General features: G+C 37.6%; 9 protein-coding genes and 1 long non-coding RNA gene across 24 annotated transcripts; 4 read left to right on the forward strand and 6 right to left on the reverse strand.

The window, feature by feature from the left end:
- Positions 1–1,742: 1,742 nt before the first annotated feature.
- On the forward strand, positions 1,743–3,061 carry LOC135623747 (uncharacterized). The gene is made up of 5 exons (XM_065127012.1): positions 1,743–2,268; positions 2,332–2,437; positions 2,543–2,624; positions 2,706–2,754; positions 2,852–3,061. The coding sequence occupies exons 1-5, from the start codon at positions 1,957–1,959 to the stop codon at positions 2,999–3,001; spliced, it is 699 nt and encodes a 232-aa protein (XP_064983084.1). The 5' UTR covers positions 1,743–1,956; the 3' UTR covers positions 3,002–3,061.
- Positions 3,062–4,474: 1,413 nt separating this feature from the next.
- LOC135623746 (fasciclin-like arabinogalactan protein 7) lies at positions 4,475–5,889 on the forward strand. Its single transcript, XM_065127011.1, has 2 exons — positions 4,475–4,526; positions 5,017–5,889. The coding sequence occupies exon 2, from the start codon at positions 5,059–5,061 to the stop codon at positions 5,830–5,832; it is 774 nt and encodes a 257-aa protein (XP_064983083.1). The 5' UTR covers positions 4,475–4,526; positions 5,017–5,058; the 3' UTR covers positions 5,833–5,889.
- Positions 5,890–7,921: 2,032 nt separating this feature from the next.
- Positions 7,922–9,697, reverse strand: LOC135621905 (premnaspirodiene oxygenase-like). Its single transcript, XM_065123532.1, has 2 exons — positions 8,752–9,697; positions 7,922–8,653 (listed from the first exon to the last, which is right to left on the reverse strand). Exons 1-2 carry the CDS (start codon positions 9,652–9,654, stop codon positions 8,030–8,032), a joined length of 1,527 nt encoding a protein of 508 aa, XP_064979604.1. The 5' UTR covers positions 9,655–9,697; the 3' UTR covers positions 7,922–8,029.
- A 2,288-nt stretch (positions 9,698–11,985) lies between these two features.
- Positions 11,986–15,413, reverse strand: LOC103999236 (uncharacterized). Of its 5 annotated transcripts, XM_065127014.1 has the most exons (4): positions 15,252–15,413; positions 13,733–13,859; positions 13,089–13,622; positions 11,986–12,992 (listed from the first exon to the last, which is right to left on the reverse strand). In XM_065127014.1, the coding sequence occupies exons 1-4, from the start codon at positions 15,302–15,304 to the stop codon at positions 12,459–12,461; spliced, it is 1,248 nt and encodes a 415-aa protein (XP_064983086.1). In that variant the 5' UTR covers positions 15,305–15,413; the 3' UTR covers positions 11,986–12,458. The 5 variants fall into 5 exon arrangements, with proteins under 5 accessions (XP_064983086.1, XP_018686571.2, XP_064983087.1 ...); XM_018831026.2 differs by having other exon boundaries at positions 11,986–13,622; positions 15,252–15,407; XM_065127015.1 differs by having other exon boundaries at positions 11,986–13,622; positions 13,717–13,859; positions 15,252–15,402.
- A 3,523-nt stretch (positions 15,414–18,936) lies between these two features.
- On the reverse strand, positions 18,937–24,979 carry LOC135623748 (ubiquitin-conjugating enzyme E2 5A-like). 7 transcript variants are annotated; one of them, XM_065127016.1, is made up of 4 exons: positions 24,844–24,954; positions 23,574–23,687; positions 21,376–21,604; positions 18,937–19,385 (listed from the first exon to the last, which is right to left on the reverse strand). In XM_065127016.1, the coding sequence occupies exons 2-4, from the start codon at positions 23,615–23,617 to the stop codon at positions 19,155–19,157; spliced, it is 504 nt and encodes a 167-aa protein (XP_064983088.1). In that variant the 5' UTR covers positions 23,618–23,687; positions 24,844–24,954; the 3' UTR covers positions 18,937–19,154. The 7 variants fall into 7 exon arrangements, with proteins under 7 accessions (XP_064983088.1, XP_064983095.1, XP_064983091.1 ...); XM_065127023.1 differs by lacking the exon at positions 23,574–23,687 and adding an exon at positions 22,769–23,341 and having other exon boundaries at positions 21,376–21,599; positions 24,844–24,884; XM_065127019.1 differs by lacking the exon at positions 23,574–23,687 and having other exon boundaries at positions 21,376–21,599; positions 24,844–24,979.
- Positions 24,980–25,779: 800 nt separating this feature from the next.
- Positions 25,780–35,693, reverse strand: LOC135623749 (uncharacterized WD repeat-containing protein C2A9.03-like). 2 transcript variants are annotated; one of them, XM_065127024.1, is made up of 10 exons: positions 35,500–35,693; positions 34,460–34,613; positions 34,071–34,238; positions 33,897–33,983; positions 29,695–29,829; positions 29,444–29,554; positions 27,565–27,656; positions 27,384–27,489; positions 26,945–27,031; positions 25,780–26,510 (listed from the first exon to the last, which is right to left on the reverse strand). In XM_065127024.1, the coding sequence occupies exons 2-10, from the start codon at positions 34,598–34,600 to the stop codon at positions 26,097–26,099; spliced, it is 1,341 nt and encodes a 446-aa protein (XP_064983096.1). In that variant the 5' UTR covers positions 34,601–34,613; positions 35,500–35,693; the 3' UTR covers positions 25,780–26,096. The 2 variants fall into 2 exon arrangements, with proteins under 2 accessions (XP_064983096.1, XP_064983097.1); XM_065127025.1 differs by lacking the exon at positions 35,500–35,693 and having other exon boundaries at positions 34,144–34,238; positions 34,460–34,600.
- Positions 35,694–39,646: 3,953 nt separating this feature from the next.
- LOC135623750 (ADP-ribosylation factor GTPase-activating protein AGD12-like) lies at positions 39,647–45,477 on the reverse strand. Of its 2 annotated transcripts, none has more exons than XM_065127029.1 (9): positions 45,295–45,477; positions 44,372–44,456; positions 43,357–43,441; positions 42,732–42,807; positions 41,988–42,151; positions 41,781–41,907; positions 41,486–41,602; positions 41,272–41,367; positions 39,647–40,111 (listed from the first exon to the last, which is right to left on the reverse strand). In XM_065127029.1, the coding sequence occupies exons 2-9, from the start codon at positions 44,409–44,411 to the stop codon at positions 39,830–39,832; spliced, it is 987 nt and encodes a 328-aa protein (XP_064983101.1). In that variant the 5' UTR covers positions 44,412–44,456; positions 45,295–45,477; the 3' UTR covers positions 39,647–39,829. The 2 variants fall into 2 exon arrangements, with proteins under 2 accessions (XP_064983101.1, XP_064983100.1); XM_065127028.1 differs by having other exon boundaries at positions 41,778–41,907; positions 45,295–45,475.
- Positions 45,478–55,813: 10,336 nt separating this feature from the next.
- Positions 55,814–59,285, reverse strand: LOC135623751 (ras-related protein RABB1c-like). Of its 2 annotated transcripts, XM_065127031.1 has the most exons (7): positions 59,162–59,285; positions 58,979–59,061; positions 58,328–58,467; positions 57,338–57,420; positions 57,059–57,263; positions 56,909–56,977; positions 55,814–56,112 (listed from the first exon to the last, which is right to left on the reverse strand). In XM_065127031.1, the coding sequence occupies exons 2-7, from the start codon at positions 59,022–59,024 to the stop codon at positions 56,020–56,022; spliced, it is 636 nt and encodes a 211-aa protein (XP_064983103.1). In that variant the 5' UTR covers positions 59,025–59,061; positions 59,162–59,285; the 3' UTR covers positions 55,814–56,019. The 2 variants fall into 2 exon arrangements, with proteins under 2 accessions (XP_064983103.1, XP_064983102.1); XM_065127030.1 differs by having other exon boundaries at positions 58,979–59,273.
- Positions 59,286–59,471: 186 nt separating this feature from the next.
- Positions 59,472–63,207, forward strand: LOC135623752 (uncharacterized). Its single transcript, XR_010491472.1, has 3 exons — positions 59,472–59,773; positions 59,879–60,003; positions 62,636–63,207. It is a non-coding gene; the product is annotated as an uncharacterized LOC135623752 (long non-coding RNA).
- Positions 63,208–64,028: 821 nt separating this feature from the next.
- Positions 64,029–64,954, forward strand: LOC103999243 (heavy metal-associated isoprenylated plant protein 47). Of its 2 annotated transcripts, none has more exons than XM_009420929.3 (3): positions 64,029–64,168; positions 64,301–64,376; positions 64,454–64,954. In XM_009420929.3, the coding sequence occupies exons 1-3, from the start codon at positions 64,163–64,165 to the stop codon at positions 64,720–64,722; spliced, it is 351 nt and encodes a 116-aa protein (XP_009419204.1). In that variant the 5' UTR covers positions 64,029–64,162; the 3' UTR covers positions 64,723–64,954. The 2 variants fall into 2 exon arrangements, with proteins under 2 accessions (XP_009419204.1, XP_009419205.1); XM_009420930.3 differs by having other exon boundaries at positions 64,045–64,168; positions 64,304–64,376.
- The last annotated feature ends 1,981 nt before the right edge of the window (positions 64,955–66,935 follow it).

Genomic DNA, 66,935 nt, shown 5'->3' on the forward strand with positions numbered 1-66,935 from the left:
TTCGACCTGCTTCACAGTGATCTCCTCCTCCTCCTCCTCCACTGCAGGAGCCTCCGGTGCCTCACCGCTGACGATAGTCTCCACTGGCACATCAGCGGGCAGCGGTTCAGGTGTCTCCTCCTGAGCCAACTCTTCTTCCTTCTCCTCAGCCTTTGGCTCAACCTCCACTGCCACTTCTTTGGTGTCTTCTTCTCCAGGACCCACCGGTGCATCACCGGTGATGTCTGTCTCGGCCGGGACATCGGTTTTCGGTGGCTCCGGCATCACATCTTGAGCCACCTCTTCTGCCGCTATCTCAGACGCTGCTTCTGTCTCCTCCTTTGGCTCATCAACCTCCACTACAGGAGTATCAACCTTCTCGGTCACAGCATCAGCTGCCGCCTCCACCTTTGTTGTTTCCACCTCAGCCACTTCTTCATTTGCTGCCGCTGCTTCTTTTTTTTCAGTTGGTTGGGTCTCTACGGTCTCCTCTGGCAACGCATTAGCCGCAGCTTGAACCTATGAGGCACCAGCATTACATCAAATTAAACTATTAGAACAGGCTTCTTGCATTGACTTGGCACTTCTTAGTCAATATGCTTCTTGATTAACATGAAAAAGCTTGATACTAATATGCACCTTCTCGCACAATATACACAAAAAAAAGAATAATAATGGTTCTACCTCAGCCGTGGCCATGGAGAAGAAAGAGGATTGATGAAGAGCTTTGGTCCAAAAATAGGCCAAAGAGACCAGAGAAAGTTGTGTGGAGGAACGATGAGGGAGGGTGTGCTTCATATAAAGCATCTCAGGGGCTTAATGGGAAGAGAAGAGGGGAGAGAAGAACAACGGTGGGATTGATCTTGTAGCCTCTCATACCATAATTACAGAGAGAGAGAGAGAGAGAGAGAGAGAGAGAGAGAGAGAGAGGTATACAGTTGGTCACGGTGAGAAGGATGATGTTTTGTATGATATGGGAAGGACGGTGGCGAAAGGCCAAAAGGGAGGTATACAGTTGAACAGTGCATTCACCACTCCATTGCCCATAACTAGCAATCTTCGGTGAGTAGTGAACGTATTGGGCTTGGCGTACCTGCGAGTAAATGCTGCGCAATTCTGTGGCCATGCACGTGAAAAGGGGACCCTCCTCGGTTTAGCTGGCTACGTAGTTTCCAATCGAGTTTCCACTCGATCACTACAAAGTTTACACGTACATACATACATGCATGCTCAAACAGGAAGTATACTGTATATATAGTATCTTGTTCAAAGATCACTGTCCTAAATATCTATTCTGCAGGAAAAAAACCATCATTTAAGTTCTCCTCCAATTTTATTTCTTTGAGGGAATAGTGGGCCACAATTATTGCTATTCTTCGTTTCTGAGACCTCTGTGGTCATTACTGATATGATGTCCATATTATGTATGACAAGTATTGCTACTCTTCTGCTTCTTCTTGGTTGCTGATCTTTCAGTATTCAGATTCCCTTCTCGTATCCTTCTCCTCCTCTCTCCGAGCCGACACCATTGATGGACTCGCACCAAACTCTCAACAGGAAGCTCTTCACAGGCCTCATCTGATAGTGTGTAGGTGGAGGTCGGGTCCCGCCGCCATTACCCTCCAGGACTCCGACGCCGATCTGACGTGGAGACACCTCAATTGGGCGGTGGATTCGGGCCCACCCAACAGCACAACCTGCCACATATAGGTCAGCACAATCAAATTGTGCCCTGCACCCATCGTTAGACGATGATTCTAATCTCTGGTGCAGGACAAAAGGTCGGGATGATCTCCAAGAGGCAAAAGGATTCTGATCCTTAGCTTGGCAACGCTGCCAGGAGAATTGCTTTCGTATAGTATTATCCTTGTCTTCAGAATCTCACGACGAATTCCATTCTCCCAACATCTTTAAGTACCTTCTTCCCATTTCTCACAGAGATCATCCGAAGCCATTTCAGCTCTTCTTTCAGAAACCATGCATGTCCATCCAACCTTAAGCGCTGCCCAATATTTATGCCACGCTCCTGTACATGCTAAAACCTTCTCTCCCTCTTTACCGAGGAAGAACATCTCCAACAGGATGCCTAAACGGTATCTACCACCACACGCAAGTTCGACGCCGACCTCGTCGGACGCAGCAGGGGTAGAGGTTAGCAAACCCAAAAGATCGGTCGGCGCAAGACTGCGTTCGGCCGTGAGGAACAGAAGCATTAAGGAATTCATGGAAACCATCAACGAGGAATGGAGAGATTATTCTAGTTCCATTCCAATTCATTATTTGCCAATGGTAAAGCTTACTTAACCGAACAATCGCTAGCACAAATTCTCTTATACGTTTCTGTGGTTGCAGGAAGTCCTGCAAATGTTGTACTGTTTCATGGTGAGGAACGGCGGGATGATCCTGATCAAACCGGCAGAGGATTATGGGGTTGATCTCGGCCTCACATGGACGGCGAGTATGTTGGCCTATAATTTGTGACAACATCCTGCTTGCAGGGATAAGATTGCAGCATTACATATTTCCGAGAAATTTAACGTGCAAGCAAAACCTCGTCTTGCAGGTTTGACGAAGGATCAGTTACCCTTGGCCTTTGGCTGCAGCATCAATACAACTCAAGCATACAGGGGGACTGTACTGCTAAAGTGATATATCTTGATGGAAGATGAATTTAGTATAACTTGTTCTTCGTGATTTCTAAATTCGTGTTTATACATCTATTGCAGGAATGCAAAATATATTGTTGACTCACTGATCCGAATGCAGTTGACACAGGTAAATGACACACTGTTTCTGCATCATCAAGCCAAACTAATATTCATTAGTATCATGAGATGGCTGACATATTCTTTCTTCTTTCCCATTTTGACAGAAGTTGGAGAAGATTCTTCTGCCCATGATAGATAAGCTTGCACTCAGCTGCTCCATTGAAGAGAAGGAAAGGATGGCCCTAATATTTCCCCTGCTTAGTGTACTGGTCATGGTTGTATCTCTTATCTCCTTAAAGAACACAGTAGTCTAACATCCCATGTTTCTGCACATACATAAAAAAGAACAAGAAATAAATCAAGTATTCCACTTCTCCATGAATTAGCTGATGGAAAGTCGGGCATGGCAGAAGAATGGAACCATATAGAACTCATACAAGCAGATTCAACGCATGAGCAAAATTAAGAACATTTTCGAGGATCTTCTTGTCGCAGAATGTTTCTGATCTGATGAAAGATGTCAATGTAAGAGAAATAAGCGACGTATATGAATGTTGTCCTCGATCATCGTGGCATCACCAACAAGCACAGCAATGGGTATTCTACACTGAATATTACCAAGTGAAATTGAAAGAAGAAGCGTCCAAACGAGAACACCAAAGTTCTTTAAATGCTTAGCGTACATAGAACAAGCGACAACAAGATCAATCAAAAGATAAGAATAAAAGATTTCATCTCATCTCTCCATCTGGGCAAACAGGAGTAGTTTCTCGAGTCAGATTCTTGCAGTCGTGCTGCACAAGAGTCATCGATCAATCACGTTGAGTGCGCTACACATGCATCTCATGATGATTCTGAAGTGGAATCCTTCGCAAGTGCAGCTAAGATGTTCTTATCTTCGGCTGGCACCAGCAAAACCATGTCAAATGGCTGCACTTGAAAGCCACGTCTCGTTGTGGACATGCAAATCATGAGAAAGGCATTATAAATATGAGAAAAGACGATGCAGCAGTGGGCGTCCATCATGCTTTGAGATTACGTAGAGTCACTCTTGACGTCTTTAAGATTCACATTAGGATCTGGATCTAAACCGACCCATGAGTTATATTGGATCCGGTGTCGGCTTAAGATCTAGATCCGAAATGGACAAAATCTCTCTCTCTCTCTCTCTCAATCATGCGTATAATTCATATCATATAATTATGAACATAAAATTCAATTGATTTCTTATTTTGATGAAGCAATCAAGACGAGAATAAACACAAACTATACCTCCAAAATTTATCAACCATTTTTTAGATAAAAATACCTCTGCGTTATGTGATTCACAGAGTTACTTTTGATGATAATACTTTTAATTTAAATCCCATCATAGCAGAACAATTGATTTCTTATTATTCTAATTAATGCCCATAAGAACTACAAGTAGTTTATATATATCCACTCTTTAGGATATAATCAGCATCTGTCTTAAAGAGCCAAATGGCCTGGAAACACCACACTAAACAGATCATGAAGCCTTCAATTTCTCATGGAATGACAAGCTTCTCTTTCATGATGAATTCAATGACAGGACTTTGGGTAGATTGCAAGGTGGAAATAGTTGTAAGAGCTCTGCCATGACTTGTCATTCTTCTTGGTGCATCAACTCTTTCCTTTGGGTCTACATGTTACCTTCACGAGGGCCATTCTGGTGATGAGCACCAACTCACACTCACCAGCTGCCACCCAACATACTTCCAGACCATTCAACCTTAAATTGGACTGCCCTCACAGCCCTGCCTCCCTGGAGTTTGTGCATCTCCTGCATCCTGGTCACACAGCAGTTCCTCTGGTTTGGTCAGTTCTTCAAACCCTCATCCTTGCTGCATTTAGTTCTATCATGGTGGTTTAAGATACACCTGCTGTTAGTTTTGGTAGCTTTGTTCTCTAAGAGGTAAAGGTGATTCTTTGTGCTTTCTGCTGGCTTGGATCTTCTTTTTCTTGTTATTTTTGGATGGAATGCTTCCACATCTTTGTGAGTACTACAAAGTGTTCATATGCTTCTGCTACCATTATTTCTTAGTTAAATAACATATGGATCTTTGTATCCAGTTTGGAATACAATGGGCAGAATAAAAGATAGGTATGTTGCTTTCATGTACTTGGCATCTGAGAACTGGGGACATACGTTGGTGCTGTCTCGATCAATCTGATAGCTTCAGTCTGTTTGGTGCTGTCTCAATAACTTTTATTTTTACAAGATAATTACTCTAAGATTTAGTACAGAAGAAGAAATGAAAAGGACTTGCATCCACATGTTTGCTTATTCTGAAGATAGTTCTTGCAGGAACGGGAGTGACACCACAAGAGGAGGAGAAAGTTTAGAGAAATGGGGCTTGCGGCAATCTTTTGTGTGATTTCTCTGCTAGCTTTATCGATCTCTTCTCCTACAACTGCACAGACTCCACCAGCCCCATTCCTACCTCCATCTCCAGCACCTGCCCCACATTTCGTGAACCTCACGGAGCTGCTCTCTGTCGCTGGCCCTTTTCATACCTTCCTCAATTATCTACTACAAACTCGAGTCATCGAGACATTTCAGAACCAAGCTAACAACACCAAACAAGGCATCACTATCTTCGTTCCCAAGGATTCAGCTTTTGCATCGCTTAAAAAGTCTGACCTTGGCAATCTTACCCAAGACCAACTCAGGATCCTCTTCCTCTACCATGCCTTCCCCAAGTACTATTCTCTATCCGATTTCAAGAACCTGAGCAATTTGAATTCTGTCAGCACATTTGCTGGTGGGCAGTATGCTCTGAACATCACTTATACGTTTGGGCTCATCAGCATCGGTTCGGATTGGGCAAACCCGAAGATAACTAGCAGTGTCTACTCGACAGCCCCAGTGGCTGTTTATGAGATCGATGGGGTTCTGCTTCCATTGGCAATCTTCAGCTCTGATCCACCACTAGCACCAGCTCCGGCGCCAGCTCCGGAGGCCACGAAAACATCGGATATAACTCCAACCCAAAGTGCAATCGGTGCTGCACCCAAAAGCTCCGAGTCATCAACCAGTGGTGGCTCTTCATACATCGCCAGTGTTCCTCTCTTGAACTGCTTTGTTTTTGCTCTTTCCGGCAGTTTGATGCTTACTATGTGAGGAGTTGTGCTACCTGGAAGATACTATAATGCATATGCACGTTCACTGCCTTGGCATTGTTTTGGTTTGGTCATTCTTGAAGACAGAACAGATACCTTGTTGGTAAAGGAAATGCGACATGTATCGAGCTACAATTTTTTATGTATTCATTCTTGTGTTGTCATTTAGTGATATGAAGAATACCGAGATGTTCTACTTTGTTTTACGAGTCTCATTAATGGACAATTGGATCTGACTAAATACAGGTGCTGTGAAACCTTACAGTTTAAGGTGCTATGCCCATTGTTAGTGCCAAATAATAAACCTAAGAATTGCTACGTTATGGTCAAAGCTCAATGTGCAGCACGTAGAAAAGGAGATCTGCGAGTGTCATAGAAGTAAAAGTTCTTGATTGAGAAAACGCAAGAAGTGGTGGAGAAAGAAAGAAGAAGGGCATGGCCTCAGTTGGTCCCCTCCTGTTGCAGTCAACGGAACTGTCCTCATCTTCCTGGGAATACCCTTCTTTCTTGTCTTGCTCCACCATGCTCTTCTCCTTTGTGTGTTTCCCATCCTATAATAGTCCCAGGAATACTAATATATTTAGTATAAACCACCTAAACCTAATTTTGTATAAATACCTGTTTGAGGTAGGCACTAATTCTCATAGTTTAACGTGCAAACTTAATAAGTGCATGTCATGGACCTCCAAACCCCTTTCAGATTTTGGTTGAGTGACTTGTCCCAAGAAACAAGAGGTAACCCACTATGATTGAGACTCCTATTTGACATCCAAGTAAGAGAAAAGGAATGTAAAGGGTAAGCCCCAAGAAAGCCCGCCAATTAGTCAACTTTTGTTGTATATTTTACCCATAGGCATCCTTCTATGGGCAACCAAAGTGTCAAGGTATTTGAAAGGTAAAGCCCCTTCCTTGATCATAAGTTTCTCACATATCTCTTTTAGTTTAGACTTAGGTGGTTTCCTAAGAAAGAAAATTTCAGATTTTCTAAGATGTGCTTTACATTCATGTTTGATATCCTTGAAAAACTATGTATCATTTCAAGTTGGCCAATTATAGTCTATATTACAAGAGGTATAATTATGAAATATTATTGATAAGTTATTATTTGTCATCATTATGATGCGATATTTTATATAACGGTACTAGACTAAATGCACTAATGGTCGACCTAGTGATCACGCTCGATAAATCGATGAGATACAACTAAAATGGTCAAACATATAAATCGATGACATGCGATCACAATGGTCGAATGTGCAAATTGACGATGCATAGCCAAACTCAAATTGAACACTCACATTTTGACCATGGACAACCAACTACCCGTAAAAAATATTTTTGGTGTCGGTAGTGTAACCAATATCATTTCTCGACTTGTCCCTTTATGCTCGAGTGAGTCGAGAAATGAGAGGGCTATTGATATAAAATCGATGACTTGACCAACACTTCAGTACTAATTTTATTTAGCTAAAATATTTTTGCCGCTTGATCGTCTAGCAAAAACTCAAAACCTTAACTTTCTCTCTTCCTGTCTTTATTCTTTTTCCATCGATCACACGCCTCTCACCCGTGCATGTCTCCATTTTTATTTTATTTTTTTCTTTCTTATTTTTAATAAATTAGATTTGGGCTTAATGTCTAAGTCTACCTATGGGCTCTAGACCCATCATAATGAACATCAATATGAATTCACTTTGGAGAATTCTAGTTTTGTGAATGAAATCCCACACTTAGATGACATGTCTTACTAATTGTAAAATTTCACATGAAGAAAATTTTTAACATGTTTGCTATATCAATTTTTTTTCTTGTACCTAATTCGATCATCCGTCTCATAATCTCCATGTTTTGATTCATACTAATACGAATAATATATTTATTTTTGATAAAGTAAGTAATTATATATTTATGTTTGATAAAGTAAGTAATTATACGAATTATATCTTTATGTTTCGATCCATTTATAGAAAAAAAAACTTTTACTTTCATTTATTAGGTCTCAGTGCCTATGATCGAGTAGTGAGAGAAAACAAAATGTTCCTTACAGAGAAAAAAGTATTCTTCCCAAAACCTGCAATAAGTTTCAAACATCCACACATAAGCACACACGTATATATATACATAATTTGAGGATACAGTAGTGGGAGACATGTCCCGTTTGGTTCACATGCAAACATCCATTAAACACACTGTAATCCTTAAACAGTAGAAGGGATAGGAATACGAGGAGTTGCAGACAGCTTCAGCTCAGTTTTCCTTGTTACAGTAACTCCTAAGGTCTCACTCATGTCCAACTCCTCTGATTTCCTGCCATCGGGCAGCTTCCAGTCGAAGTAGAGGAGGAGCTGCGCCAAGGATAGGTGTATGGTGGCGAGCCCAAAACCCAGTCCAGGGCATATCCTTCTTCCAGCACCGAACGGCAAGTACTCGAAGTTACCTCCTTTGAAATCAATGGATTTGCCTTCAAACCTCTCCGGCCTGAAGCTCTCGGCCTCTTCCCAGTACTGTGGATCTCTGTTGATCGCCCATGCATTGACCAAGACTGGAGTGCCGGCTTCTATCTCGTAGCCGAGCACCTCACACGTCTTCCTACACATTCTTGGTATCAACCTGACAGGTGGGTGAAGCCTTAGTGTCTCCTTAACGATCGACTTGAGATAGTTCAGCTCCACGACGTCTGTCTCTTGTATCCTGTTCTTTCCCTTCAGCTCTTCCATCACCTCCTTCTGTGCTTTCTCCAGTATCTTGGGGTTCCTCATCAGCTCCGACATGGCCCATTCGATCACTATAGATGAGTTCTCGGTCCCTCCGACTAACATGTCCTATAGATAGAATCATGGAATCGAAAGAGTTAGATAACGGAACACTGGTTTCATGTACATTGTGAACGCTAACGACTACTACAGGAAGTAGCACTCACGAGGATCACAGCCTTTATTCCGTCCATGGTCATCGGAACTTGTAGTTCGGATTCGTCTTTAAGCCTTAGCAGCGCATCGACTATGTCCTCCTCCACTTCGGCTACTTGCCGACCTTTGTTCATATTGGCCTTAACCTCATGCTCCTTAATTATGTCATCAAAGATCTTATCAAGCCTCCGGCGTATCCTCTGCAACTTGAACTTGGCACCTGACAGGACGTGGAGGAGCTTCAGCGACGGAAACATGTCGACGGCATAGAGCTCTCCAAGCACGTCGATGACCTCCCTGGCGACCAAGATGAACGTCTCCTGGTGCTTGCTTCGTGGGCCAATCGCCGCCCTGGATATGATGGCGTTGGACATTCTGAAGAGCTTCTCTCTCATGTTGATCGGTTGTGTTGCCGTGGAGATGTCTCGGATCACGTTAAGGGTCTCTTCCTCCCTGATGGAGGCGAAAGACCGGACGCGCTTGGTTCGGAGCAGCTCCATGAAGCAGATGTAGCGAAGTTGCTTCCAGTAGGGGCCATAGGGGGAGAAGATAACGTCGGAGCAACCGTAGAAGACGATATCTCCTACGACGACCTCCGGCCGCGCGGCGAAGTTGGGGTCTTGGTTCTTCAAGATCTCTCGGGCGGCTTCCCGGGAGGAGGCCACCGCGAAGTCTACCTGGCCAATTCTGACAAGCATGAGCGGCCCGTACGTGAGGGAGAGGTGGCGAAATACGCGGAAGGAGAGCCGGCTGGCCAGGTGGTGCATGCATCCGATGATGGGCAGCCTCCACGGACCAGGGGGAGGTCGCGGGTATTGGACTTTGGACTTGCTGAATCCTTTCTTGATGAAGATGATCAAGAAGAGCATGGTGGATACTACCATGGGGACGGAAGCCAAGAGAAGATGCTCCATGGAAATGACGCTATTCGCTCGTACGTTGGCCTTCGCCCGAGCCACTAACATATAGATGTACGCTTATGTTTGGCAGGTAACCCTCCGCGTGCGGCACGTGCAAGTGCTGAATAAGACGGAATTCCATAAATAATACTTTTCACTAGTGCTTATAGAATCCCATATTGTTTACCTGATTGATCATTATTTTTCTAGGGGGTAATTTTCTCTCCTCAAAATGAATATACTCACTCGCATATATTTATTTTATTGTGAACACATATATTCAATTAGTCAATTCATAGTTTAATCGATTTAGTATTGCCTATCTCATTTTGATAAATTGATTTATTAGTTTTATCCAACTTGAATAATTTAACTCAGCTTTATTGTTTAAATAATAAACTATCCGAGTAAAAAATATATCATTTTTACTTTAATACCATTTTAGAAAATATGACAAGTACCAATATAAAATTTTATTTACTACCCATCTCATTTAATTTAAATCTCACTGTGATTTTGGTTCTTTTTTACTCGGAAGAGAAATGATGTACAATAGCGTCGATATTTGTATTACAAAGTAAAATAATTATATGTCTTATCTATCTCTAGATGACGTGTTAAGAGTGATTAATTGTACTACATCATTAGTAAAATTGAGAGTGATTTATTGGATTCGTTCGACGACATGTTAACATCATCAAGTTTGTCATATCCTTAAAAGACAAAAGAGGAGCAATTACAAACCTATCTCTCTATTCATCACCAGATTAGATCCATAGTAGCCAATTGGATCTTGATTTCCTTTATCACGAATGAGAATAGCCAATTGGATCTTGATTTCCTTTATCTCGAATGAGAATGTATGTACAATCGCATCAGTGTAATCTCCTTTCTCCAATGAACATTCGTAGATTACCTAGAGATGAGTGTCTTCCATAATTTTTCATGTGAATTGCTTTTATGGTATTCACGTAAGAGAATACAAGTTAGGGTGGATTTGAAGGTGAAGTAATAAAAACATTTTTAATACTACTTCACAGGTTGGCACTGCGTTTCATCCCATTTTGACTGAATTGCTATCTGTTGTAGCTGTAGAAGGGAAAGACCCATTGTGGGTTGATGAAAAGCTCAACAACGACGACTCTTATGAGGTTTTTGGATAGAGATGCTTGTGATAGGTGCAGGTTGCAATGTTGCTACCAACGATGCCGACAAGTAGTTTTGTGGAGCTTGCCAGAGAGGGAGTTTGCATGACATCATGCATTCCATCATGTAAACAGCGTGGATCCATGATTGCTCGGGTAATATACAGAGACTTAAGTCTGACATGAGTGGCTTTAGGTGGGTTAGCTTGGATTTTAGTGGGACAAGCCGTATTGCCACTCACAGATCTGCTGTATTGTTGCAGGTGTATCATGATAGCACCGAGCAGGAGAATAGTGGCTACAATGAAGTTGATGATCTGACTCTAACTGGAACCTTCTCCAGAAACGAAGAACCCTATATCTATCTTAAATTATGTACGATCCATTTGAAACTTGTGAGAAATGTAAATTATCTCATATTTTTAGGAAAGCCGACACACGTTAGAACCTCTGAAACTTTGGAGGGAACATCTACCGACTGAGTTGAGAGTTCTCTCGTGAGCAACGATTGTTTTCGTTTTATGAATTAAATATAATTTTATTTTTGGAAGCAACTTTAGCCTAATTTCTTCCTGCCAATCAAATGTCTCGGGATCTTTCCTTCATCCATGCATCATTTTTGCAACATTCAATGATAAAACATGCATATATTCTCGACCATACAAAGTTGTTTTGGGCTGCTGTGAAGTCTTGAAGCACATAATCTTAAGAACCATGGCTGTTGCATACTGATGATGATCATCGACATCCACTCATGCTCATTTCAAGCACTTACAATCTGAGACCACATGATGCAAACCTTTTTTGACATCTTGCGACAATCTTCTTCCTCTTCTACTGCATTTTTAGACTGTCATCAACCACTAGCTCTTGAGCTGTGGTTTTGACTTCGGAGGACATCTTTAAGGTTGGTTGTAGATGCCTCGAGGAAGGTCTTGATGTGTGGGCATTACAGGAGTAGAAGCTGAAAGATCAAGTGAGGTAATTTACCTTGGAAACAAATGATGTACCAATAAGCGTCCTTAACTTGAATTAGGGGATTGCTTATGCAATCAACATCACAATCTGCAGACTCAAGCAACTAAACATGCATACCAATCTGATACGGTTCTGAAATATGTATGCAAGATTCACATGTGCAATCTAAATTTGCTAGTTTCAGATTAGCTAAACCAGCACAAATCCTTATAAAGCAAGTCACTGAAGAGGAAGGAGCCAAACTTTCAGGGAAGTCGTCACAACAATGAACAAGAAATATCACAATCTGCGTCCAACAACTCATAATGATGATCCAGGTGGCTGCGATGGTGGAAATTATACAGTTGAAAGCACAAGGTTTCATATTTTGAAGTGCTAGGTATGACAGCATGGCACACCGATTCACAAGTAATGGATGCAAAAAAAAGAAGAGAGAGTTGGTGCTAACTCTTTTTGCAAGATCTGATGCCACATTTACTATTAGCATCACATTATACGTGTACCAACAATTTCTGAAAAGAGAAATTCCTTGCTTCTCGTTCTAATACCAGGTTGTTCCGGATATTCAACTGTTCTGATCCAGTAAAGCATCTGACGAGAGAGATGCAAATACAAAGAAACAATCCTAGATGTTACCGAGTTACTGCCGAGAGCCACTTTAAATTCTCTATCCAGAACATATTATATAGGTTACCATCAAACCACACCTGGTTCTATCCACACAAGAGATCTAAAAGAAGCCTTGAACCCTAGATTTGGACCATCACTTATTCTTTTGTTCCCCATATCAAAAACATGCCAAGCAGTTTCATCACCAGGTTGGGTGAAATAAATGCAGTTCTCTCTGCACCCAGTATTTTCCACTGGAAAACATAGAGACTGTATATTTCCCAAGAAGATCGCATGGTCCCTCAAGCTCTCTACCTTTACAAATGACACTTGTGGAAGAAGCCGCTGGTAAATCCTGTTTTTCATGTTCACCAATGATGTGTCTTGCTCAAGCTGGAATACTGAGAAATCATTAATGGGGCCATTCTTATCTTCTCGTGCTGCAAAAACCACCAGAACCTCAGAATTGCACTTAATCAAGTACATACTTAGTTCTCCCTCATCCATAAAGCGCCAAGAGTCAACCAATGAAGGTTCCGAGTCTGCACGGAGAATCGAGTCTACAACAAACAGGAATGAGTCTTCTGCAAAATAGAGCTTCCCATCTGATAATGCAGAAAACTGAACAAGGAATGAATCAGACAAATTATCCAGTGTCGTCCACTCATCATCTCCAGTCCTGCAAGAAAGGAAACATGACTCCTTTTTGTTTCTCACCTCAGCTAACAAAAGACATCTGGCTGTAGGAGTTGACGACAGGGTGACAAAAACATCGCCTTCAATCTGAAGTGGTGGAAGCTCGATACTTGCTCCTGTTAGAACATTTACTATAGACATATTGTTCGATGATGGATGTCTCAAAACCAACCAGCTTTTGTAGGCACCACAACACTCACCATTGAGCTTAGGCCGCCTAATCAAGGAGCACCTCTGCTCCACTGTGCTAAATAAACGAACGGTGCCAGGCCTAAGGTGCAGGAGGCATGGACTCTGTGCTCCCATGGGATTGTAATTCTGTACTGCAGCTCTCCATGTCCTGCTTACTCGACCAAGACTTAAAGCTTTGGGCCAGCTCAAACGATTCAGGATTAGCTCAACAATATCTGCCGGAAGATCACGTGACACTGATGATGACAACATCTTAGGATGTGCATCAGAATTTCCTGGTGTGCTCTCAAACTTTGTTTCCATATTGCTGGTGGTCATCATCTTTAGTGTAGTCCTTCTCTTCAGATGTTCAAGTTTAATGTTCTTGCAACATAAACAAATTTGCGAAATTCAGCACCAAAACCATCTTTTTTTTGGAAAACAGAAAGAATTTATGAATTTGATATACTTATCTTACAAGTTAAATTTCTTACTAAAGAATAGGAAGAATCCATGATACAAGCACTGTACCAGGCAGTACGCTCGGTACCAGGCATATATTGAATGGTACGAGCCCCTACGTGGTAAACCTTATATTGTGCTTGAACCATCAGGTTTACCCTGGTTCATGTACCCATAGGTTATTAGACTGATAAATACAACATGTACCGAATTGTACCAGGCAGTAATATAAACTTTGATGCAAGTGTACTATATGTATTTTGAAGCAACACATATCAAGAGGTAATGATAAATATCAAGATTAAAATGAAAACAATAAGCATTTCATGCTTCATAGCCTACAATAACAACCATGTACCTATCTGGGGCTCGCTAAAAAGATTTTTTTTCCATGATTTAATCCTAGGCAACATCACTAGTTACCCTAAGAACAATAACATTAATTTTTGTCATTTATAATTTAGTCTTCTTAGGCTTTGGACATAAACAATCTCTACTGGTGAATCAAAATTAACACCCATCAAAGTCTTCCTCCGAGCCTCTTGAGTATCAATACATGACATGATATGCATATTCTAGAATCCCTTTTGTCAAAGCTAAAACTTGTCAAATTCGATGCATATTACCAGCCAGGAAACATGAACATGTAAAGGAAGAGAAGACTGTCTATAAAAAAGAGTCTGCCCTTCTCAGTTTGATCCGAAAGGTTCTCATAATTCTCTTCTAGTATATATAGGGAGGGCCATCTTTCATCATTCAAGAGAGATGTCGATATATTTTTCTGTTACAAGAGAGAGTTATTATGTTTTCTTCTTGTAATTAGAGAGAGAAGTTGTAAATCATTTTTCTGTAGTGAAATCCATCTATGCATGCTCGTGGATGTTTCCCTCAAATTGATTGGGGTTTACCACATTATACTTTTAGTGCCAATAATTTTTGCTTTTCTTGATATCAACTTAGTTGTGAGAAATTGCTTCACCCCATAGTTTCCTAATAACAGCAACCACTCACTAAATGATTACACTCAATCAAAATGCAACACTGGAGTGCAGTAGTTAGGCAATGGGGTCATGGTTTCCGACCAGGTATTCCAAGATACCAGCAACAGTATTATACCCAAAATTGGAGCAAAATAACAAGCCTAGAAGATCACAAATCCCACATAACAAGTGACAAAAAACTATTTTTTTTCAAGAATTAAGAGCTCTAAGATGTAATTCCTAACTCATGCTATCATTGACTTCTCTTTTCTCACTCCCGAGCTGAACAATAGAGATTAATTGTCTTAAAGAAAAGAAAAAGAAGGAAACAAACCTACTGCAATTTCCGGGAAAAAATGAAAAAATAACATCAAAGATAATCTATTTACTTCTTAGATTGCCTTCTTCCGCAGGAACAACTGATAGAATCGTAAACGAATTCATGAACCGATCCGCATCAGATTAAAGAAGAGTCCAAATAACTCAACAATTTAGGATTCGATCATTGAAACCAACCATAAGAAGGGAGAAAGATGTGAAATTCAAAGAGGATTTGATTTCAGATTCTCACCCTTCGTGCGGTCCGCTCGCCCCCTTTTTCCTCTTCCTACGAGCAAATCTCATTCACGCCTAGGAGAGAGACCGTGGACCAAGACGGCATCTTAAGTCGTCCGAGTCATGTCTAACTCGGCCCACGAGTTAACTCGGAGCGCGTCCTTTTCCACGGCTCGCAAACTCCCGAATCAAGGCAGGCATATAAGGTTTAGAGCAACGACTCGTCGACTTGGTGGAACGGTTCGGACGAGGGAGCGAGTTGACTCGGAACTCCCCTTGCGCGCATCCGTTGAGGGTATTCACGTAATTTAAATTCGTTTAATGGCGATTCGTCATTGGAAATGAGACAGATCAAATGACGTGTTGTCCAGCTGAAGTCCCACGTGTTACGCACGACAAGAATTATGTAACGTAATTACGTGTTTGTCCCTTGTTATCTTTCGTATGCGTTTTCTAACCGGTCACGGAACTCTTTAGGTTTCTCGCTGATCTCTGATCCCGGTAACAATTCCGACCGATTTGCTATAGAAAGCTTGGATTTTTCACAAAATTCTCGGCGTAATTTCTGCATCCGAGCTTAATTTTGGACTTGGAGGAGGACAGCTCTTATCCAGTTGAGGAACTGAATGAAACCCTAGAGAGGATTGCTCCTTTGGATGGAATCTGGTAGAACTCTTATCCAGTTGAGGAACTGAATGAAACCCTAGAGAGGATTGCCCCTTTGGATGGAATATGGTGGAGGCATATGAGAGATGAAGTCATGCAAAGATTGTGTTTTGATTAGTTTTCTTTTGAGCAGTCGTCATTCGAACAGTTCTATGAACTTTTTTTTCTCTTTTGGGGGTGGGTAGAAGATAAGATAAAAAAAAAAGAGGATTTTAGGTATAATCGTATAGATTATAATTATGTTGGCGTTATCTAAAAAATTCTAATGTCATAATCGATATCTAATAGTGATAGATTGAGATTAAATTTTTTTTTATCTATTTTGCAAACATATTATGATTAGATTTAAAAATTACAGAAGTAATTTCGATCTATAAAAAAAACTAGACTCCTCTTCTCTAATCTTTTTATTTTTCATGATATCATTAATATAGATTGAGAATAGATTTATAATATTAAATTTTAGTATTTCATTTTTATAGACGAGAGTATAAGGTTTAGGATAGTAATTAAGATAGTCTTTCCCATCAAGATCTTCTCTTAAGGAATTATATTATAATTGGACTATCAATCGTAATCAAAATCCAATCAAATCTATAATATATCTTACATAATTAGATATATTCACGTAATTTAGCATTCTCTCACTTATCATTAATTGATAAGATATAAAAAAATTTAAAATCAAAATAAATAAAATAAAATTTTATTAAAAAATAATTCTACATAATTAGATTTTAAAATTTTTAAAAAGTATTATATATAAATTATAAAAAAAAGCTAATAAGTATAATAATATTATATTAAGTTTGATTATCAATATAAGTTATAACGATTATATATCATCGATGTCATACTTCCTTCTATGTACCACAACATTTTTAGTTTTTCATAATATATTTCATAATAATATTTATAATTTATTTTTTCAAGACAATCATATTATCATATTTAATTATAATATACATAAATATAAATATAAATAAAATAAAAAATTAAATTAAATAAAAATATTAATAATAGTATTTATCTAAACACGTATTACTAGATTTTTTATGGCTTACATATAAGCCCCATTTTAAGAACATATTTTTTAAATACTTTAAGATGTAGAGTTTTAGTAAATAGATAGGTGGTACTCAGCAAGTCTCATTCTAGACTCTTTCTCTAACCACCAAGTATCTTATCTCGATGTGCTTGGCACTATTAGTATTTATTATTTATAAAGAAGAAAATTACTATAGTGTTATTATAAAATATCTTCAATAACCTGATAATTGAATCGACTATACCAAGTTCTAAGATGAAATTTGACAATTATAAAACTTGATTTGTAGCCTTAAAGTATGTCATAAATTCAGCTTCTATTGTTAGTGATGTAAGAAGCAATTGCTTTACACTTTTTCAAGAAATTATCCTTTTAACTAGCATGACAATCTTGAAATAGACTTTTTACTATTATGACAACTTATAAAATTAGTATCTAAATATCTCATCAATTCAAGATAATTTAAGATAATCTTATGTATGTGAGCATGTAATCCTTTATCCTATAAAGGATATCTTATCATTTTTTTTACAACTTTTAAATATTTTATTCTTGAGTTGCTATGGTATCTATCTAGCATTCCAACTACAAAACTAATATATGGTTTCATATAAATTTAAGTATATAATAAATTTTAAACTATGAATGCAAAAGAAATATTCTTCATTTGATTTTTTTTCTAAGTTATTCTTAAGATATTAGTTAATAACTTATCAGCAGATTTAAATCTATTTTCTATAGTTCTCAAATATTCTCATGCATTAATTGCAAGTGGTAACGAAGTATTTATGTTATTTATAATTGTTATTATAATAAATAATAAACTGCCTATTAAATCTTTATGAAGCATTCATTTTATTAATTTGTTACACAATACTTTTATAAGTTAAGTCAAGTAGTTAAAATACAATCAAGATCAAGTTTGATTAAAATATTTAATTAAAATAAATCAAATTAGTAAATTTTATAATTAAAGACACGAGTCAAAAAATATTTAATTTTAGAAAGATAAAACTATACTTTTCTCAGGATATATATAGTAGAAATATATAATTTCTGAAGGACAAAACTATTAAGAGGATACAAACTAGAATTAAAAGGATTTATAAGTATTTTTTTTTTCTTCTCAGTCACCTTGGTGCATGGCCATTGGCCACTGCAGTGTATGATTGTTCTCACGTGGTCGACCGACGACTCCATTGGTCGTCGTGCCATGCCACTGTGCCAACACATGACTATCCTCAACACCCGTGGGTTCCTTACCGACGAAACACCTTCACGGCCATGCGTCGCCAATTGTCGTCTAACCATACGGTTGTGCTCACACGTCGATCGGTGACCCCCACTGTCGCCACAACGTGCGACTATGCTTATGCATCGAATAATGACCCCAATTAGTCATCATGGATATTCTTGTCCACCTTGTAACTGTTGGGAACCGTGGTCTCCAAAGTCCAGTCGACACCCGTCCGAGGCAAGCCAACCATCGTAGGGTCGACGACCCGTGATTGGTTGTTGCACCTCACCACACTTCAACTACGTACAACAACACCTACCACTGCCCTTAACAATGCTATCGCCAAATAAACTATCAATGATAGTCCATCGATTAAACACAATGATCCTCGCATCACCTAAAAAGCAAGCGATAGGACGAACAAGATTGATCTAAATACAAAACCGATATAAATACAAATGGACAAGATTGACAATTGTTCAAGTATCATATAATCAAAACTAAATAACATATTTCCGCAAAGGGTGTTAATTTATATATCTCTATTGATTGATAATCAAAATCTAATTAAATCTAATTAGATATAACTATATACTGTAGTATTGAGATCATATATTATTCATTAAACCCATAAATCTTGATGTCAATAAATTATTTCCAAAATTTTAGGATCATAATAAAGATTTTGACAACAAACTACTAGAGATTGTAGAATATCAACAAGCAATCAAACCAAAATTCAAGTCAACATAACAAAGATGCCAACTTCAGGCATTTAGCACAAGAAATAGGTGGTACCTATCCACAGTTCGTAACTAGAAAGATCTGAGTACTGAATTCAAGCACAGGGCAGAACTCGATCTTAAGACATCAAGAATACTAATTCACACAAGTTCACCAAGATACACAAGCACCAAGTCTGTTTCAAGTCATTGGAACTCCTCACAACGTGCTCCTTTCCTTTGTCATCAGCCCATTGCATACTTCTGCGTCCATGACCGTGCTATTTCTTCGTAGCGGGACCTGTGTGTTTTGTATATGTGTGCAATCTCAGGGACAAGAGGGTCGTCTGGGTTGGGATCTGTGAGCAGAGATGAGATGGAGAGAAGCACTTTGGATATGGTCAGAGCTGGGCTCCACTGGTCCTTCAGGATATCAAGACAGATGCTTCCATTTGAGTTGATGTTTGGATGGTACACCTGCACAAGTACAACGAACATTTCAGCAAAAAGAAAAATGCTAGCTAAAGGTAGATGTAATTCACCACCATTAATGGTCTTTCAGGAGGCAAACTCTGCACATATAGAAGTTGCAGGACTTCTTGGATATGGGACGACTCCATTATATTCATCTTAGCGTGTTCAGAAGATATAGAGAAAAATTATTGATCTAAAAAGTCCTACAGTATAGAGTATAGTAATAGTTCAATATGTATCCTGGTGGATATCTTTCCCCAGTCTCTATAACATTCACCAAATATGCCTTCGTGAAGTGCAACTCAAAAGCCAACCAAAGTGGAGATTCATTTGATTACCTATTCTCTTCATTTACACGTGAAATCTTAATCACACATCAAAGGTTTGTGAGCCTTGATTGAAATAATGCATAATTCGAATCCTTTGGAATGACATTTCTTATTTTCTAGCAACAAAAAGCATAAGACCTCATAAGTTTTCAGTGGCCACCATCAGTGCAGCAGTTATACTACTCATAATCAAGAGTCAAGTTACGACTCGAACCAATTTATTCACAATAAAATCTGTTATAAAGCCAGATGTTCTGTTCAGGGCAGCAACTGCATAAGGCCTCAAGCACTCATCAGCCCACCTCATAAACTGTTTGTCGCTATATCTATTCAAGAAATTTGTTATTTGCGGTGTTCCACATGCAATATTTCTTCTTGTGAAATTCCAATTACTGTGCAAAACAAAATCATACATGAAAATTACTATGATGACTATTAACATCTAAATATCCACGAATGTAGAGATGATTGCAAATTGAAATGAAGCAGAAACTCCACACCCTGCTGCTAGCAAGTTCTCTATTGTGACATATAAGCCTAGCCTTCCATTTTAGCACTTACATCCTTGTTAATTTTATATCTATAGTTGACACTAAATCTGACTTTTTTAAACATGAAACAAGGTTTTAAATTTCGTCTAGACCGGTATGTACTAGGCAGTTTGTACTGGTCAGGGCATGAATAGGCTCATGAACTACCCCATTTCGGGTGGTCCATGACCAATCATTAGTTATCGGGTGATCATCCACATTTTTTATGTTTAGGGTTAAAGCAACTCCCCTGCGCTCTTCCCTCAACCCTCAATCTCTTTCACTCATGCCGCCCAAGGGTCCAGTACCCAAGATTTTAAATTATGGCATGAACAATCTATAACCTTTTCCAAAGTAGGCTGATATTTTCAATGTGCAAAGTAAAACATACCAACGAACGGTGTTTCAACCTTTAGATGACTACCAAAAAGTTTCAAATATTAGAAATATTATAATGGTCCATGGATGACAAGAGTTTTAGGGGCCCCCAACAGACACTAAGACATTCCTTTTGATTTATTAACGTCATTCAGAACTAAAAGATCTAAAAAATCTGCCAAACACAATCTTTACTCATGACATAACTAGGAAGCAACATGAGCAACTATAACCAATGTGTTACAACCTGAAACTAACGAACTATAAAGCATGACCATTTAGTGCATGATGGCTGCAAAATCTCGAGCACAAAGGACGAACAGCAGGATATTAGCATTTTATGAGACTTGGTCAATGTAAATATTACTTGAAAAAAATCAAGCATCTCCTAATGCTGTATATGTTAGAGGGAATATCTATAACTATCAGATAACATTACCACCCTTGCAATCAATCTATCCTTGCAAAAGATCGGACTATCGATTTATTGAGCTTAGCCTTACAACTAATTTGGTTTAATATCACTTATCATTGTTTATATATATATATATAGTCAGCTACCATACTACCTTCATCACACCTATTACCTAAGAATCTTAATGTAATCTAAGTGCAGCGACAACAAAACAAATAAGAAATAAGTATACTATTTTGTTTCTTATAATCCTTCAAAAAGAACAGGGATGTGCTAATGCCAGTTGGGATCAAATGACAGGTGTGAAGAATAACGAGCATAATAATGTGGGTTCCTCTTACCTTGGTCTGAAAGTTGACCTTGGGAGGCTTGAATGGGTAGTCAGCTGGGAAATGAATCATCACAAAAAACACCCCCCCTGCATAGGGACTGTCAGAAGGGCCCATAATTGTTGCTTGCCAGTGAAACAGATCTTCACCAACAGGCCCAGCACTGCAGGATGCTGGAGGATCCCTTTGCAAATCCAGAAGCTCCTTTTGAATACGTTTGCTAGCCATAAGGCCTCCTGAACTAGTATAGAAGAAATGAGATGAACTTCAACATCTATAAAATAGAAAGAAAATAAGCCATTATAAGTCATGCAACTCAATATTTGAACATATAAGTGCCAATAAAGGTCTGCAGTACCGGACCGTACCGCCCGGTATGGGCGGTACATACCGGTCCGACACTAGGTCTGTAGCTACACTGTAGCAATGTGCAGTGCTACAGTACTCGGCACGCCTAAATATACCGAGCGGTACACCTGGATGTACCGCTCGGTATACCGTACCGTACCGGTACCGAGCCTAGGTCGAAACTCCGGTACGGTACGGTATTGCGGACCTTGCAATAAAGAATGAGTTAGGCCGCAGGTCAGGAACTTATGAGGATTCATGTGAAATGGAGTTCCTAAGCAAACTAAAATATCCAACATTCAACCAGGGTAATGTATTGACAATTCTGTGGAAGACAAAATGGTTATTTTGTTTCAGTCCAAACTCTGAAATCAACAAAGAGAAGCAGTTTATGGTAAGCTTAGGAATTATCTGATGCTAGCTTCACCTTCTATATCGTAACATCGAGTACACTACAAAATTCATATATAGCCAACAAAGAACAATCACATGTTCTGTACAGGAAATAAATTTACTACTTAGAAAATTCAACAAACCTATGATTTTATCTGACCAAAAAATTTGACAATTTGCAGGATTCCTGCTCAATATCCAACATGTATGTCTTTGTTTTTTAACTGCAGTAGCTAGTACGTATGTTTTGTTCTTGGTTTCTATACCCCTGAATGGGGAAAGGAAAATAAAGATGAAATCACAACATCAACAGAACAAGTACCATGAACCATTTTATCCCATCAATGGAACTGCTATAATTTTGTAAGAATCAGTATATTTAACTAAGTTGTACTGTCTTAGATGATTCAGAAGCTGAAAAAACATAAATGGTAGAAAATTAACTTATACAGTATCAAGAAAAAACTTACAAATTTATTATGTAATATCAAGTAAAGTGAAATACATTTTCACCTGTTTTCCATAATAGCTAAAATAATATCCATTTATCAAAAGTCTAACTATGAGTACATCACCACCACATGTAAAGGATCACATTGTCATGGACATAGCTAGAATTGCCTAAGTCATGAGGCACTCTTGCAGCAATTGTCATGGACTTAACTGGAGTTGCATAAGTCGTGAAGCACCCTTGCGCCAACTTCTCAGACTTAGTTGAGATTCCCTAAGTCATGAGGTGCCCTTGCGAAATATGCGTCCGCAAAGGGTTAGCCTAGTTACAACCTCATGCAGGTGCCGAAAGACATATAAAACAGCAAGTTGATTAGTTTGAAAATGAGCGACGGACAAGTCATAATGTCTCGCGAAGAGGGAAGCTTTACAAGCAATTCAACGAGCACCTTGAGTGTAAGAGAGAAAAGAGAAGAAGGAACAAACAAGGACTTTAAAAGGTTGAACGAACAATTGCAAGTCCCCAAACAACTGCTCACCAAGTGTCGGGTGCGAAAACAAGTTCTCTTCAAGTTAACGTGCGAACTTGTGAAGAGTGTTCAACGCCCGACACTACCTCGAAGCCCCATCCCCCCTAGTGCCACCCGGGGGATTTCAGGGTGCTAAGATGGCTGATGTTTTGCATGTAGCTGCGGCCTATAGAAAACAGGTCGTGGCACGTGAAAACGGAGCCATTTTGAGGCAGTTTTGCCCGGCGCCGTGAGAGGTCGCACTACAACGCTGCAACCTGTTTGAGCTTATATTTTTACAAGCAAAAACACATAAAACCAAGACAAAATATACTACCAAGCATCTGTACAAATATGCAAAAGCGACAAATGATTCATTGAACAAAGTTGTTGCGGGTGCGTGGCGACCATTCGTGACAATATGACCAAGGAAGAAACAAAAATAAGAACCCAAAGGCAATTTGCTATTTATGATGAACTAGAAACTATCTACATGAAAGAAACACGCACTCATCTACTTTGTCTCCTAATTCCGATATGCTTGCAAAGTTCATGACATATGTCTACAGCTGTAAGCACGGCCATCATAAGGATGCATCCAGATGTATCATAAAGTTCTGGGCCCTTGCAAATGATGATTAACCAAAGTTACCATCTTCATCAACCAAACAAGGAAAAGAAAAAAAAAAAGAAAGAGAGAGAGAGAGAGAGAGAGAGAGAGAGAGAGAGAGAGAAAGATTTCATTCATCAAATATGTAAAATGCAATTGAACTTTGCATAATCAAGAAACCACATATTTCATCTTCAAATTTGCTGACTATAATTATTCTCTATCATATTTTGGCCGAAATTTCATTTCTCATAAGTATAAACAATTTTTCACAAACAAAAATGATATAAGCACGCTTGTGCTATGTGATTGCAGTGTCTTTGCTTTATGTTTTCGATATTTTCTGGATTTCTTTTGCGGGGTAGTTTGAGACTCCTTGAACAACTTGTATCATTAGCCGACTGGATCTCAATTTCATGTTGTTCCATTACTTCAGCATTAAGGTTACTATTTTTCGGTAAATGAGTATGCTTTATTCCAGATAAACTGAACAAAAAAAAAAAATACAGATTGTCCAAATAGTATTTAATATTCCTCAGCAAACAGTGAAATCGAAAACTCAAGTAATATGCGTGTTATCATGGATGCTATGATGAATCCATACTAAGAAGCTTCAAATACATGTTCATTGGAGAAAGAGTAGAGACATAGATCTATGCATATGAAAAGATTATAAAGGTGAAGTAAACGAAACAAAGCACAACAGAAAATAGGATCAATAGAAACACACAGATTCAATTAACCGAAAGGAACACATCCAAAATCAAGAAGTTTTCAGAAATGAAACCAAGGAAAAAAATCCGCTGACCAAAAGTTTCAAAGCAGACAAATGATCCCATCTCTCAGCTTAAGAATAACACAACATAGTACTTAATTCACGCCTAAAGAATCCAAAAAAGCCACAAAGACAGCAGCTTAAAGTTACTGCCAGAGATGAACATGAGAAAGCAAAAGAGAAGCAGACAAGATTAAACCCTATTAATGAGCAAAAAAACAAATCAAACAACTGAACAAAAGAAAACAAGGCATCAACTTTGCAAACAAAACACCGTGATACCCATCAAAGTATAAGAGGATCCAGAAATTGAAAGGATTACAAGACAGGAGGAAATCCAAGGCCGAGTTCCAAATTACCAAGTCAGCAACTTCCAGGTCTAGAGATCGACTTACCGGCTCAAGGGAAGTCAACGGGGAGGAGCTCTGATAGCGGTCGGAAGCGGAATGCCTCTCGATCTCCTTGTTGCTGCTGTAGAGGAGGATTGGGATATCGAGTCCCGAGATCGGGATAAGTGTAGCTGGCCGTCACGTGGTTGTCGGACATGGATGGACCTTAAAAAAATTGCGGCGGATCCCTCTCTGCACACGTGGCGATGTCTCATTGGTGTTGGCAGAAGCGTCCGGAGGTCAGAATCCGAAGCGAGTTGCTCCTGCCACTCGCTGAAAGGCAGTAGTAGTGAAACTGTAGGATCAACGTACCCAGAAAAATACCTGAACCTTATTGGGGGAATATGTGGACCCACACTCATGCCTACTTTTAATCACCAGAGAGGTGACGTGGGAAAGACTGAACACGTAAGTGCCACTTCATCGCTTCTCATTTCTGCTGTTTTAGGCCGCTTATCACTTCAGTTTACACTTAATTCAGCAATTATATATTAAAAACTACAAGAATTTATTACACAGGTAGTATTGAACTCTGAAAATAATGTTGATGGAAATGGTACAGACTTTGCCCTGTAGATTATGACAAACAACATCAATGGCAATTAAGATCTGACTTGCACCAAATATGAGATTGCTACTGTAACTACTCTAGTCTTTGCCCTCGGTTCTATTGCAACAAAACAAGGGTACATATCAGAACCCAGACATTAGCAGTGTTGTGTAATTAGTGATCATTGATCACTCATTGATGACAAAATTAAGGGGGTACAAACATAAGACACATCATCATCCCATGATATCACTTATCATTGAACCATGAAGATACATTTGCAGGTAGATAGTGATATAAGTGCTAATTAGAGCTGGTCTCCACAACAACAGGATCAACACAGGAAAACAGGCAGCTATAGAAATCTGGCAAACAAGAAAACAAGAATGTCGTTGAAAATTAAAATTACATCAGAATCAACTCCATCCTGATGGGGAGCAGCTGAACTGAGCAGAGCAATAGCTACACTTTGTTTCTTCAAGTCACAGGTTCTGCATCTGAACATTTCTTTTTACACTTCAAAGTCCAAGTGCATTGAGGTTAACAGGATCAAGACTTGAGACTCATAGAGACTTTTCCCTATAAACACCCAGTCTCTAGAAAAGGACTACATCTGGTCTTATCTTTCCTCACTCTATTGCTTCTTACCCTGGGTCCATATACAGAACGAACTAGCACATGCATACAGAAGACCGACATACTTGGTACATTAAAACAGTGAATCAAGGTACAAGTAATTCCGCAGGCGACTATACTGTAAAAGACTACCATAAGTTCTATCCCATACACCAACAAAAAGAGCTTCTGTATCCGGGCTGAATGACATGCCTGAGATTTCACCAAAGAAGTCCAGCTCTTGTTGCTTGTTGTACCCACTCCCAACATCAAAGATGTGAACAAAATCTGCAGGCTCTGCCATCGCCAAAAACCGACCATCTGATGTGAAGCGAATTGATCTGATGGCACCAAGATTGCCTCTCAATACAGCGACAGACTTTGAGAGATTTCTGACATCCCAAACCCTGCAGGTCTTATCCTGGTTACCAGTGGCAAATGTTTGGCCATCGGGATTCCATGCTGATGCAAAAGAGAAGTCCACATGTCCTTGTAATTTATGGACAGTCTGCAAGAACCAAAGGTTACAAACTTATTTTCATTCAAGTCTCAAGTTTCAAATGCTCTTAAAATGTGGTGGCATGAATTATTTTTGGTAATATTTTATTATTGAAGGTTTTCATCTGCTTTTGAATTCAAAAATTACACAAGAAAATTGGTAACGATGCCACATATAAAATCAAAGGAAAAGTGTCTTTTTTATAGTCTAGGTTGTACTCATGAATCAAAAAACACCTCTTCCTCCAATTTAGAAGTGACAGTTGCCACTTGTAATCACCATGATATATATATATATATATATATATATATATATATATATATATATATATACACACACACACACACGCACACACACACACACTCATTTTTGAACTGTCGATGATGGTTCTGGTCATTCTATTCCCAGTTCTGATCTCATCATGAGCAACACTTACTACTAACCTTTCCAGTATGAGCATCCACCAGCATTCCGTCAGGATCATCTCCCACAATTACAAGAATCTTTCCATCAGGACTAAGTGATGTATGCTGCAAAAACAATAAGACATGAGTACTTATGTGAATTATCTGCAACTAAATGAGAAATTAGTGACTGACACAAACAAAATACCCAACATCAAATTCCAGGGTACTAGCATGACAGATATGAACATGGTTTATGTCATCAAAAGTGCAGCACAACTAGAAGTGACACTAAGAACAGAGTAATGGGATATCTACATCAACATTACCAGAAGTCTATGGTTGTTTCACCCTGATTAATAATTAACCAAAACAAAAGCCACTACAAATCGACCAAGCCACTTTCTTATCCAAACAACTTAAAAATAAGGAATAATCACAATAGATAAGGCTACACAAAGAAACACTTGGAACTCACATTCACTGGCCACTGAAAGTGGAAATGCTTGCAAAGCTGACACTTCTCCAAGTCAAAATCTCGTATTCCACAGTCATTATTTGAAGACATGAAGTGAACAGCACCACTGAAAAAAGTTACAGCATCAATTCAGAAAAAGTACAGATGCAATGAAATCAGAGTGCCAGGAAAGACAAATTACCTGGAACTATCATAAATGTCCAATGCGTTAGTGATTGCATTGTCATCATATGTTGTACGGCAGCAAAAGCTTATTCCTTTCCGATCTAAAAACTGTTTCCCAAATCATCAGGTAACATTATCTTTAGAATAATGGTGTAAACATATCAGCAATGTGATGCATCAGATGGAAGGCTACCACGTAAAATGCACCTCGGCAATATCAGAAATGATAAGTTTTACACAATTGAAGTTTCAAAAAACAATTTAGATATCTTTCATTAACTACTAAAGGATATAGGGATCGCACATAAGTGACAAATATCTCACTGGCTAATCTCGGAATATACAAGCTTCTGAGCAAGAAGACAAATACAGATTGTAGCTAGATTTAAACACATTATAAGTTAACAACTATATTAACAAGTATAACTACAAAATCAAATCCAACTATTTTACATATGGAAAAAGGATTTAGGAGTATAAGTTATTTCCAAACAATTCCAACCTATAGGTATAAAAAAATATCCAATAAGATTAAAGGGCACCACACTGATATGCATGTTCAAGATGAATATATGCCGTCAAAGTAATAGTAGCTTAAACATTTCTTATCAACAATTAAGAGTTTTAATCATAGATTACTTTTCATTGGCCAACACCAAGACTGCTGTAGCGAAGGCAGTTCTAATTTCTAACACATGTTGCAACACCACTAACACCTCACGAGGCATAGCATAATCCAATTAACTGGATAAGTATAGGTATCAGCTAAACTGTGAACAAGATGGCAGTGAGCACAGTTTTGAAAAAGGTTGTGGCTTAAGTCACATAAAAATCTTCCAACAAAGGATCAAAGAGTAGACACAAAAGTCTCATGCACACTACACCACACTGGATCCGTGGTACATGATCCATTGAGCCCACCAAAGCCACCCGAAGCACAAGTTTGAGGCTATCCATGGCAACGTTTGAAGTCACTTGTCGCTGATTGGACCAATGCAAGTCTGGTTTATATCGACATATCAACACATGTTATGTCAGTACATGCCACGATATCGAGAAGGAAGGAAGGAGGAAAGAAGGAGAACAAACACCCAGGTTAGCGAAGGGCAGTTTGAACAGCAGGTGGGCTGGCATTGCAAGGGACGCAAGCATCACAAGAGATAGAGATAGAGAGAAAGAGAGAGAGAGAGAGAGAGAGAGAGGAAAACCTAAATAAAAAAATAAAAAGAACTTGAATCAGAGCACACCAAACTGCCAAAAAAGGGCTGGTCTATGATGGTTCATCGCTGAACTGGCATATACCACCAAGTATGTAAGGGCTGGCCCAACTGATTCATTGTTGAACCAATATATACCACCCGGTATATAAGTGTTGGCCCATGCCGGTTCATCATTGAACTAGTACATACTTCTTATCCAACTTTCCCCGGCATCATCAATGATTCCATATCACCATGAGAATGGTTTGCAATACCGTACCGTACCACTCAGTACAGGTGGTATGTAACGATCCTATAAAGAACCGGTATGGATAGTACATCGGTACATCTTAGTGTACCGTGTGTCAGTATGCTCGGTACATACCGTACTGACAGCTGATCGGTATACCGGTACAGTACGGTATTCAGAACCTTGCATGAGATGACGCTTTTTGTTAAACCATAAAGCAATATGTTACAAATTAAACTTGCAATCTTTAAAAAGTTAAGGGAAACAGGTTGGTCATATTTGTGCCTCAATAATAATAGCAAAAACTATTCTGATAAAGGACAGCTGAATGGCACCTTAGTCAAAGAATAGCACATAAGTAGAAATATCTCATCATTAATACATCTTCAAGGTACCACAGACTTAAACAAACATAAATGGAGAAGAAAAAGAACAAAGAAAATCACCTTACAGATAAGTTCTCCTTGAAATCCTCCTGCCACAAGCAACTTGTCTTTAACGGCCAGCGTACTAACTTGGATCTGAGAAAATCCTTCCAACAAGCTTCCTGGGAGCCTCTGCAGCCAAAGACAAGAACTTGTGTACGCTTAGCTTTGAAGTGAATCACAGATCAAAATGTTACAAGTAAATATATACAGTTATCAGAAATCATCAATCAAGCACATTAAAAAAAGGATAATAGATGAAGAGAACACACCTCCTCTGGTGCTATGTGTCCCGAAACATTCATAACTTCATATTTCTCACCGCTTAGTGCAGACCAGTGAAGCACAGACGAGTTTGACATTAAGTACACATCATGCTTTGATGTAGCCCAAACCAAATTTCTCAGCTGCAGTTTTGTAATATATTCAAGCCAGGTAAGTTCAATGTTTGGTACCAAACTTCAACAATAATAAGAACAATAAACAGAACAAAACCTAGGCTCATATGATGCAATAAACTAACAAAGTCTATCCTGCATAGAGTTAAACAGCCTAAAACATTAAACTTTTCAAAAGCATACTGTCCAGGATTTATATAGATGGACATAAACAATTAAACATATTCAAGGAACAGTGAGAAAGCAAGGTCATCTTCAACATGCCAGCAACAATCATATTTCCAACATGAACTATGATACTTCCACATAGCACAATTGCATGATTTTGGAGTTTCTTTTTTTTTTTTATTCTCCAATTGCTCTTACTATCCAGGATGATTGACATCAAACATATCTCCCATAGTCCAACAGCAAGTTGACATGGATGCATATCTGGATGAATATGGCATTATGCAGTATGACTTCTAAGTCAGGTTCTAAAAAGTTCACCTATAAAGATATTGGCAAGTTGGATAAAGTACCATGCAGGGTCATCCACAAGAACCAGCAACTTTCTCATTCTTTTATGAAAAAGAAAAAAAAGGAACGAGCAGCTTTTATAAAACTAAATACCTGTGTGATGAGCATTTGTCCAATAGTTATGTCCTAGCTTGCATTGGATAGGATAATAAGAAGCATCATTTATTTCCAACTAGTCAAGGTTGCCATTTAGCCCCATGGAAGAAAATGTCTTTCATAATACCTTGCCTTTGTTTCTTAACAAGGTCATCATCATCTTTTTCAGAATCTTATGGAAACTCTAGTTAAATTGTCTGTGTTCTCCTTATAGTTGCGCTCAAGTCATTTTGGTATAAAAACAACAGAAACGCAACAATAAACTTCCATCAATCATTTGGCACTCACTCGTTTTCAGAATTTTATTAAATAAGTTTGACATTAACCCTCTATGTCTGAAAATCCTAAAGGATGTGCAGCGCCAGTTGCCTTATTTTCATCTATGCATCTTCATCATTTGACAATAACTTTAATTTCCAACCTTGCAGTATGGCCAAGATCTAATTATGCTGAAAACTTGATTAGTTGATCCTACTGAATAACTAATTAAACTAATTCCTCCATCTTTATTAATTTATAACTTATTTCAACTTTTATGATATTTCCTAAATCATTACTTTATTTTTACCTTTAGCAAGCCGCCCTCAGTTTCGATGCTCAAATTATTAAAACTAGCAACATAAGCTTCTATTCAAGCATTATTGCATGGAACTGAATTATAGATCCACTGTTCCAGAACCAACTCCCTATTGGTGAAGCTATTATTGTCAGACTGTTTAATGAATTCTCTTTAATGCAATTAGACACCTCAATCTATGAGTTATTGATGTTGTCTTTTTCGTGTTGGATTTGCTTGCCTGCTATGTTATGCACAAAATCAATTAGATTTTGCAAGTTTCTTGAATTCCAAGATCTAGTTTCACGTTCCTCTCTAATTGTCTATTGCAATTTCTTACTCAAAACACCATATATCTATGTTCTGAGGGAAACTTAATCACAATGTAAAAATTATTTGCATCTCTACCTTTCATCCAAGCGAGGAAACTCTATTTGCTATGATTTTGACTTCTCTTATTCGTAAACTATATGAACTGCAAACTAAAAAAATCATACAACATGACAAAATCCATAACCATCTAAATTTTCCATGTATATCCATATTCTCATTGCACCACTAATCCTGAACCTATATATTTTTCTTAACATGTCCATACCATTTTAGATCATTTTCTCTCATTTTATTTTTTGTTGGGGTACAACTAAATCCTTACAACGTTCTTTTAGAAATACAAACCATGGTTCCAAAACATCCAATCCCAGCAGTTGCTAAATAAAAATGAGAGATGTTTGACAACTTCTAGGTAATAAACATTAAAAACCAAAAAATGTTGCTACATAACTCCTTTGGTTGTGGATATAGGCAAAATATCCACCAACATGTGCACCCAGACAATGTTGTTGCATCTTTCTATTCAAAATCTGCAAAGTTCAGCATACAGAAAACAAATTCCAATGCTAGTATCCCGGCACCAAGCCCCATGTAGTTGGAATATTCAAGATGAACATGTATAAAACTTAATGTGTTCCACTTCTTGCTCAAACAAGATGATCGAATGTCAACCTACACTTTTCTGGACTCCATTTTTTTATATGATCCATATCACCCATGTTAACCTCTGTTCACATAGAAACAAACACCAATTTATCTACTTACACTCTCTAGGGGCACTACAACAAAAACAACAACAACAAACAGTAATGTCCAAGCTAGTTGGGGTATGCTACATAGATTCATCCCACCATTATACTCTGTACAAGACAATATCTTTAGTTAAATAAAAAGTAACCAAATAACTTTTTATTATTTCTAGTAAGGTTTTCAAAAGTCTCCCACTATCTCTCTTCTCATGCCCACTAGTACTAATCTCTTTTTGTTGTTTCTGCTTGCACTTAGGGCCCTGATTTTTATACCCATGCTGTCTATGTTTCCATCTATTCATGTACAAACACAAAGCAAACAAGGCCTGGAAATTTTGCTGAACCACCAATAGACCAATGACAAAAAATAAAAATAAAATTATTCAGAAGAAGAGAAAGGTAAAGCTCAAAAAGAGCAAAATAAATATTGACATATAATCAATCACACACACACACACATAGCACATCACCCTCTTTTGAGAAAAAATAAAAATAAAAATATTCAGAAGAAGAGAAAGGGAAAGCTCAAAAAGAGCAAAATAAATATAGACATATAATCACACACACACATAGCACATCACCCTCTTGTATAAGGAAAACAAAGGTCACTAAGGGGAGGAAGAACATGACAAGAACAGTGGAAAAAACAAATAGGGACCATCAAATTGGGATTAGAGTCAGGGAACAAGACATTTGCATCATGCTTGAAGAACATGTTTAGCCAAGAAAAAAAAAAGTTAAGAAACCAGATATCAATATTATGCATTGCAAATTATAGATACTGAGATCTTGTAGTCCCTGAAGTCGAAGATCCACAAAATAAACAAGAGCTAGATAATTTGTTGCCCTAAATCATTAATACAAAATAAATAATTATTGTCTTCCATGATGATCGTCATTTCGCCCAGACCAGTATGAAATAGGTGGCACATACCGGTCCGAGTGTTGACCGATATGCAGACCCACCATGGATCTGTCCACCATCTAAAAGGGAAGTGGGAAACCCAGATTCCCACTTCTCACATGATCCCCACCTCCGCTTCTCACGCAAGTGTCGCCTCCACTTCTCATGCGAACACCTTTGCTTCTCATGTGAGTGCCGCCTCCACTTCTCACACAATCACTACGAGCCTGCAACTTCTCACCGCCACGCCCTCCGCTTGCCACGATCGATGTTGCACACTGCCACACAATCGATGCTTCTCACACAGGTGGCTACCGGTGACCTCCGCTTGCCACAATCTCACTGCACACCGCCATGTCTAAGGTAAGTCTCTTCTCCTCTTCCTCCTTCCCCCTCCTCTGCCGCTTCCTCTTCATCCCTCTTTCTTCCCCCCTTCACCATCCCTTACTCTTCTCCCTTTTTTCTTCCTCTTCGAAACACCGGTACTTACCGGTGTATTGTGTGTCGATACACTGGTATAAATCAGTACATACCAGCTCGACAAACCTCCAAGTCGAATCCGGTACCCGGTTTGACAAACCTTGGTCTTCCATCACCAAAGCATCCACTTCATTGACAATTAAAAAGCAAAAAAATTGCCTCCTACGCACCAAAGAATCCAAATTGAAAAAATATGCTTTCCAGCAAAACCTATTTGACTTGGCCATTTACAAAGTAATTGTCTTCACCTAATTTAGGTTATAATCAATTGTCTAAAATAATAATAACGAAACCCTCATAATATAATTAGCGACTAACTAGATTCAAATCAATAGAAAGGTCAAACCCAGATAAAAATAGAGCAAAATATAATTAACAAAATAGCGAAAGGTATTATGAACCACAGGTATAAGCCCAACAATGTACCAAATACACTCACCTGAAAATGAAGAATAGTTGATTTCACAGACCTTGTGTTTCGCTGGAACTCATAATAAATGCCACCTTTATCAGTTGGTTTGCAATCCTACATACATGATGAGCACTTGAGCATATAAAGGAGTGTAACAATAAAATGCAAAAACTAAGCTATTAGTTCATCAAAGCTTCATGCCTTTTCTGATGCTTCTCCAGAATTTGTAACATTTTCATAGTTTTTGTATTGTTCTAATCTGGTTTGCCTGTACCTCTCCCTTGTAATGCTTAGTGTACTCCATGGTATTCCCTGGATATCTTTTCCTTTCCTAGCTTGAGCGGAGGAAATATCAGATGCCCTTCCATTCTAACAAAATCGAAATTTCTTCCCAGTAAGTCATGAACAATAATCAGAAACAGAAACAATTTGAAAACAATAACAGCGGCAACCCAAGATATAATGATGAGAAGACCATTCTTAAAACTATTAAAAATATACAGCCGCGAAAGGTGGTTACAGAACAGATAATAAAAATCTCTAGAAGAAAAAACAACTTCGAAATAATGCTGGAAGAGAGATAAGCACACCAAAGGGCCATATTCTTCATCGTCAGAATCAGAATCGCCCAGACCCCTCCCTTGAAATTCTTCATACATGTCATCTTCTACATCACCCATGTCATAATCCTCTGCCATTTCAACCATATCATCACCACGATGAGGCTGCATTTAGTCTATGCCTCTGCCAAATCAAATTTCAAGTAAGATTGTTAAAGAGACTTTTCAACACTTCAAAAGGAAAAAGGGAAAATGTCCACTCATTCAGTTTCAATTTTAAAAACTTCTTGTGATCACCAAGATTCTAGCATTATTCCACAAAATGCCAATTTCATGAGATGCAACTTTATTCTCTGTCTTTCTTGGTCTATTTGAAGAAAAATTGTGAATAACATTTAGATAGCAGATTATGCATCACTCCTAAAGAAGAGATCCTGATATCAATGCCTAATGCTCATTAATAACATGAAACAAAATAAACAATAGTAGTAACTAAGAACTGGAATTAGCAGCTTAGTAGAAAATAAATACAAATGAGCATTAAAGTACCTTAGACAAAAAAATACTACTATCCATCCAGTGAACCAGGAGAAATCACCTAACACTACCTCATCACCTAATATGCAATAAACAGACATTATAAAACAATATATCCCAAAAAAAGAAAAATCAAGAAAAAGGGACCTGTCAATTCTTTCACGGTTACTCACTATACCCAATAAATTAATTATTCATTTACAGAAATCATTCTCATAGAAAGGAAAAAATCGTATAAAGAAAATTTATAAAAATGAAGGGTGTAGCATAACCTAATTCCAAAGCTTGGTAATCTAACAAAAAAGGATTGCAAGGATTCAAACGAATAAGGTGTTTCAAGCCATTATATGAAATCAAATACAAGTTAACTCCTTTCTTGAACGCATTTATCCAACGAGAAGCCAACCGAGAACGGAGAGTAACAATAAGAAGTGAAAGTCTACAAGCAAACACCCAATCAAGGCCGCTGGCATATAGACAGATCAGATCATCCAAATCCAAACAAAGATCAAGGGCCTTTTTGGCGTCCGCACCTATTTTAGGGTTCCGGAAGCCTTGAAATCTCGGTCGAGGCGATGATTGACATCAACGTAGGTCACGAATCCGAAGAATTGGACGCCTTCCGGCCGGAAACGGAACGAATCGCGGGAGACAAATATGACCGGCTGAGGGTTACAGTTGTTGTCTTTTTTTGTTGTTGTTGTTATTGTTCTATTTATTCGACGAGAAACAGAAAGCGAGTGAGAGATGTAATGGTCGGTATAAGGTACCGATTCGGCCGTCTGCGTTCAAATTACGGGATTGCCATTCTTGGGGTCAAAATAGTAATAGTATGTTTTCTTTTTCTTTTTCTTTTTTTTTTTGGAGATTGCTATTTACCACCTTTTTGGTTATTTACAAATAGGAGCTTAGCATTTAAAGTCCCTTCTCACTAATTATTCACAATCTTTTACTATTTGTAATTTTTTTAAAAATAAATAAAATAATATTTTATTATTCATGACATCTCTAATTTTGCTTTTATTCTTTTTTATTTTCATTCCCCATAGCCTCCATATTTGATCTAGAAGATGATATCTTTTATGCTATTAAAGAATGTACATAATTATAAAAATATTAAATTATTATAATAAATATCAAAATTATTTCTCTATCTCAACTTCATCATTTATCTTTTTTTGACATTTTAGGTCAATTCCATGTTAGGATGAAAAGAAAAGGAAGGGGAAAAGAGAAAAAAAAATTTATAGGGTCAAAATGAAAAGATTTTATTAAAATTAAGTTATTAATTGAGAGCATATATGTTCATGTACAAACAGATAACTTAAGAATATTCAAAGTTTTAGGATTATAATAAATAACAAAAAAGTTACAAATAATAATCTTCTATTTTAATAATTTGTATTATTTCTAAGTTGCTCTTTATAAATTGATATTTATGCTCTCAATTTATAACTCAATTTCAATAAAAAATTTTCCACTCATTACCTACACTTTTCTTTCTCTTTTTCTTTTTTTTTTCCTTCTTCTCCTCCTCTCAGCCACTGAAAATAACAAAAAAAATAAATAAATAATGAAATAGGACAATCTAAACATCAAAGAGGAGATAAGAAGAGCCATGATAGTAGTGTGCTGAGGTGAAAAGAAAAAAGAGACGTGAAAATGAAATTAAATGTGTTATAAATAGTAAAATATTATTTTTATTTATCTTTTAAGGAATTATGAATAGTAAGAAGTGGACTCTAAAAAAAAGCTATTTTTTTTTTTTTTGGGTAAATTTTTAGAAAAAGCTTTTAGTTCTAAGAATTTTTTATAGAGTGCCCCCATGTCCAAAAATTTTCATAAAGTACTCCTCTTCTCATAAAAGATAATTTTGCCCTTACCTCCGCCCTTACGCACCATCACCTCTGTCTTCACGTAGCCTCTGTAAGTGGGTCTCTAGTCATCTTCACATATAAGTCCCGCCCCTTGATCCTTTGCTTATTGCCTCATTCCACTCTTGACAACATTCACACACGACCCCGGCGGGGAGGGGGGGGGGGCAAGACAATGATGGACAAGTATCAAGTGGTGGCTTATATAGTTGCCAACATCATGGTGCTATAGTGGTTACTTAAGCTACCGAGGGATTATGGTGCAGACACGTGGTTGTACCCAATAACACCTTATGAAGTGGTTTCAACATATTTGTTTGGTATTAGAGATCAACAAAAACGAACGAGGACAATGAGCAGAGGGTGAAGGGTAATGCATAGAGATACAAGTAGCCAGAGGCACAAACATAATGGTAAAATTATTTTTTATGAAAGAATAAATGAACCATATGATTTTTTTAAACGTATATACTTTATAAGATTTTTTAAAATTAATTTTTTTTTGAAAATTTACCCTTCTTTTTTGTGTCAGATTTAGGGCTGATTACATGCGCGAATTAAACTCTAATTTTAGTTGGTGAATTACACGTATAAATAATAACTATAATTAAAGTGGTATACTCAATACTCACTATATAATTAGTGGATTAAGCTCTAATTTTAATTAGTCAATTCCATGTAACTAGAAATTAGAGACTCATACATTTTATGCTTATCCAACATGATCTAGAAAACAGAGTTACCTTACTACATATATAACATGGATTTTGTGAGCTACGAATTAGTCTTATGTCATTTGTAGTATAACTATTTTAACTATACGAAGTCAATTTTATATTATATTATCCAAAAAGTATTTGTCTAGATGTCTCCACGAGTTTACACCTTGGTGTGATGATGATGAAATCGTTCATGCATTCACGTTCACTAACTCATTTCTTTTCCTTCTCACTCTTTTCAGTACTACACAATGTTACAAGACGAACCATTGATTCACAAAATTAATTATCATACTAGTTGAAAAGTAATATGATCAAATCATCGAAGTGTGATGAACGTCTTTGGGTTACAATAAAAGTATACAAATATGTAATATACCGTATTAAAATATAAAAATAATCTTTATGTCAGGATTGAAATCAAATACTTAGATCTAATTTAACGATGCGTACCTTTTAATGCCAATGATAATTTAGGGAGAGAGTTGAAGAGAAAACTGTAATCTCTCAACTATGTTTGCTGTGAGATGAAGACATACGTCTGTGCGTGCTCTCAGTCCCTAGAGGTCCTGTTTATTTATAGACGGAAGCAGAAGATCTAGAATAAGATATTATGGGTCAAACCATCTAAGTATGATTCTATGATTGAACGTCTCTGGGTTACAATCCTGACAAAAAAAATAGTGTTTTTGTCCATCATTCATCTCCCAACCCATAAGTTATAATCCTAACTATAACAATGGTAGAAGAGTGAAAGTTTTCTAGATAATTTAATATTTCAAAGTACTGAATATATTTAGTAAACAAGGAGTTAAATATGTGGTGAAAGTAGTAAAAATACATCAAGTGTTTAAAAGTTTAATATGCTGTAGAATTTCTTGGTAATCATTGTTATTATTTATGTTACATATGTTACATTAAAATATGAAGAGACAAGGATGATATTTCCAGCCATAGACAAGGATAACTATGGAAAACCACAACTACTCATTGCTCGTCCTTGGTAGAATCATGATAGGCTTCAACCATTGCAGGTGATGTGGTGATGGATAAGCATGAAAAGAAACCCTACCAAAAAGCTGTCTCCGTAGACGTTGGTTTTTCTTGTCTGCAACTCCTTTTCTAACACTTTTTCTGATTCCTTTCGCCATTTGCTTTGTGGTCAGCTCATTTCAGGATGGTGAGGCTGACGCCACCGTCCTTTGGTGGCATATTGTGTCGTAGTAGTCTGTGGAGTAGAGAGGAAAGACACGACTTCCTGGGATAACATGATGATCTCATATGCTCGCTCATGGTTGTCTTATGACAATACTTTTATGTTACTTGTTGATGCTGACTAATCTAAGAGCTAATTGAGCTACTTAGATCTTTATTATAGCCGAGTATGATCTCTATAGGTTTCCTTTGGATATGTTTATATCATATTAAGTCATCCTTTCTAATTATACATCCATCTCATACTAAGAACATGAAATACCATACAGGTGATGTTGACATCAACTGAGCCTCAGTTTTGAATGTATCTATTCAGCTTGTTTTACTCATATTATTGGCATTTTGCTTCTCACTATATGTGGGGTTTTGGTGTGAATTATAGATCTTCCAACAATTTCAGCAGTCAAAAAATTGTAATAGAATCTATGATGATACAGAAAGGTATGCATTACTGTGAACTATGGAAGGTTTGAGACATTTCTTTTGTTCATTTTATGTGTGCTGAGACTAATAAATTCTAGTTGAACAATTAATGGCATGGTGAGAAAGATTGATGTGTTTATAAATACAATATTGTATCAAAACCATTTCTGTGCTTGTAAAAATCATAAACCAGACATCTAAAATATATGAAAAGAGCTAAAATAATCACCTGCAATTTCAAATCTCACATTTATTTTGTCTTCTACAACTTTCTAAGAAAACTGAAGAGTTATAGTTGAAGGTAACATCACAAACTTATGTCCACTAATTGAGGAAGTTTCTCTTCCAAAAAGGGAGGAATTTTCTAGAAAGACAAGCACAAATCATACTTTTGCCTAAACTGATGCAGACAGCTTGTTATTTAGGGATGTCCAAAAGGAATAGTGATATAGATCTTAATACACAGTAATCAAACATTAAGGATCCATCTTCAAATTAATATATTATACAAACTGATCACACCTACACTTTTTACACAGCTTAAAAATGTGAATGAGAAGATTGGCCTGAACAAAATAGCAATTGATGCAAATGCAGAGCCAAAAAAATGTAACCCGAGTTTGTGAAAGGCCTTATTCATCAAGAGGAACCCATTCTAGTACTAGTTGGATCTCTCCACACTCCACATTCTGTAGCTTTAGGAACACCTCTTGTTTTATCTTCCCATCAACTATGTTGACAGTGCTGTCCTTGATGAGTGCATTGTCGCTTGTTTTGAACCACCTGCCAATCTGCATGTTTTCAAGAAGCTCAGCATCCCCAAAAGCCATTGCAGCTGTGATCATAGGCTGGAGATCAACCTCAGCCTCGCCCATTATGTCATCAGCAGAAAACATGTCGTGGTCGTATACTTGCTGTTTGAGAAGCAGAATAAAACAGGTTCATTTTAAGACAGACACAAGGCCTACTAATACTACAAGAGTTTTTAAGTTTCCATTAGAACTGGTAGATCTGAGTATTGAGAAGATGCAAAGTGCAAGTCATATGAAACTTAAGACAAACACAACTTATTTAGAAACAAAATGATAATAAAAAGCAAAGATGTCATCTATAAAGGTAATCCGCTCAAACTTCCTTATCAGGAAAGCCAACTTATACTTCAAACAGTGGACACTGGTGTAAGATCCATGACAAGATGAATAAACATTCTTACAGAAGTAGACATATATGCAGAGTTTCAGAGCTTTTACTCTGGAAAAATCAAAATTTGACTGTAATTGCAATGTTATTTTCCAGCCTTTGGTTCTGTAAGTCACATGCTGCTTCTGAGATGACAAATATTTGATACAAAAAGGAAGAAAAAAAAAAATCAAATGACAAATATTTTGGTTGTTTAACTGGAAAGGTTCTCATAATGGAAATACATATTTTGTTGGACAGAGGCAAACGAATGCACGTTGAACCCTAATATTATATAAATATACATCATATGATAAGGAACAAACATGGACTTGTAACTGAACTTAAAGCTATTCTTCATAATACAGGCCTTCCTTAATATAATGAATAAAGAATATCTGAAAATTTGACTTCATTGAACGAATATATTATAACATTAACACATTTAACAAAAAGGAAAGAACTTTCCTCATCCTATACAAAAGAACAACAACAATAATAACAACAACAACAAACGATTACATTTTACAGTCATTTATTTGGATTTCTATTGCCATTAGTCTATTAAGGGAAGTGTTTTTGGATGAATCAAGGATCATCATGTCCTTTGTCATATTGTCCAAGTCTTGTTTGGTCTTTCTTTTATCTCTCATGGAACTTTGAATCCCACTTGACTCGCTAGCATTACTAATGAATTTTATATTATATACTGGTACTAATTTATGCTGTACTCTGTTACTCCTAATTCTTGTAAAATATTCAGGATATGAACCTACCCACAGAAGCATGTCTTAATTTCTCAAGGAAAGTATCATAAGAAAGATAACACAGAGGCAGGAAAAGTTTTCCAAGAATAGTAAAAATAGACACAATAAGTTAACTCATTTGAATTTACCAGTTTCAAAGCTCCATAACATCGAGGAACTGAAAATTTGAGCTCTTCATTCCATACTGGATTCAAGTTGCTCTTTTTAACTGTAGTTTGGGCCCTCTGTAACAATCAGATGTCCAATGAAAATTGGAAGATAAGACAAAAATAGCAACATAAACTCCATGTAACAACTTTGTAATAATCAAAATAGTTTATATGCTAGAGATCAATAGCAAACCTGCTGCCCAAGGCTCAAAATAACATATGGATCACTAGTTAGCATATCTCTAACAGCTAAGTTTGATCCTCTGACTACTTTGACCTTCAACTCTCCAATAAATTTCCTCATATCCGCCTGTGATAATAATCAAAACCTCATTATTTTAGTTACTATTAGATTTACTGTTTGATTGATAGAGTACATTTAGCAGTGTGGCAGGTTGGTTATATCAGATGCATAATTGAGAGTGAGAACATATTTTTGTTGACAACTTCTTTAACTCCAAACAAAGAGTACAAGAATGGCTTACTGCCTTCTTTGAATTGTTGGACATGTAGCTGTGGTCCAAATTCTTTTCAGATTCAAATGTTCTGAAGGACATCTTTGAAGACACAATACGCAAACTTGGTTTCAAGAATTCTTGCAACTCATACTTAGACCTGCGGAAGAAAAGAAGTTCTCTTGAATGAGCGGTCACCCGACAATCTCTAGGCAAAATCCACTGTCTAATATAGTTTACCTTATAAATTGGCTCCGTTCTTCATTATTTGAGTCTGGTTTAGGCTTCCGAAAACCTTTAGGAAGAAAGGCCTCATAAATTGAGTTAGCATAAGAGTTCCCACCAACTTCAATGATGGAATCAGTGTCACTTTCAGTCCATTCATCTGATGTTAAAGGCAGCACCTGAATGTCAACAATAACAAATGAAACGAAAGCAACATCAGGAAAGTTCATATTACTACCGGAAAAAAATCCACAAACATGAATCTGATCAAGGTTCAACTATGAATACAGCCAAGTCAAACAACAATCAGCAGACAGAGACTGGGGCATAAGCATCTATTAAGTTAAACCCCCCACCTATAGACTATTTGGCTTTTACCTCGGACTAACTCACTATTTGTAAGTTCAATGTACAGGCATAAGAATCTACACATCTTGTACATCATGCTCCCAAGTTCCATGATTCATGTACAGAACATATACATTCTGAGTCAGTCAAAATTATGCTAGAAACTGGAATCCTACCAATTACTTGCATCACAAAAGAAATGAGATGGAATTAAGGATGAAAAAAACTAATATAAGTTCCTACATATTAAAACCTAATGCATGATGCTAATTGCTAAATCAAAGCCACATTTGAACACAGAATGTTGAATTCTGCTGGGAAAGAAAAATAATTTTAAAATCTCCAGAGTTGCAATCACTAAAAAATATGCAGCACCTTAGGAAACATCACATTAGGCATCACTAATAGTACCTTTGATATGTCTGCATCAAGACTCCTATGAACATCACTACATTTCAAGCATATAAAAACCCCAATGTTAGCTGACCTGCACAAACAAATTATTCGGGTCAGACTATGAACACATTGCACATCAGCTACATTAATATTATGCAAATGAAATGCCAGCCTTATGCCCAACTAAAGTCAATGGATATCATAGTCTTAATCATGATTCGTCTTACTGATCCGTATCACTGTACCGACCAGCTATCAGTACGGTATATACCAAGTTATACCGAATCATATCAAGTGTACCAACACATGGTACATGAGGGTGTACCGATGTTGAGGGTGTACCAATGTACCACCCCTACCGGTCTCCTATCGGACCGGTACATACCGCCCATACTAAGCGGTATGTCACGGTACAGCGAACCTTAGCTCTTAACAATTTACCCAATCAAATGTTTAATTCTTGTTTAGTATAAAAATGAAATTTTCAATCATCAAGTTCCTTGCAATAATTATACATGACATAAGTTCAAAACACATCAACTAAAATCTGGTCATTTCTGCAATTGTACATGAGACAGATGTTTCTGAACATTCTACAACAACATAGACATCTCAACAATGACAGGATACTAGTACTTACGCCCATTTCGGATCTGGAGCACTACAATCTGCACAAATTCGATTATCACTTTTGAGCATAAGCTCCTTTAGTTTCCTCATTATACCTGTTATTAGAATAAGGAAGCATAAAACTTAGCTGGTTTCTGAGACAAGTATAAAAACTTCACATAGTTTTCAAAATTGTGTTAATGAGTCAAAATGAACATAGTAATGAACATAATACAGAAATGCTATGAAGGAATTTATACAGAAGTAATCCAGGTTACGACAAAGCTGCATGAATATGTGTGACTTTGTTGAACAGAATCAGCAATATATGTTAATTTCCAAAAAGCTACAACATTCCTACTAACTAATAATGACCATAAACCAAGTGGCAGGCCCTTTCAGTTAGGTTCTCTGTGAGAAAGATTGGAGCCATAAAAATAAATGTTACATCAAGCTATAAACATAAGAACCTTGATCTTCTCCTACGAATACAAAGAAAAAGTTGATCGATAGGCCCTAGGCCATATGGATAATAGAAATCCCATGGTCTTCTTAGTCCTACCATTTGCACAAACCAATGCTACTGGTTACTACCAGTAATCATAGATATAGCTTATTTCTTCTCCTTTGTCATCTTCTCACTAATATGTAAATCTTCATCCAAATTCTCTTGATCTAGCAAAAATCAAGGTGATTGAGACCTTGATCTCAGATACAAATAAGTTGCTAAGATGTCATGTCCTTCCACAATAGCTTCTAAAAATTAGCTGGCACTAGGATCTGGCACATGTACAGTAGCATCTGATTTCCTCATAATAGAACAAATTTGAATTAGGATGAGACTTAGTTCAGATCCAAAATAAGCAGCAAAACAAATAATTACAAAATAAAATCTACCATGGACGAAGAATATCAGATTTAAATAACAAATATGATTATCCTTGTAGATTTCTGCATTTAAATTTAGCCTTAAGGAACACACTCTAGTGTGTAACTACCAATAATCAAAGACGAGCATACGACATAAAGCATCTTCTAATGTGCACCTGAGACAGGCTTCTCAGGCCTGTAATAGCGATTACTCATATCTTCAGTTTGAGAAACTTGATATTCCGCAACAGAGAACTTTATCTGCAACATGAAAAATAAAAAAAGAAAATAGTACTGACTAACTAATTTCAGGAATAGTCAACATAACATTTTGAAGTTAATAACATAATTTAACAATAAAACAACACAGCACATCGTTCAATTGTATTGACACTACAAAAGTTTCCTGGTGAACATACGTGCTGTTTATGAGAAAACATAAACGTTGCAGAAAAGAAAAAGAAAAAACAAATAATCAGAATCTTCATAAACTTGTGAATCAAACAAAGAAATATTTCACATTTAATTACATAACAGTGAATCGTATTGGCACTACACAAGTTTCCTGGTGAACATACCTGCTATTTATGAGAAAACATTGCAAAAAAGAAAAGAAAAATCAACTAATAGGAGTCTTCATAAAGTTGGGACTCAAACAAATCTACATTTAATTATATAAAAAATACAGATCTACTGGAGTTTTACTAAACCTAAATAGACGATCATGATTAATGGCCCCAAAAGGCGTTTCTGATGCAATCATGAGATTTACATCAACTAAAGGCATAAATGTAGGACTCAACCACCGCTTCTTCCTCGAAAGACATATCACCTTCAACTCAGAACCATTATCGCTAAAGAACCACCTATTCCTCATGTTCAAATCTTCTATCTATCATGATCAACTTCCAATGAGGCACTAAAAGAGTAAAAACCATGAAATTTCAATCTCTTCCCCAACAGAAGCGATCAAAACTCAGTGAATGGCTCCAAAAGACAAACTTTAAACATCAAAAGCCAAGTCCCTTCAGTCCAAAATTCAGAACAAGGATCAGATCTCAAAGATACAAAGGATCAAATACAGGCAGCCGGGTCTTACCAAAGAAGAGGAGAAACGAGCGTTGTTTACTCCGAAACGAAGGAGATTGAGCAGCAGATAGAACGCAGATCGATCTTCCCGGACAATCTAAATCGTGATTTGATCGACAGCCGTGTCTTCCAGAATCGAGCTTCAGCAGACGCGGATGGTTTGAACTCCGTGTCTCTAGAAGACTTCTCAATGATCGGAAATGACCACCGAATCCACCGTGTAGAAACCAGACCGGGCCTGGTTCAAGGCATGTTAAATTGACCGGCCGAACCGGTTCTTGAAGAAATAGATAAATTGAATCGAACCGGGCTGACCCAAAAAAATTCTAGGAAGAATCAGATGCAATTTATAATAGAATTAGAAGGAATTATGATCATAAAGCAGGTAATTGACTATAAAATTTTAAATTTATGAAGTATTTATTATAAATTATTAATGGATACACTTTAATTTGTCGAGGGTGAACACAAAGATGACAAGGGTAATCGCGAACCAGTGGTGGACCAAACCGGGTCGGTAGGGATGTAATGTTCTATGAAGTGGGCAATTTAATTAAGGAGGTTGGTTTCTTGGCGCATCTTGCCTACATAAGGGGACATGAAGATATTAATTTAGCTGGCTTTTAGGTAGTGTGACAGCGAATTCTATGGCAACAATGCGAATTCAATGTTCATCTTATAATGCGCACATAGCATTTGACAAGGGACTTATGGTCAATTTAGATTGGTCAATTATGAAGGATGATTAACAATATGGTCCATTTGTTACAGCAGATGAGGAGGACTTGTTCTCTATTCTGTACAACTTTGAAGTATGTGTTTCGAGAATGGATGGATTCGTTTCTTTTAATATATTATTATTTTATGTAACTCTATGCATGTGAAATCTCATTTTATTTTTGAATATAAAAATATTATCTTCGTGACTTGATTGTCATTTAATTCAATAATTTTTAATGGAAATGTCCAAACTTGCATTTGTTAATCCCCATTTAAATATTAGTCTGGAAGTGATATATTTGTTTCTTTTATTGTAAAATATTGATTTGATGATTATGTATTTTATAAGTTTTTTTTAAGTGTTAGCTAATCTAAAATAGTAAAAATTTTATCATATCATTGAAAACCTTATCATCAAAACTCATGTTTCATAAAATAGTTTCTTATTTTAAAATTTTATTATATGGGTTAATTATATATTCTCTATTAACTAATTACTTTTAGTATTCTGATCCTTATATTTTTAAAAATTATAATTAAGATCCTTATACGTACCAAAGTAAAACGTTTAACCTTTATTTTTTTTTATACCGTCCACTCTACTAAATGAAATATTGTATGATTTATCATTGGATATGTAGTATCGATAAAATCGAAGGTGCGAGAAGAAATGAGATTAAATATTTCAGTTTCGTTCAGGGATAGTAATATAATTTTTAAAAATATAAAAAATCAAAATATTAAAAAAATAATTATAAAAAATAATATGTAATTAGCCCTCTTTTAATCAGACTCTTTGGACTCTCTCTGGTCATTGATGAAGCTTAAAAATATCAATCAATAAATCCTGTCCAACTTATAGATGGAATGACAGTAATTGAAAATTAAGATAGTAGCAGATGAAATATTGTGTATTTACATGTAATAATACTGCTATCTTCTGCAACTGGATGCTCCCAAAGAATCATAAATTCCCACCATACTATCAAATCAAGTCCAAGACATATGAAATGGTTCACCAAATCTGCAATTGACTTCTGTAATGAAAATTCTGCAACTGGTGTCCATCAACCATGGATGGGGCTGACTCCAATTTCTAATCATCAATCCAAGATCATAGATGTACAAATACAGAACACAGAAGAAGAAATCTCAATTCTCAGCTGATTGCAGAATTCATTACAGAATCGATGAAGAGAACAGAGTTATGCTGTACATATTTATGTATTATATATATTTCGTCGTCCCCTCTTATTATTCCTTACAGAGTTGGTGAGGGAAACAGAGGCTACCACGCGAAGAGATCTTACAGCAGAGCTCAAACTTTGTGGAAAGAGGAAGAAGAAGAGAAAGCAGAAAACATTAGTATAAAGGATGCAGTTTCTTCGGACTTCCCTCATGGCAATCACAGTCCTCAAGAACATGTGCTGCAGACTCCATAGCCGCCGTCGCAGTCGCTGCCGGTGCCGTCACAGAAGCCGGCGGTCCCGATGAAGACCGGGTTCCCACGGCCGCTCCGTCGGCGCTTCTTGGGCCCGTCGGCGTCGTCGACGCAGGTGAATATGATCCAAGAGATGATGGAGAGCCATAAGATGATCACACAGTACAAGGCTTCTCCTCCGAAACCTTCCGTCCCCATCGCTTCCATACCCATGTCTCCCTCTCTGCTTAGGTTCCAAGCTTTCCCTCGGCCGAGAGGGTGTATTTATACGAGGTGCTGCGTGTGGGTTGGTTCTCGGGGGAGTGCCGACTCTTGCCGTCTCTCGTACGCTCACCCTGTCAGCGAATTGACCGAGCGTGGCGTGTCGGATGGGGCCAAGGAAGTGTTTGCTTAAGAGCTAAGAGAGGCGTTGGATTTCCGAGTGGTAATAAGGTTTGTTAATGAACTCTTTGACGTGATCAAGCTCTTATCCTCTCACAAACTGTTGGCGTTCCACTGGGTTTCTCGGTGTGAGCGCAGAGTTCTTGTGAAGCAACCGCCTCAGTCCATTTCATGGACGTAACACTCGATTGCAGACTCATTAAACACCAACAAAGACAAGCGTCGGATGGCTCCACCCCGCAGATTAATGCCACCGCCTCACCGAAGAAGAAGACGAGTGCTCATGCGGGTCACACCCGCACCCATTATTGGCCTACTGAGGGAGACTGATGACAATGACATTTTTTATGATCAGCTCCACATAGCGAGCTTGTGAAGTTGAAAGAATAAAATTAATTAGGTAAAAAATAATTTGGTTCCCACACTTTTCATGACTCTTAAACACTATGTTTGTCTTGTGTTGCTTTCTGTTCTTTCAGACCAAAGGAAACCTGCAACTCTTTTGAGGTCAAGCAGCGGTAGGTGGCAGGTGATGCTAGATTTCTACCCAATGCATTAATGGAGTAGCTGAGGGGATGGCCAAAGCCTTGGACTTGAAGGTGACATTTGACATCTTGTTGTTGCTGTTGGTGTTTCCCTCGCCAGAAACTAAAATCTATACTCATTTGGTCAAAATGTTGAACATCATTGGGTCAAACTATTCAGCATAAATCAGAACCCTCTCCTTCATCTATATACTATCATGGTGATTTGAGTATTTTCTTGTATGCATGATCTATTATTTGGTATGTCAAATATAAGTTAATAAATTTTCAGATTTAATACAAATTAATTATAGATTATCTTTTATAATTAATTATCTTCAGTATTTTGATTCTTATATTTTTAAAAATTATATTATGATCTCTATATTTATAAAGTTAATTTTATAATTAGTTTTATCTTATTTTGATTTATCATGTAGTATTTTTATCAATAGAAATATGATTAAATATTTTATTTTTATAATTATATAATAATATTTTTTAAGATATGAATATCATCTTTCCACTATCATTCTCATCACCATAGAAAAGAATATTTTCGCAATGAAGATTTTTGTCAACTCTAATATATTTAGTATTAATATTTACATTACGAGTATAATAATCATCGATACTATTAACAATAGTGGTAGAATCTATCCCGATAAACTTTAATATTGTGTTGATATCTAACTATCGTATATATGTTTTATCAATATCTCCTTCGCTAATTAATCAGCATATTATTGGAATCCATTTTCATTAACAATTATTAAATTTTTTTCTTGAAAGGTAATTTATATTCCTCACTTTGTGCTCTTCCACCTATATCTGCAATATATTTTTCCTGAGACAATAACCATCACAATCGAAATCGATGACCAACTCTATAATCGTGGCATATGACGATTTCGGATAGCAAGGTGCAATCTTAATCATATCTGGAGAAAGAGTCACTTAGGAAGCAAATGGACATACTTGCTGTAGGTTCGTACCTCTCCTTGGAGCTCACTTATGCCTCAGGATTCGTGCCATGACATTAGATTGACGCCAACCACTTGTAATATGTGCATTGAGCTCTCGCATGGTGGGTCCTGGTCAAACGGTTGTACCTAATCCCTTCATGAAGTAGACATGGCAACCAACCGGACCACTCCCAAACCCAACCACATATTATATATATATATATATATATATATATATACACCTCACAATCTTCTTTTTTTTTTTTCATTCTTCGAGGTATAAAAATATATTATAAATTAAAAAAAGGGAGAACTCTTCTTTTTTTTGAACTACTTAAACCCACATTTTGTAACTTCGAATTATCGAGTATTAGAGGGACTGGTTGGAAAACCTCCATTGACCCCGATTTTCGTGTAGGTACTATCTTGGGAGTATAATAATTCAACCTTAGGAGTGCAATACTTTCACCTTAGAGCCATCTCGGATAATCCTGCCCACATAGGTCTGAACCATATCGAGCTAATCAAGACATTAGCGATATTTTTCTATAATATTTTGATGCTAGAAGGAGGGTCCAATGTCGTAGGAACATCTACCTACCAACTCTCTCAACAAACGTTCCAACGAGGAGTCCCCGCCTTTAACCCATAGCACTTTTAATTAGGAGGTAACTTGTATCCTTTCCATAAGTGGATATGTCCACCATGATAGGAAAACATGAGATCCGCTACGGTGGAGAAGGGACATTAAATTCGCCACGATGAAAAGAAAATTTGAGACCCGTCAAGGTGGGAAGACTTGAGATCCGCTGCTATGGAGAAAGGATATGAAATCTATCATGGTGAAATATAGATTTTAAGCTCACCATAATGGAAAGACCCGAGATTCGCTACGATGGAGAAGGGACATGAAATATGCCATGGTGGAAAAAAGATTTAAAGCCCACCACGATGGGAAGACCCGAGATCCAATACAATGGAGAAGGGACATGAAATCCACAATGGTGGAAAGAAGATTTAAAGCTCACCATGGTAGAAAGTCCCAAGATCCATTATACGGAGAAGGAACATGAAATCTACCACGACAAAAAGAAGATTTGAAACTCACCATAGTGGAAATACTTGAGATCCGCTATGACGGAGAAGAGACTTGAAATCTGCCATGGCAGAAAGAAGATTTGAAGCTCACCATGATGAGAAGACTTGAGATCCGCTACGACAAAGAAGAGACATGAAATCCACCATAGCTGAAAGAAGATTTGAAGCTTGCCATGGTGGGAAGGCTCGAGATATGCAATGGTAGAGAAGGGATATACAATCCTCTATGACGAAAAGAAGATTTAAAGTCCGCCATGATGAAAAACCCGACCCATATCAAGATAAATATGTTACGATGAAGGTAGAAGGCCGAATGTGCCCAAGATATATAAGTTAAGAAAATCCAATCGACAACAAAATAAATCCACTACGATGGAGGTGCAAGGCCAAATGCTCACGAGATGCGTGAATCAGGAAAACCTGATCAACACTAAAATAAATTTGCTATGACGGAGACACAAGGATGAATGCACCTAAGACGTGTGAGTTAGGAAAACCCAATCAACATCAAAATAAATCTGCTATGGTGGAGGTGCAAGGCTGAATAGGCCCGAGATGGGTGAATCGAAAAAACTCAATTAGCACTAGAATAGCTCTGCTATAACGGAGGTGCAAAGTCGAATATGCATGATACGTGTGAGTTGGGAAGACCCAATCAACATTAAAATAAATCTGCTACGATAGAGGTGAAAGGATGAATACGCCTAAGACACGTGAGCCAGTAAAACCCGACCAACACCAAAATATGCTGGCATGTGTTGCACTGTGACGAAAAGTGGAGTAGGGAGCACCGATGTAAACAAGGGCAACTTATGATGATTGAACTAATTGGGGAGAAACCAGAAGCTAACAATGTAGACTTCGATCATAAATGTATGAATTCTAATGAAGATGTTGGACTTATCATACATACAATATATGTATTAGCTGACTACTCTAACCCGTAAACTATAGAAGTTTGAGGAATTTTGGAATATCAATATATTATAGTTTTGATTGATATTGGTAACACTAATAATTTTATGTACAATAAGGTTGCTGACCGATTGACCTACCACATTGAAGGCTGTGACAAATTCGAAGTAAAGGTCACTGATGGATGGATTCTAACTTGTGGTAACAAATGTTCGAAGATAAAGTTGATTATAGAGGGTCAAGAGTTGCTTGTGGACTTCTTTTTGCTACTCTTGGAAGACTTCGAAGTGGTGTTTGAAATTGAATAACTATCAACCCTAGTTGATGTTTTTTGAAATTTTTCTAAAGTAATTATGAAGTTTTTTATTAATGAAAAGTAGGTGATCCTAAAAGGAAGACATGGAAATAAGGTCACAACTGCCACTAGCCATTGAGTGAAGAGAGTTTTTCCGAAGACCATAACGATTACTATACCGAAAGATCGACCTATTGCTTACACTATCAAGAAGTAGAGACCATATTTACATGATTAACAGATTATGATGCGCCGTAGATACCTTATGACTGAAGTGCTAAAAGAGAAGCTCCCTGAGTTTGATGCTACTTGGCCTTGAGGACAAGGCTGGTTTGAAGGGGGAGGAATTGTTAGGATCCCTTTATTTTTCGAGCTTTCAATAATATTTTATTGAGTTGGTCTAGTTCAGTCTTTTGATAGTCTTTTGACAAATGCATTGATGAGGATAGATGATGTTGGGTTAGCACCTATGTGGACCTCATCATTAAATCTTCTTGTATAACTTTTTAAGGATTCCTTCTCCTCTTGCCTAATGGCTAGGAGGGAGGTGGTCGGCTACTTTGAGAGTTAGTAATTGATAAAGTTAAGCTCAAACTCCTAAACCAACTACCCAAAGTGGGAATTAACTCAGGAGAGAGGTTAGCAAACTACTGACGTGTGGCTCCCCTTAAGGTCATTGGAAAGTTCTAGCACATGAGTGAGTTAGTGATTCCAAATAATGTCATTTGAGATGTGAAAGACATAATGTGTTCCGAAGGGACTTTCCTTCGTATACATCAAGTGACGGAAGTTGTGAACCTTGGGGGATTGGCTCTTCATTAATATTTTTGGTGAAAGAAGATCTCAAGTATGATTCCACTTCTAGCTATTTTCCTTGCTTGATCTCCTTCCGAATATCTTTCAATTACTGATTTATTTTATTAAGTTGCTCTTAGACTTTAGTTGAGAGTTTGATTGACTAAGCAATCAACTCGGTCGGAATATCTAGCACAAGTCCCTAAACTAATGGAGGGGATTATACTTCTTATGGTACTAGAGCTTGGGCTCGGTAGGACTCAATTGATAGGTTTGGGACGCAGATAGATGGTTGAACGGGTATAGGGAATGAAGTGAATGAGGCAAAGTGATACTTATTGAATAAGTTGAGAAAGTTAATGTAGGTAAGGGGCTACAAATTAGACTATTATGATTATCAATCATTTTATACTTCATTGAATCATATTGTTAAAAACTTCAATTAGGACAATCATGATAGGTTGAGTTGGTTATGGATGTGGAGGGAGTTGGAGGAAAATCGAGTCTTGAAAAAGATGATGGAAGAGATTTAGCTCGGTGGTGGGTTCAAATCGGTCAACACCTTGAGTTTGTTTGGGATCATTAAGATATCTTAAGGGGTTCGACATAGGTGCATTTGGAGCCTTCAAGCTAGGTCAGATTTGGGTGACTAGGACTATAAATTTTTCGTAAGACATAATCAACCATCTTTGTAGTACCTGTTAGAGTAGATTCTGATTATCCAACTTGGGAGTCAATTTGGATCCTCTTCAAGCTGACCTCATGAAACTTTGCTTTGTTGGACGAGCACTGAATCCTGTAAAATTACATCGGAGGTACTCTCGATAAATATTCATTCGAAAGTTTAGTCACTAACTAGTCAAATAGGTTGGATTAATTGAAACGAAAGAATATGTCCATCAACTTGGAGGCTACTTTTTATAGTGGTCACTAGTAATTTATATTCGTTTATTATATAATTAATACAATAATGGAGGGTCTGAAATTTACTAAAATCATCACCATGTAGTGTTAGTGTTAAATTCAGGACTAAACAATTGTCTCCAGGACGATCATCTAAATTTATTAATTAATCGATTGTTTAGAGTCGAAATGATTGGAGGCTACTAATTCACTGAGCATATACAATTGACATGTTTTTCATATCATACAGTAAATGTTGACCATTGTGATTAGTGGGTTAATTACATATTATTAACATGTCGATTGAATAAGATCTAATTTATGAAGCCGACATGTTCATCGTGCCAATTCTACCAAATCAAAAAAAGATAAGCCTCTAAGTTAAAATTGATATCACTAAATCAATATTTTATCTATCATAAAATATGTTAGGTTGGATTTCGAACCATAACCTTTAAATACCTTCACGTTTTATACAATTACTTAATCATCCAGTCAGATAATTACCGTGCCTTACACGGTGGATTCAATGTGCGGCCCTACCGCCCCTAGGATCCAACCATTAGGTAGGTAAACAAGCGGGTACATTGACCAAGTAACTTTTCACTCCTCGCATCTCTCTCTCTCTCTCTTTAATCTCGACATGATCCCCTTCTCCGTGGCGTCTCTTCTTCATCCATCTCCTGTTTCTTGTTTCTTCGTCCTCCCCCAACAACTCCTTTTGCGCATTTGCTCTTCTCGAGATCAACAGCAAGCCGAGGGATCCGATCGATCGGATCAATCATCATGTGCTGCCCGAGCAAGACCTGCTGCTGCTTCTTGCTGGTGCTGGTGATCCTCCTCATCGGGTTCGTCTTCGGCTTCGGCGTTTTCGCCCACGGATTCCACAAGATCAAGGACTCCCTGCACGTGGAAGCAGAGAGCGCCGTCCCCCATGGCCGGCCCTTCTTCACCGGTGCCGCCGCCCCCCCTCCATTCTGAACTACTTTCTTCTTCGTCGTAGATTATTAGACCTCTCTGCATTCTTACCCATTTTTTTCCGTGCTTATTGTGACTCGGTATATCATTGGCTTTGAGACGCTTTTCCCGCTCCCCCCTCTTTCCAATTACTGTGATCCGATCCCTTATGTATGCTTAATTTGCTATTTGGATCTGCGTCCTAAAAACCAGTTTTACTTGGATCTTCAAATAAAAATGGTTTTGTGGTTTGATCGGTGGATGTGCCCTGCGAGAATGCAGCTGCCGCCGAGGAGTATTATTATCCTATCCAACTTGCAAATGAAAGCATAAATGTCAGGTAGCCGTTACTTGACGTCTTTAGTTACTTTAGATGATGAGCTAAGATTTAATTATGCATTTCATCTGTAGAGTTCAGGCCACATCACCTTTTTCAAGTTTCTATGGTTCAGAGATTTGAAACACGAGAGAAAAAGATAAGAATTTTACGACTTTTTTTCCCCTCTTTTTTTGTTCTTTTGCCATTGTTTATCGAACAAGCGTTACGTTGCTGCTGTCACCGTACTAGTAGCAGAATTAAGTATGTATGTGGGGTGGGTTAGTTGGGCATTTGAAGACAACATGAAATGATGAACGGGAAAAATGAGAGAGAGACAGAGAGACTGACGTACCTGTAAGAAAGTTAAAGCAGCTTTTTGCCTCTCAGATAAATTGAGTATTCTGGGACGTTTGAAGTTGCTGCGTGGAAGCAACTTGCGAGTTTGATCCACCGGAGAGCCTCATTACCTGTTAGAACAATGATGTACAAGAATATTTAATCTGAATAATTGTCAATATTCTCACGCATGTGTCAAGATTCTTATGTGAGGAGACTTGGGAAAGTGTCTTCTAACAACAGTTGAGCAGCGAAACTAAAATAAAAATGAATTCTTGAAGGAAATCTACATCAACGAAGTGATTTGGATCTATCGGTGGTATACATTATCGAATGGTACTGCTCGGTATGGGTGATATGTACCGGTCTGACGACATATCGGTACATGGACCGTGGACCGTCGGACGGAACATGCTACAGAAAAAAAAATATAAAACTGTACTACAGTATTACACTGTAGCAATGCTACAGTACAACAATGCTACAATAAAGAAAAAAAATATATAAAACTATTCAGTACGGGTGTACCGCTCGATATAGTATTGCATATCCTGGATCTCTTGGATCCTTGCGAGTTACGAATATTCAGCTTTAAAGGAATATGCCATCATACAAATTAATGAAATGGTAATATGGCTGATGAATTTAAAATAATAATAAATGTGCGGAGGGGAAAATTTGGGTTTCCTCTCCGGATAAAATTTCCAACATTACCAATCTCAGTAAAACGACCGAGAAAACCAATTACAACCAAAGCTTCAACTGTTGATTCAGATCACCCAAAAATCAACCGAAAATTCATAAAAACATCAAAGTTTCTAAGATGTAGATGATCGATAATTGAACACTTCAATCAAATTTGGAAATTGTTTCAGGCACATTAGAAAAAAATGAGTGGGCATTAACTGGTGGATCGCCATGATAGACGTACATGGGGATGATATAATGTCTGCCATGCTGCACATTCAACACTCCAGCATCTAGATGGAACCAACAACCAGCAAACACAGTATATCAATTAGGAGGATACTGATAACAAATAAGGAATAGTATCGGCTGCAGGATTTCTTTTTCTGATGCAGGAGCTCAACTGCAGCAACCACCAGCTTGAGCTGAGGACCCATCCCTTCCCCCTGATGGAGCTGCAGTTCCTCCATATCCGACTTTGATTCCATATGACTGCAGCAAGAATATATACTGATTAAATGAGGTGGTGGAATCTTAATTATTTCGACACAAGGTTATCTTAACATGAAAGTAAAGTCTGTGGGCATAGATGTTACACTGCTGATGACACTAGAATGGCATCCTGTTTTTTTTTCTTCTAAAAGGAAAAATTGTAATTACTTGCAGAAACAAAACAACAACCTCCCCTTATACAGAGATCATCAGTAACAAAAACAAGCAGAGGGCTAGTCTCCTTGCAAAAACTGATTATATTTAGTAGATCTGCATAATTGGCCAACCAATTAGCCACTCTATTACTTTCCCCAAACACATGCCTAATAGGAAGGATCAAAATTCTGTAAGATTGAGAATGTCTTTTATTACATTCAAAATATGCCTAGGAGCTGTACCCAATGTCATTATGTTAATCGCCGATTCACCATGGTGAACAATGAAATAAGATGAACGTCTGAAATCACATCATTGTCATCAAATGCTCCACTTTCACAATGCTATGATGCTCCATCAAAGATGTTAGACTGCACAATCTAGACTACATATGTTTACCACTTTTTTAGCTTTTTCAAGACAAGAAAACAAGTGACCTGTTTTGTGCCTACGATGATCAACAATTCTCAGGTTGAATATGTGCATTTAACTTCAACAGGGATAGGAAATATCAATTGATAGAAACCTGTATTTATCAACTGAATGCAAATACGCAAAACCCACTGGCTTATGTCTGCTAGAGTATTATTATCATTAAGTTTGTCACTTCAAAGTTCAGGTCCAACATTATCAAATTTACCTCATTTGATACATCAAACACGCCATCCTGGATTTTTTTGTATATTGTTGCTGCAGTGCTAATAAATGCCTGTGACAGTGACAGATATTAGAACAAGTATAGAATTAATTGGATGATAAAAGTACTATCAGAGAAACAAGGCTCTATCACCTCCTCAACATTCTGCGCAGTTTTTGCTGAGGCCTCCATGAAGATTAATCCATGCTCTTTGGCAAATTGTTCTCCTTCCTCAGTGCTGACAGCTCTTCTGTGAGCCAGGTCACATTTGTTACCAATTAGCATGATTGTCATATTAGAATTGGCATGTTGCCTTGCTTCTTCCAGCCAGCTTGCAAGATGATTGAATGTCTCCCTCCTGATAATAAATCACGAATGAGCAAATTCACATTAGCAAAGTCTTATAGCAATGCAATCCAAATCATTTACTACCTAGTGATGTCGTAGACAAGCAGTGCACCAGCTGCACCTCTATAATAGGATCTGGTAATTGACCTAAACGATTCCTGACCTGCCTGAAAATTTTCAAAAACTTTGAATCAGGTGAATTATCATGCCAGTTGACGAGGCACATCTTGAATTGATGAAAAGAACAACCAAAACCACACAGTCCTATATCTGTAACACTGATCAAGGTTACGAGCAATGCCAATATCTTGATTGACGGATGAAAAAGGCTACCCCTATCAAGCAACAAAACTGACTAATTTTTTAATGTCATTGCGGCTGATGCCAGCATGAAATTTTCATAAAATTTGCATAAAATGAAATGTCATGGCGGTTGACAAGGGACAACTTAAGTTACTGAAAAGAACGGTTATAATCACACTAAGACCAAAAGCAATGATCATAGTTACGATCAATACCAATTTCTTGATTGACTGATGCAAAAACTACACATACAAAACAATAAAATTGACTATAAATTTGTTAAGACACATTAATTTAGTTCCAAATCAATCATAGCAGTCAGACACTTTAATTTAACTAAAACTCCACTAAGAGTTTCACTGAGCATTCGATTCTATCAGACCACCAAACAATCAAGACCATCTAATTGGAATACATCATAAAATTCATTATAACATTTCTGTATTAAGCAACTATTGATGGTAAGTAACATATTGTTTATTATAGTGCTGCATCACGGTTAAAGATGAAAGTATCATAGAGTTTCTAGGAATGTACATAAATTCCAGGGAAACACTGGCCACGTAGCAAATCTTATAACAAATAGATGTTGGATGGGAAGAAGATGAACAAGATTGTTGGGCAACATGAGAAACATGAGGCCTTTCTTGTGTAATTTACATAAGTGTCTTTATACCATCTCCAAACCCCTCTAACAAATAATTGATTTGAGAGACAACATTAAGTCAAAAGAAACAAATGTGAAAAACAAGATAAAATGATGATACCAACCGTGTCCCAGATCTGCAACTTGATGGGCTTGTTGTCAATGGTTATCATTCTGGCTCCAAATTCAACACCAATTGTTAAGTCATGTACTGGTTGGAAACGCTTGTCCGTAAATTGCAGAAGAAGACATGATTTCCCCACTCCTACCAAGGTAAAAAATTGGAGCATCGGCAAATAAATGTTAAATAGAATTCTCTTAAAGTGAATTTATCGAATTCATAGAACGAAAACATTGTAATTTGATATGGTGCAATACAATCTTGACAAAAAGCATGATCTCAAGATCTTATCTCATAGATCTAGACATCAGAGAAGAACTCCAAGGAACATATCAAAGGAACACCAAAAGGAAAAGCCCACAGTGGTAAAGGGGTGACTAGTAATGCAACCAAAAGAGTAAATCGCAGCATCGAGACAGATCATTACCGACAGAAACCACAAAAATTCACATATAATGAGAAGAAGAAATCGGAAAAATCAAAAGAAATCGCTCCATTTTCACAGTTTACCGACAGAAATATTAGATTTTACCATCCAAACACGCATATAAAAGCACCCAATGCGTAGATGCATCCTTCATATAAAAAACCAGAAAACAAACAGATCGCCGTCTTTTTTTGGCTGTCACCGAAGCCGAAATCGAGAGGAAAGAACCTGTATCGCCGATGATGATGTATTTGAAGAGGTACGCGTACGACATCGCGATGGGATCCCAATTCCCCCCGAAATCTCCCCTCCTAGAATCGACCAACCGAGGCCAAAAGCAGAGATCAGAGATTGAAGCAGATCCAGAGGAGGAGAGGAGAGGAAGAGAGATCGAATCGATCGAGGGGTAACCTGCCGGGTTTGCGTAGAGAGAGGGGTGAACGCGTCGGCCAGCCTCTCTCGTTCGTATTTTAAGGTCGTTATTTGGCTGTCGCTTACTCCCACCGTGCCAAGGTAACAGAAACCCACCCCACAAGAAACCCGTCGATGGCTCGTCCAGTAACTTCGATTCTCCTATCCACAACCTTCCATCTCACTTGTCCCGTCATCACAGCCGTCTATTGATCCGAGTCCCGTTCACTGATGGTGGGTCCCTGCGCTTCTCGTCTCATGCGATAAATGGTATGGCATACGGAGATAACGAGGCATCGAAGGTCGAGATGAGATCCTCCGCCATTTTCGGGAATCCGATCTGCATTTATTTGGATCGGAATTGCCCAAATCTGCAGATTCCGAGTCCAATTCTCGTCAGCGTCACATCGGATTGGGTTCGCTCTTGATTCGTCGACAGGCGTCGCTCGTCTTCTCGGGTGTAAACGAGGGTTCGCGAGAGTTAACCGCACGACGGGGACGGGGATAGCTGAAGCAACCGTTCTCCACCTCGAGCCGTGCTATTCGAGCAGCTCCCTGTCGTCATGCTTAGGATCGAACTCCTCGTATAATGCCTTCACGCGATTCGATTCGGTCCGTATATTTTCGAAAGTTTTGATCTTTAACGAAGATGGGATGTATAGGGCAATTCTTTTTCCTTGAATGTAGTAGCTTAATACTTAATGTTTTCCTTTCTAGCGTGATCTAGATGGGAGTAGATGGAGAGAGTTTTGATGATGGTGGAAAAAGTTCTGCAGGACTCGACGGAGGCGACAGTATCGGTGGAGGTTCTGTGATGTGGTCTTGGGAAAGGTGGATGCAAGGTAAAGTTTGACTCTTTTAGTGTCCCACGGTTTATTTGATTGCTTATTGCTACGATTTCGCCCAATGAACTGTGAAAATTATCTGGCTTTTGTTAAGGTTCCTTTAGACGAAGACCGAAGTTTTTCTTGATGTTATGGGTACATTCTTACGTAGTTTAGAAACTTTTTGGTCCATTGGACACCAAAGATCATAACTTCTGTTGAAATTAACAAGTCAAGCAATGCTTTAGATCTGGATTTATCCTTTGCTGGTTGTCAAGGAATTAATAGTTAAGACTGATTTTATGTTCTTTCTAACAATTGTAGCTTATTCGTACACAAAGACCCTATACCATACAGCTAGCCAAAGCAAAATTTGAAGTTAATAAACATTGAAGGGAAAAAATCTGTATATTTTCCTGTGTTATCTCTTACTTTCTTAATAGGGAAAGGTGACTATTAGATAGATTATGCGTCTCCTTCAGAAGCATCACGGTGACTATGGAGGTAATCTTCTTCCCTTTCAGAAGCATCAAAATTCACATTTTCCCCTAAGATTCAATTAGCATTATTTATAGCTTGAAGCAGCCTTTCACCAGATGTTGAAAACTTTGGCTTTTAGATGAGAAAATAAATTTAGTTGGATAGCAGCAGCATAAAATCCTCAAGTCCTAAATTTTTTATTTTAGTTACAGGCATTCTTTTGGTTGTTCAGATCCTGGAGGCCATATTCTATTCAAAGGCTCTGATATGTTTTATCCTCGCCATTCCAATTATACTCTAATCTCTCTTTCTCTCTCTCTCTCACTCTCTATCATCCATTCACTTACAGCTCATCTGGAATTTGAATGAACCAAATCTACGTGTTGGCCCATTAGGTGACATAATTTTGTGGTTATCACACCTGCCTCATACAATTTTTTTTGTCTCAAAATACTTGTGTTACTTCTGATCTAGTGAACATATAACAAAATCATGTTCCCTTCTATGCCAACATATTCTTCTTAGTTCTTATTATGCCAATTCTCTGGATATATTCTTTATTTCTTGGCGTTTTGCTTAAAACGGTTTACTATTATTATTGCTGTCTTATACATTTTGTGGGGCAGCTCAGTGTAAACTCAGCAGAAAACACACAGGAATCACTAGTAATTACCTCTGACTAAAGCAGTCTAGTCAAGAGATCTCCCACTTGCATTTGTCAGGAGAGGATTTACCAGGGTAGAGCCAGGATAGTCATGCAGTAGGGCCACGAGTCTAATGGAAATTTAATTGAATCATTTGATTGTAATGATTGCTAAGAAAAAAAAATAGTTATGTTATAGGATACATGGTTGTGTGTATGTATCAAAACAGATGCTATCATAGACAACGATTACTGGACATGAGTGAAACAACTCATATACTATAATTCTCTCTTATATATTTACGCACAGGTGCTGCATCAAAAATCATTTTGCAGCAAAATACAAAAGCAAGAGATACCATGAATTGTAGAGGTTAAAAAGGATAAAGAAACACTTACTTTCCAGTGATCAAAGAACAACAACTAACTAGGAATATTTAGAACATATTTAAATAAAATATTTAGTACAAAGGTCGTGTACATTGGCCATCCTGGATCTTGCATTGGCAAGAGCCTCATACATTAGATTCACCCATTCTTCTTTTTGATAGTTGAATGAAATATTTAATTCGTCGACACAAGACAGCATGACCTTCATGCTCCATAGTTCAAGACAAGCACTACGAAAAGCATGTATCGAAATGCTATTGATACAGCTCAAGTTCTTGCACCTGAATGATGCGTGCCCACTTCTATGCCTTGTTACATCATTTTTGGTTGATGCACAAGAAAATTTTATGACGATAAGCCTAGAATTCTTTACCAAATTATTCTTCCAGATTGAATTACTGATTAATCAAGATTTTACAACTGCTCTGTATGGCTATTATTGAAGTTTTTGTACTTTGGACTACACTTCTGTACCGCAGTCAATTTTTCATCAGACTTGTTGTCATCATGGGTTCCTCTTCTCTTTTATTTCCTGTCACTGCATAGAGCAGCTGATTGAATACTTTATCTTCTCCTCCATGGTATCACATATGGAGCTCCTGATAATAAACCCGTTTGGCAGTTTCCAGGAAAGAAGTTTATAAAAACAAAGAAACAACAGCTCAATTTTGTTGCTTTTTTTCACTCATTGTACTCTTTGATGAGATATCTGTCTTATCTTTGTCACTTGCAGTTTTGCTGTCTTCTCTCTTTTTTATGTTTCTTCACAAAAGTCAGATCTCTTCACTTTGAACTCTCCCACTTCAAGTCTTGCTTTATTGAACTGTTTGTTTCTGCTGGAGAACCTAAAAATTGCAAGGTTCCATTTAATTTGCACCCCTGTAAACTACCATAGAAGCCAGCAAATTCATGATTGGCGGTTCTCTGAAAATGAATGATGTCTGGGTTCATGCATGTAACTGCTTCTAGATGGTTTGAACTGGAATAAGTGGTGCAATTAATGATTGCTTTGTTATTTCTAGATCAACTCAGTCTATGGATTCATGCATAGCTCCATGTTTGCTTCTATAATTCATCGCAAGTTACAAAAGTTTTTTTTTTTTTCTTTTCTTACACTTTTACCTCTCTTTCCTGCAGCAATTCTTCTACAGATCACAAGCAGTTGATACCAACCAACTTCAAATTGGGAAGCTCAAAGATTTCCGGATTAATCTGTTGAATGATTAAAAACTCTAATTGGAAACACATGGTGCCTTGTTTTCCGCCCTCAACTTGGAACCAAGTAGTCATCTCAAACTTGGAGCATGGTCCATATGTGTACCATATTTGAAGAACAAACTATGTTACAAACAGATGATTGATTACTAGTACAGTGTTGAACTTTGTGCTGCCTTGAAGTTGATAGAAATCTCAAGTCGTCCTCCCGCGGTCCCCACAGTTGGCACAAGCTGCTATCAAAGCTCTTTTTCATATTAGCTCCTCTCCAAGTCATACTTTTCCACTTCTTTTGCCATGACATGAGCAGCTTCTCCTTTCCTATTCATGGAAGGAAATTTTGGGACTGTTACTGGATGATAAATAAGAATTATTTATTCTTTAAGGATTTGAAATACCATATCTGCCCTGAAAATTTTGACAGATCAAATATGTTCCAGTCTTTGACAGAAATTGTCTAAGCTTGTACTCTTAAGACATCAAACTTTCTCAATTGTCCCTGTAGAACTATCAAAGAATTCGCATTCATTTACCAACCTCATTGTCTGTGATTTATGCCTCTCAATCAACACAGCTTTGATTGTGAAGTTGGTGGTGAAGCCAATTGCAAACCAACTTTAATAATTAACATTGGCCCCATTTGGTCCTTCAAGACTGGTCCTTCAAGACTGACCAATGTTGATGGCAGATAAAAAAGGGATGAGAATGAGGAGGTGGAGAGATGATAAAGATGAAATGAATATTTAGATAATTTTCTCTCATTAAAACAATTCTCAGAACATGTCTTATCTAACATTTACTTGGCAAGGAAATATGATTTTTTAAGGTATATTATGAAGCTGATTGTAAGTATGAGGAAAGAATGCCTTCATTAAAGGAAACCTTAAAGGTAAAACTATTTTATGTGTTCAAAACATTGGAAGTCTCCTATTCTAAGGAAAAGGATGAAATTTCAAGCATTCAACCATTGATAAGTTTGATATAAAAGTTGATGATACCAAATATTTTTGCTCCCTATTCTCCTTCCAAGAACTGCTCTTTTCTTTATATTTTATATTGTTCTTGTGTTAGATCTAAGTTTAAGAATTTAGATCTGAGATCTAATCATTCATGAGCACGCCACCTGGGAAATGTCTACACTCTATTCGCAAACAAGCAGACCGCTGTCGGTGTACGGACATGAACAAGACCTCCTTACACTGTTACCCCGAAGTCAACACAAGCCGTTGACCGCAATTTGTTGCATGTTGACTTGGTATCTCTAGCTTCTTCTCCGAGTCTTCTCCTCCACATCGTCACATTAATGACACCGTGTGTATACAAGGCACCACAATCTTCTCACCGAACCCAAGACATCAGTTTCTTCTCCTCCAAGTTATATAGGCACCGCAATCCTTCTCGTTGAAGCCAAGACATCAGTTTCTTCTCCATCCATCAAGAACAGGGAACATGAAGGTATGCAATTGTATGCTTATTACATGTACTGTTTCCTCTGTTTCGTTCTGAGAGAAAGCAGAATATTTTTTGTATAGTTAGATTCGATAATCTGCTAACCGAGGAATCATATGCATTCATCAATCCTTGCAGCAGAAGATAGTGATCAGAGTGCAGATAAAGTGCGACAAGTGCCGATCCAAAGCCATGCAGCTCGTTGCTGAAGCAGGTGCGCTGCTGAACAGAGAGGAGGATACTGTTGTTCATCATATCATCTCGCATTAAAACCTTTCATGATTGTTGCAGACGGGGTTGATTCAGTTGCGATAGAAGGGGAGAACAAGGATCAACTGGTGATCGTCGGCGACGGCGTCGATCCCGCCAACGTAACATTAGTTCTGAGGAAGAAAGTTGGCCGCGCGACCATAGTGAAGGTGGAGGAAGTGAAGAAGGATGCAGAGAAGAAATCAGAAACCACGGTGCAATGGTATCCCAATTACCCTCCGTGTCCTCAGACGGTGTGGTATGATTGTGAAAGCAGTAGCTCTAATCCAAATGCTTGTTCCATCATGTAAACAATGGATCATGGAGGTCCAAAAACATACCTGCTTTGCTGCTTTGATTTCATGCTAGGAAATAACAAGGACATGATACTGTTTGCGATTCCAAGTTAGGGGGAGGATTTTGTGGTGTGGTCATGTCGTGTGTACGTGAAAGCTTTTTCCTTTTTATTTTCTTCTTGCTATGCGTCATCTAATTTGTTTGTTTCCTCATTAAAGTTCGAGTAATATATTGAGATATTATTAATGTCTTTGGAGTTTGTTTACTATTTTATTAAATTCATCACTGTGTTGAATAATTTCATCATTATCTTCAACGTGTGAATTTATCGAAAAGAAGATAAGTATATATAATATTTAATTAAAGATTAATTAGTTATAGAATAACATGGTCTCGCTCTTGTTTCTATAAGAGTTCGTGTACTTAACCTCTATCTAAAGAATACTTTGTACTTGTACTCTATGTTTCGTCTTCTATGTTGATTCTCTTAATACAGTTTAAGTACTTCACCAAGTTTCACCTAAGTTACTCTACTTCTTAGTTTGCATTAAGTTGATGGTAGCCCTCGTATCCATCATTCCACATGTTAGCCCTCCATTGAGTTCGATCTCTACGTCGACTCTAAGTATGTCTTCATCTAATATTGTTTACGGTTGCTCCACCACTTAGATCTCACAACGTGTCCACTAACTCATTACCTTATAGGAGATCATGTGATGACTCTTCGTCACTCATTGAAACCATTGAGCTTTATAGAGCTATCATTTTGAGATACCCCTCTCAACATATGCGATCAATTATATATGATTCTTTCTTTGGGAAATTGAGACTTATTCCTCTTCGATATATGTCCTGTTGGAGTAACTTTTCTCTTTGCATCTTTGATTTTAAAAGTCTCAAAGACCACCATCCCCATAGACTACTCCATCTTACTGAACAAACAGTGCACTATTCTACCACCATAAATGAACTTGCTAGATTGCAACTCTTCACCAATACAACCCCCGTTATGCCTCTCAAGGCCTAGCAACATGTTGAATTTACTATATACATCAGCCTCATACAAACATATCCTTCTCATGCTAAAGAAAAAGTTTCAATGCTCCATGATACTAAGTTTCGATTGTCTTAGGAAGGTCATGGATAATCCATCATCTACATATAAGCCATTGCATAAGAATCAAATTCTTTAAGTTAGCAATTCACCCCATATTTATGAGTTTTGCACAACTCTTTTAGTCACCGAGCAACTCATCCTTCTTTGCACGATATCATCCTTTGCTAAGTACCTCGCTTACCTTGAGCACTATCAAACTTGGTTGCAAACTTCGAGTAATAGCTCGAACTCAACCATCACAATCTTTGTACGCTATATATTCTTCCTACCTCTCTTGTCCTCATGGTTCCTTTCGCTCAAAGGATTAGTCGTTCCTCTGAATATCAATCTCAGATGTCTATTCAATTGAATGACTTATTTCCCTATGTCTCTATGCTCGTTTCCCTCGAAATGATTATGCATGTTGGCTGCCCTCGACACAGCCTCGTTATGTTCCTTAAATTTACATACCAAGTATTTCTAAGTATGCTTATTTCACTCTGATATCATTTGTTACAGATTTAGCTAGTGTTACCTAAGTCGCGTGGCACCTCTACGTGTCTATTCGCAAATGGTCAATCTCCTCAAAACCTTTTATGAACCCTTAAAGACTTACAAAAGAGAATAAATATTAGAGGAAGCATTTAACTTGGGATCCCACAAACAAACATTTTAACAGACACTTGATAGGTAATATAAATTATAAACACATATTTCGTAAGCTTTTAACGGTTATACAACAAAGGGTCCAAGATGATCCATCGTGGCCAAAAGTTCCCACAAGCGTTCATATGACACTACTATAGAATAAGGTAACGAACCAGTCCTAGACTTTATCCCAAATGTTTATCTAACCATGTGCCACCTGAGTAACTTCTAGGTGCTGTGTTAGCAAATACTTTATACTATCCTACGGAGTTAGAAATCTAAAAAAATGATTGCTTAGCTAGCTTGTTTCTAGAAAATTTTGTCCTTACACAATAACTATACATAACCTATATTTACATGATTGAAAAAACCAAACAACCAATTAAAATAGGGTTACTAAGCCTATTATAAACTATCTATATGCTGTATAAAGAATCGAAAGATATAAATATATATATAAATATGACATAAGGGCAATTATGT

This window comes from Musa acuminata, chromosome BXJ2-9, assembly GCF_036884655.1.
Source record: "Musa acuminata AAA Group cultivar baxijiao chromosome BXJ2-9, Cavendish_Baxijiao_AAA, whole genome shotgun sequence".
In the NCBI taxonomy this organism is placed as follows: domain Eukaryota; kingdom Viridiplantae; phylum Streptophyta; class Magnoliopsida; order Zingiberales; family Musaceae; genus Musa; species Musa acuminata.

Coding starts and splice junctions, on each gene's coding strand:
- LOC135623747 (XM_065127012.1), top strand. CDS start 1,957: ATGCATGTCCATCCAACCTTAAGCGCTGCCCAATATTTATGCCACGCT. Junction 2,269..2,331: donor CAATTCATTATTTGCCAATG/GTAAAGCTTACT, acceptor CTGTGGTTGCAG/GAAGTCCTGCAAATGTTGTA. Junction 2,755..2,851: donor TCCGAATGCAGTTGACACAG/GTAAATGACACA, acceptor CCATTTTGACAG/AAGTTGGAGAAGATTCTTCT.
- LOC135623746 (XM_065127011.1), top strand. CDS start 5,059: ATGGGGCTTGCGGCAATCTTTTGTGTGATTTCTCTGCTAGCTTTATCG.
- LOC135621905 (XM_065123532.1), bottom strand. CDS start 9,654: ATGGAGCATCTTCTCTTGGCTTCCGTCCCCATGGTAGTATCCACCATG. Junction 8,654..8,751: donor GAATAAAGGCTGTGATCCTC/GTGAGTGCTACT, acceptor TTCTATCTATAG/GACATGTTAGTCGGAGGGAC.
- LOC103999236 (XM_018831026.2), bottom strand. CDS start 15,304: ATGAGATTTGCTCGTAGGAAGAGGAAAAAGGGGGCGAGCGGACCGCAC. Junction 13,860..15,251: donor GCGAGCGGACCGCACGAAGG/GTGAGAATCTGA, acceptor TACATGAACCAG/GGTAAACCTGATGGTTCAAG. Junction 13,623..13,732: donor TGGATTCTTCCTATTCTTTA/GTAAGAAATTTA, acceptor TTATGTTGCAAG/AACATTAAACTTGAACATCT.
- LOC135623748 (XM_065127016.1), bottom strand. CDS start 23,617: ATGAACTTTGCAAGCATATCGGAATTAGGAGACAAAGTAGATGA. Junction 21,605..23,573: donor TTAGGAGACAAAGTAGATGA/GTGCGTGTTTCT, acceptor CTTCTATACTAG/TTCAGGAGGCCTTATGGCTA. Junction 19,386..21,375: donor AGGTCAACTTTCAGACCAAG/GTAAGAGGAACC, acceptor GTACTTGTGCAG/GTGTACCATCCAAACATCAA.
- LOC135623749 (XM_065127024.1), bottom strand. CDS start 34,600: ATGCAGCCTCATCGTGGTGATGATATGGTTGAAATGGCAGAGGATTAT. Junction 29,830..33,896: donor CAACTATTCTTCATTTTCAG/GTGAGTGTATTT, acceptor ACAAAACTGCAG/CTGAGAAATTTGGTTTGGGC. Junction 29,555..29,694: donor GACACATAGCACCAGAGGAG/GTGTGTTCTCTT, acceptor CTTTGGCTGCAG/AGGCTCCCAGGAAGCTTGTT.
- LOC135623750 (XM_065127028.1), bottom strand. CDS start 44,411: ATGAGTAATCGCTATTACAGGCCTGAGAAGCCTGTCTCAG. Junction 42,152..42,731: donor TTGATGCAGACATATCAAAG/GTACTATTAGTG, acceptor GTTGACATTCAG/GTGCTGCCTTTAACATCAGA. Junction 41,603..41,777: donor CCAACAATTCAAAGAAGGCA/GTAAGCCATTCT, acceptor TTATTATCACAG/GCGGATATGAGGAAATTTAT.
- LOC135623751 (XM_065127031.1), bottom strand. CDS start 59,024: ATGTCGTACGCGTACCTCTTCAAATACATCATCATCGGCGATACAG. Junction 56,978..57,058: donor CTGCGCAGAATGTTGAGGAG/GTGATAGAGCCT, acceptor TCACTGTCACAG/GCATTTATTAGCACTGCAGC. Junction 56,113..56,908: donor TGTTTGATGTATCAAATGAG/GTAAATTTGATA, acceptor TTCTTGCTGCAG/TCATATGGAATCAAAGTCGG.
- LOC103999243 (XM_009420929.3), top strand. Junction 64,377..64,453: donor GCAGCTCGTTGCTGAAGCAG/GTGCGCTGCTGA, acceptor TGATTGTTGCAG/ACGGGGTTGATTCAGTTGCG.